The sequence below is a fragment of the Thalia democratica genome, chromosome 3, assembly GCF_965202585.1.
Source record: "Thalia democratica chromosome 3, ktThaDemo2.hap1.1, whole genome shotgun sequence".
NCBI classification, from domain to species: domain Eukaryota; kingdom Metazoa; phylum Chordata; class Thaliacea; order Salpida; family Salpidae; genus Thalia; species Thalia democratica.
In genome coordinates this window covers 35,918,906-35,990,994 of record NC_139167.1, presented here as the reverse complement: position 1 = coordinate 35,990,994, position 72,089 = coordinate 35,918,906, and positions in this window count along the sequence as shown.

Here is a 72,089-nt window from a genome sequence, read left to right as displayed (position 1 = left end):
ATAAAAACAATAATAATATCTTTCAACAATGAAATAGAAAAATTTGTATTTTGTGTATTTAGTATTAATGTTTTTTGATGTTAATATTCAAAATGAGGAGTTTTGTAAACATCTGAAAACAAAACTCCAACAAACAATTCTTTGTTAATAATTTTGTTGATTTGATATATTTGATTCGTTCTTCTCTTATTATTAAACTAAAAGTTTAAATAGTTTTATAAATCTTTTTTATGTATTAAATATTAGAATGGTGTTATCAAATTTGATGGTTTTAAATCTTTTAAAGGTTAACGAAGTTAAGAAAAACTAAACTATTAATAAAGTGGTTTTTTGCTCGACGATGCTGTACAAACCTCGACAACAGAAATCTTCTTTTGTACATCAGATGTTTTGATAAGTTATTTTGAGTGCTTTTTGTTGTTTCTCAACACACAATAATGAGATAAATAAATTATAAATGTACTAAAACATACTGCTGCTATTTAGTTTTTACTTAAGATATGGAAAAAAAAATTCTGACGTAGGTTTTTATTTTTTCAAACCTGATTTATTTATTTTTTTGTTTAGTCCTTTAGTGTTCGTAAAAACCAATTTTTTCAATTGAAAAATTAATAAAATTTTATAGTTGTTATTGTGGTATAAGTTTTATTAGAGTAACTTTTTCCAATTTTATTTAGCTACCGGATTTAGTGTAATTACAAAACACTTTAACAAAAAGAAAAATTGTTGTTTTATTTACTCATAATACTGTTAACATGATTTATTTTTGCACTTGCCGGAATTTTGACTGCTTGGAAAGCTGAAAAGATCTTAGTAGTTTGACTGATAATCTAATACAACTAACTGTAAATTTAAGAGTAAAAGTTTTTTTTTCTTTCATACGTTGTATTGTATAAACTGTGAAACATTCATCAAAAAAAATGTTTAGGACCTGTGATTTTTTTGTGTTTTATAGATATTGAAAGTCTAAACAGATTTTTTTGTTTATTCAAAGACTATTTTATAATTATCTAAATGCCGACACACATTTTTAAATTTATTTATCAATTTGCTGTGCGCAGGTTTTAAGAATTTTAAGAACAATTATTTTTTTTTAATTTTGAAAATTGTACTAATTGTCTTTAGTCAGCTTGTGTTTAAAAGTATTTGTATGTGTTAAAGCTATCATTTATAACAACTATAAACAGCTTAGGAGTTCTCCATTATTTTCAAATGTTACATAGAAGATTAGTTTAATACCAAACATAAAGATCTGTAACATGCTTTCCAACATGATGGGCATAACTGTCTTACAACTTAAATCTGAAAGTATACTTGAAATGCCTAGTAGTAAAAGTGGTCTTTCTACGTGAGACACTTTTATAAATCGGCAATACTTGAAAACAACATTTATTTTTTAACTGCTCAGGTAAACTTAAAATGAATACCCAGTAAAACTTTTTTCTTAATGTTATCTATTTTGTTATTTTTTATGTTCATTTTTTAATCATAAACCTTAATTAAGTCATTTTATTGTTAGTTTGTAAGTTTACTACCTCTGCTTTGCACTTTTTGTTACGAACTGTTAAACTTATAAATAATATTCAAGTTTTATTTGCAGTCAGAAAAATTTAATTAACCGAATAAAATATTTTGTAGCTTTAGTGTTTATGTAGCGATTTTAATTGATGTTGTACTTTGCAGTTAAACAATATAATACTTGTACATGATGTTATAATCATTGTCAAAACAAATGTTTTAGTTAAGATCAGGGATTTACAAATAAATTTTTTATAGTTGGCCCCTTGGCAGAGATTTATAAAAAATTTACTTTTATGTTTTACTCCATATTATAAATCACAATATCTGGTGTAAAATAGTTGTTGTCGCCTTACTGGTTATCGCCACCGTTTTTTTTTATTGATTACAACTAAAAGAAAATCCTGTGTAAATTATCCCAAAGAACTTTTATTACTTTTCAATATTAAACTAAAATTATAATTTGATTTTTTAGAAAAAAAAACAATGGTTAAAATTCTAAATCGTCATTCTATTGTCCCTTAACTAGTTAGTTGTTATTACCCAAGACTTAAAAAATTACTGATAAATGTGCGATATCGCTTTCTTTTGAAAATATTTGCTTAGACAGATATTTTTTATCTCTATTTTTTAAGTCAATCGGCCCTGATTAACTTTTATTGAATTGACATGAAGAGTTTTTGAAAACTTTTACACAATCAAATTGTTTGATACAAAGAAATTAAATGCATTATACAGCATCGTTTATTTGTATTTTGCTTGTTTAAGTTTAAAAATGATAAATAATCTGAAACATGGTATAATAAACTATTATGGTTTTATTATTTTACTTTCAATATTTTTTTTCGACTTTATACTAGCTGGACTTATTCAATTTGTATATATAACCTAGGTAATGTAGTAATATTTTAATATTTAATTAATGCGTTATTATGTTCTTAACTTAGGTTTTATAACATGGATGCAATTAATGTAGTAAATAAAACTTAGAATACTAGGGTTCATTTAGAAAACTAATTGTGAACACATTTAAAAATGTTTAATCAAAATTTAGTTTTTTTAACCTAATAGTATAACAACATCTTAAAAAATAATATATTGTCAAATTTAAATACATTAAAGAGTAACAATCTGTTTTAAAAATACTTTCTACTCATACAAATGCACAAAGAGTGATGTGTTGCAAATTAATTGTTATTGGTATACGCTTAGAAATTTTGTAATATAAGAGTTTGTTTACAATTATACTTGTTATTAAATTGTTTATACGGAATTAAAATGCGCATAAACATGAAAATGATTATCATTACGTAGAGTTTACAATTGATTTTTTGAACTGTATTCCTAAAAGCTTAATAAATAAATTAGGATATTGAAATAAAACAATTTTAATTTTAACGACCCTTTCTATTTGAACCAATTTTTCGTTTTTGCGCAAAAATTCACAAAAAAATTTTTTTTTTAAATATATATTCAATGAAAAACAGAAACAATTTTGTAGATAGAACAGAAAAATTAAACAAGTAATACTGAGTATTCATAACAAATAATACTTAAACATTCAGCTAAACAAAAATTTCAACTGGACCAACTGGGAGGTATCAGTTAAGTTTTACGCAACAGGAACTTTGGTACAACATTTTACTTCTTTCATATTGGTGAGTTTAGATCTCCACTGATCTTTTAGAACATCATAAATAAACAACACTGTAGTGTCTGGTCTGCGTACTCTTCGTGTTCCAAAAACTATAATTTTGAAACCGATGCTTAATACTTGACAGCTATAAAGTTTCGGTATTTGTATTATTTCAGTAAACACGTTAGAATTGCTATCAAACACTTCACAGCTACTAGTTTTAGATCCACCAATGACAAACAGTTTGTTACCAAGGCCAACTGACCCATGAGCAAATCTTTCTTGAATCATATCTGGTAAATTATTCCATTTGTTTTTAAAATAGTCACATGCTTCAACTGACTTTGGATAACGTTGTCCACCTGAAGCAACAATTTTCCTTTAAAAACAGCATATTCTGCATGATCAAATTTCATTTCAGCAATGTATCTCCATTTATTAGTTGTTGTGTCATACTTTATACAACTAACTTCATCTGTAAATTTACCACCAAAAAGGTATAATTTTTTTTATAAAAGAACAAGCACGATACCACTTAGATATTATACCTTTAGGGAGGCGAACAAAATTGTTTTTTGTTAAAAACTCTTTAGAGAAGTTTCCGAGAAGTTTTGCTAAAGAATAACCAAAATCATCATTGGAATAATATATTTTCCCTTCATCACAAATTGTTAAAACACTAGATTTATAAGGTAGTATTTTGTCATAGATATCAAACTTAAAACTTGAGTACACCTTTCCAACGTTTGTAAAGCCAGGATATTTTATTTTGTACACATCTGCTTCATCGTAGTGATCTTCATTTTTTATCTCGGAAGAAACAATCAGATCAAAATCATCTTGATCACAATATCTATTTTGTTACAAGACAGACAAATTTTCAGAGAAAGTTTTGTGTGACATCATAAGTACTGTAATAATATTATACACTTTAACCTAAGTTTAAATACTTACTTTGTATTTTAAAGTAGTACTTTTAATTTGTAAACTGGTAGAAAACATTACTTCTAAACTATTAGTTTTTTACTTAAAATAATTTCAGATGCTTTATAAAAAACAAATACTGAATAGTTATATTCAAGTGAAAAAATATGCAAATTAAAATGAAATATGTGTACTTTGTGCATTAATAAGAATTTAATTTGATTTAGAGCATATTTCTCTAGTTGAAAACAAAAAAAAAAAAAAATAAGTTAATTGAAATTCAAAGCATCTAATTGTGTAATGGATACATGTTTTTCTAATAAATTAATTACCATGAGTATAATAAAGTGGCTTCAAACAAGCTTTCAACACTCATTTAAATTTTAAAACTATTTACTAAAATAGTTAATTGAAAATAAATAAATTTCAAACAATTATTTTAAATTTCTAAAAGTCAAAATTTTTGGTATAAAAAATTACAAACTAGATATTTAAAGTTTATGTTTGACTTTATTGAAGTATAGTTACGATTCTTAAAACAAAAAATAATTTGTAATCTTTTCTAGAAATGTTATCTAAGTTTTAACAATATTTTCATAAAATAGTACCTGTTAAAATCGCAATAGATATTAAAGCTTACAGTAAAACAGAATTCAGAGTTAGAAAAAGTCTTGCCTGAAGTTTAAATAAATTTTTTTGCTATCAAAAAATTAGTTATATTAATAGTTCATTCTTATTGAATCATTTACTTCATGACAGTTAAACTAAAATTTATATTTTATAACTTTTAATATAACTTTTGTTATCACTGACGATTTATCTTTAATAACAACTAAATATAGTTGTTTGAGGGTTTAAAAATTTTAGTAAGGGTAAAAATAAAACGAGTTTGTGTTTTTGGTTTTCAAAAAAGTAGGAATATTTTTGGAGGTATAAAAAATATTTTAGGAATTGTTAAAGTAAAAACCATTTTAAATAAAGTAAAATAATATTATATTTTAATAAAAGCATTACGAGTAAAACATTTGTATATGAAGTATTAATTTCTATTTAAACTAAGTCTTACAAAACTGAATTTTATTTAAGTTTATCGGTTTTTTTTTAAATAAAAAGTTTTTATAATAATTGTTTTTATTAAAAAAAAGATTTTTTACAATATTAAAAGTATGTTTGAGGGTTACCTATGTTCCACAGCAGTATTCAATTTAATTAAAACGAAAAATAGAAGATGTGTTAGTTATAAAAACCAAAAGTATAAATAACATTCTTAAATACTGAATACTTACTTTATTATTAAAATTAATTAATCTTTATGTTTTATTAGTGCTTGATAAATAAAATTAGAGCAAATTTATGTTTATTATAAAAACAAACCTTTTGACTTTATTTTCAAGTTAAATGCTAAATCACTATCGTCAAAACTAAAAAAAATTAAAATTTTTAATTTTTGTTTTATCATTTAAAATACAATTTATTACTGTTTCTAATGGTATAAAATTATTAAAAGTAAAGTATAAAATGTACGAATGTTTGATTATATACTAAACGAAAACACAATTTAAATACATTTATTAAACTATTGAAGCAACTTTTCATTGAAAATACTTTTACTAAACGAAAGTACTTGTTAATAATTGACAGTAAACTAAAATTTACAGTTCAATATATTGCTTTATATATTTTCACGTACATTATTAGGTAAAAAACATTTAGTTAATTTCGCATTAAAAAAAAAATACTTAACTTTAAACAAACAATTTAAATGCTTTTACATATACTATAAGCTTTTACCTTACGTTTTAGCTTTTAACTTATTCATAAAAATGTAACTTGTATTTTTGCCGTCTTCAGTGTATTTAAAACTTTAAATTATTTAAAAAGATTTAAAAAAAATGTTCATTGAACATTGATTATTTTAAAAATCCTATTAACTGTTTTTTTTAATGTTCGATTAGTTTTAAAATATTTATTATGCTTTTCTAAAAATTCTTCTTGTAACTTATAAACTAGTGTTACTTATTGGTTTTATAAAACTTAGAGAACTAAAAAAACTAATAAATGTTGTTTCTGTTATTTACTAAAGCAAATAATTTTAAAACTTCAATATTTATATTCGAAAAAAAATCTATGAATAAAAGTTATACTTTCTTTAATTAACTTTATTTCATTGTATTGTAAATAAAAGCCAAAACTTAAAACGACTATTACTGAAAATTCACTTAAAAACAAAATATACATATTTCTAAAAGGTAATTATTTGAATAAAATATATTAGCTATTTTATATGTAGCTTATTTGTTTTTCAATATTTTACCCTGAGATGAATTTTAAAAGACATTTTTACAAGATAAAATATTAAAATGATTTAATTAAATTCAAAAGTTTCTGACAAAGAAAATGCGAACTAACACAAAAGTTTTATCAACAACTACGAACAGTAAGATTTAAAATTTTAATAAATTATTTTATTGTTTTTTATTAGTTTAAAAATAACACTTTCCTGTAAGACCTTTTTAAATGTACTAATTAAAACGTTAAATTTCGGGATGAGTTTTTTAAATGCAATATAAATTATTCAACTTAAAATTGCACTTGTAAACTTTATTATTATCCACTTGTCATTTTTATAATGTTGTAGGTAACTACAACTACATTTTAGTATGAATCTATATATAAGTATCGAAGAAGTATTCCAAAAAAAAAAAATTTCGAATATTAAAATAATAATAAATTTTAGGTTTTTAAACGTCATAGAATTCGTTTACAAAAGCAAGTATGACTATTAACTTTCAGGATTAAAACTAAAATAAGGTGCGTTGCTTTTTGCCCAAAATAATTTAAACTAGTTGTTTTTAATTAGTTTAAACTTTGTACTTATAAACAAGCAAATCATAAAATAACTTGTATAAAGTAGTTGATGCTTTAAAATTTGCTGTTTAAAAGGCATAACTATACATATTATAGGCATTGGACTGCTAACTTAGAGCCTTAAACTATTTTTTTAATTTTAAATACATAATCCTTTTAAGAAAAAAATTGAAAACCAGCAAAAAATTGTAAAAATTTTCTTGTTGTGATATAAAAACTAATAAAAGCAACATATACTTTGTGTAAACATTTAGTTATCACAATATCATATAAAATATGGTTACGATTTTCATGTTTGCTGTGTTCTAAAAAAATTGAATAATTTTTGTATAAGGAAAACATTTTTCTGGAGTTACTATTATTTTTATTTTTATGTTTAATAACTTTAAAATAAATAAAATTAAAGTTTAAGTTTGTTTGTTAATTTTAAAGTTTGTATGCTGATAAAAAAAAAGTATAAATTTATAAATTTAACACACTTCCTAAGAAGTTCAAGAAGTTCAAGAAATTTAATGCAAAAGTAGTTATCGTAGTAACTTTAAAAACTTAAACTATTATGTAATTACTTTTAAATTGAACTGTTTTTGTCTAAAAACTTGAAAAACGAAAAATTCAATCAATGATTTGATTTTAAAAGTTTTAATTTTTTTCAACGTTAACTAAAATTTCAAAACGCATGTGAATGGAAACAAAACTACCATAAACTGACTTATTTATAAAACCAGTTTTAGATAATTTTCAGATAAAACTGTTAGCTACTTAGTTAAGTACAGATATTATATACATCAATAATCATTTTGAAATTTACTTTATTATTTTGAAATATTGTTTTAAGTCTACTTCTAATTTAATTGATTTAAAAAAATAATTTATTTTAACGGCGTTTTTATTTTCAGCAGGAATTTTAATGTGCAAAAAAAAATCTACAAAAGTATATGAAAAATAGGAATCTTTGAAAACAAAAGCAAGTTTTTGTTAAAAACAGATACCCTTTTACAAAATAAAACAAAACAAAAAATAATAAAAGGCAAACAAAATAATACAATTCGATAATAATAATAATAATAATAATAATAATAGAAAAACTATACTAGTTATAAAACGAAACTTTCAACTGAATTCGTCTATAAGGTATCCGTTTTGAAGTTTTACTCTACAGGAACTTTTATACAACAACATACTTCTTTATTGTTTAACAGTTTGTTTTCTTTCGTACTCCACTGATCCTTGAGAATATCATATATAAACATCATTTCAGTTTTTATTGGGTTTTTCACAGTTTTTGCGAAAACTACAATTTTATAACCAATGCCTACTAATGGTATTGCATGATACCTAAGATGTGTTGAGCTAAATTCCTTTATTTTAGTAAACACTTTAGAACTCCAGTCAAATACTTTACAGCTAGTTATGTACTCACCGCAAATGACAAACAACTTGTTACTGAGGCCAACTGAACCATGACGACTTCTTCCTTGAACCATATCGGGCAAAAAACTCCATTTGTTATCATAATGATCGTACGATTCAACTGAATTTAATCTAAAAACACCACCAGAAACAACAATCTTCCCTTCAAAAACGGAACAGGCTGCAACCTGTCGGTGGATGTTGTTTCAGCAACACAAATCCATTGGCTAGTACTTGTGTCATACTTTAAACAAGTGTTAAAATTTCCACCAATGACGTATACATTTCTCTTGAATGAACAATCACAATAACGTAGTTTTTCTTCGGGTAAGTGAACAAACATGTCTTCTGGTAAATACTCTTTTTTAGAATTTCCTATAAGTTTTGATAAAAAATGACCAATACCATCGACACCGTAATAATTTGTCATTTAATCATTTTTCCTACACACCGTTAAAAAACTTGATCTTTAGGGTAGTAATTTGTCAAATTCACTAAATGTTAAGTTACAATAAACTTTTTTAACATTTGTTAAGTCAGGATAATTAATTTTATGGAGATTTGCTTCATGAAAGTCAAAGTCGCTCGTTACCTTCGAAGAAACAATTATACTGAAGTTTTCTTGATCACAATACCTATTATGGTACAAGACAGATGACATTTTAGTGAACGCTTCATGTTACATTATAACAACTGACATAAAGATAAAGCACAACAATCAAAAAAAAACAAATGTTACTTTATACATACTACACAAAAGCATACTTTTCAAATGCTATATTTTATTTTCAAAGTAATTTGAGATACTTTATGTGTAATATATCATAAATATTAAAGTCAAATTTAAGCTATGTTTAATAAACTTTATAATTGAGTACCTTTTTTAATTTAGTACAAATTAATTTTGTTATAAGTTGTTAATTTATTATAGAGTTTTTTTTTTAGCTAAAATCAAATACTAAAAAAAAACTTCATTAACTTTCAAGTTTTACTTTAGTAGTGTAAATATATTTTTTAAAGTATGAATAAAGATAATAAATAATTAAGTGCATTTTACAATATGATGTTATAATTCAATTATATTATTATGTTTTTAACTAGTAAGCCTAAACTCATAAAAATGAACTACAAAGAATAATTAAATTTTTCACGCTCAAGGTATTAATAGATAATCATTAAACTAACTAGAACAATAATTTTTACTTAAATAATAATTATAGTTTGTTTTAAATAAGAATTGAACTGTAAAATGAACTTATATAGTAAATTGAACTTATATAGTAAAAACTACAAAAACATTATAGATTTTACACTCGTCAAACTGTTAAGTGAACTAAGTAATGTTAGTAACTATAGTTTTTTAGAACATTTATAAAAACACTTCAAATTTATAAGGATATATTATTGAAGTATAGTTGTTGTTTTGAAATTAATAGTAAAATTTATCATTTTAATTTTTTTTTTATTATTAACGCACAATATTTTATGTTAGTATATAAGAAAAACATAACAGTACAGTAAAATACAAAGTAGGTTAAATAAGTGTTTTTAGAAGTTTCATCAAGTTTCTTATACTAGGCAAAATGTTATCAAATTAATGATTAATTAGGGTCGAATATTGTACTTGGTAACTTTAATGTTAGTTCTTTATTTTTTTAGATAAAGCATTTTTTGTGGAGCTACTAAACATATTTCTACAATACTTTTTAAGTTATTAAGGTATTAAAAAGTAAATATAAACACGTCATGCTTTGGAAGAATTTATAATTATAGTAAAACAATAATTTTAATAAAAACACAATCTTACAAAGCTAAGTTTTACTTTATTTCCATGGATTTTGACTTTAGTTATGAAAAGTTAAGATTTATTTAAGTAAAAACTTTGATATGGAATAAAGATATAAGTGAGGGTTTTCTATTTTTCACGACAGTTTCAAGTTTAAGTAAAATAAAGAATAAACTAACGAAAAGAGTTGTTAAATTAATTTAAGTTTATCATCAATAGTAGAACTTATTGTAAATTTTATTATATACAAGTTTATACGTATTTTTATATGCTTATAATTTATTTACTTCGTATTTTAACGCACTAGCTTTAGCTTTAAACAAACAATTATACCAAGTTTACATACATCTTTATCAACAACCGTATAATCCTTTAGCTGATAACAGTATCTTTGAAAACTGAAAATTTGAAAAAGTAGACAAGTTTTGAACCATGACTTTAATATTTTTATTCTAAAATTAAACGGTTAAGGTTTGAGTTTTGAGCATTTTTTTATGTTATCTAGTTAAATTTTATACCTTTATATTAAATAATCTTTGAGTTATGGTTTTCTTACAAGTACACTTTTTATCTGTAGTTATTTCCACCAAATTAAAAACTTTTTTTAAAGTTATCCTTTAAACATTATTAGAAAAATTTTAAAAATTGGAGACTTTTTTCTTGCTACCTTTAAATTAAGTTCTGTTGTTTGAAAAAATTTGAATTATCTTTAGTAATTTTATATGTATTAGTAGTTACTATGATAGTTTGTTTAAACTTCTGATTTGTCATAGTTTTTACTCCTTTTTTTCACAATTTCCTTTTAAGTTTTTTAAAACCACAAATTTTGTCTCGACTCATATTGCACAATAGAATTTGAAACTCAAACTACAAAAACACGAATTTTTGTGAAAAATGTTTTAAAAATCGATACTTACCTTTCACTAAAGTTGTTTCATTTTATTAGTGAAAATACGAAACATATTAACAGTTAATAGTAAACATACTTATTGTACGAACTCAAAAACAAAATAGATATAAACATTTGAATGTTTTTTTACTTGAAAAATAATATAAGAAAAACTATGATTTTTAATAATTGAATTTTTACAAAAAAAGTAATTTAAAAGCAACTTATTTCAAGTACAGTTTAAAATAATTCCTTAAAAGTAACCCTTTTGTCAAAGATAATAGTTTATAGTTCGAAATATTTCAGATTTGAAATGAAAAAAAGGTTCATGTAATTGGAAAGCCGAGAAAATAAAACAGGAACAGATAGAAATTTTAAGAAAATTAAAGTATGTCACTGAACAATTTTTCCGCTTCTACCATTTCCCCTTCCAATCGGCAAATAGCCGTTTTACTCTGTTTACTCTTTTCCTGTTTATTTGTGTTATAAATAAGAAAAACAAAAAAAACAATTTTTGATAAAATTTTCAGTTTCTTTCTAGGTGTAAAAACAAATAAAATGCTTAACAATTTAAGTAAAAATATATTTAATATACAATGTAGATATAATTTTATAAAAGTTAAGTATGTTTATAATCTGTCTATTTATCTACTTTTGTGTCTTTAAGCAACATAATCAAAAGATTTTTTCTTAACAATTGAACCTGAGAGTTGTGAGACTTGTGTCTTGCCCTCACTAAAAAGTCCCTCGCAATGTAATCCAGAGTAATTTCGTATTTGTATTCAGATATTTTTGTGACAGTTTTACCTTTTGTGAGGCGGTCGAAGTACTGAATGCTCTGCAAAGTTTGTTAAGTTTTTTGTTAACAGTGTTTTTAGTAGAATTTTCAGACCTTTCAAAATTTGTCAGATTTATTTTATAAAAGTCATTATGTTTTTGTTTGCAAATTATTATTTTTTCTGATCTCTCAGCACACAACTGATTTAAAACAGCATCAAATGTGCAATTAATAAAACGCAAAAGCGCATCAATTGTTCAACGAATCAATCTGACCTGCAAACCGGCTGCGACTTTGTGGCACTTGTCACCGTAGGTACCGCGGTAGCACTGGCAACTCAGCTCCCCCCACCCTGTCAAATACACGTAGCATTTCGACCACTTGGAGGCGCACGAACCGAGCTCCTCGTCTCTGCAGTACCTCACTGTTACAAAAGTGGTTTTTACCATGTTTGCACTTTTATCATAATTTTAGTAAAAAGTTCTTTGACAATTTTGTTTTCTTTTTATTTGAGTTTACGTGCTTTCTTTGAAACGATTAATTGAGGTATCCGTATGTTGTTTGTGAGTAAAAAAAAAATTAATGTCATATTCGATACACGGCTGCAAAGACGCACCGTGTATTCATCTACTTTTAAGAATAATTGAAGATTTTTAGCTCAAAACAGTAATCGTAGAACTATATAATTGTGATTTAAAAAATTGTTGTAGTTTTATAGCTTTGCAGAATTTTGTGTTAAACAATGCAAACTCTTTTGTTTTTAACTTACATTCTGCGTTATCGGGAATTCTTGGGTGAACGTCAGTTACCACCTCGAATTCTGTATCCTGTACAACAATAGAAAATAACCTTAAAAATTTGACACCAAAAATAAAAACATGCACCAAAAAAGCTTCAAACTCAAATGAAGACATATCGATTTGAAAAACAACTTACAAAATACTTGTCGAAGTTCTCAGTGAACTGGTCTTCGAGTTCGATGACGCACTTTGAAGGTTCGTTTTCGCTGCCGTTGAAGGGGTTTTTCCCTGTAACGAGAGTGGCACTGGTAATTAAGGGCGAGTCAGGGACGAATGTGGATTCGATTTTGTACTCGAGTGAAATTTTTCTGGGTTTTCCCATGTTTTTTCGTTCCCAGAATTGGGGGGAAACGTCGACCTGAAGTTAAAAGTTAATTTGTTTGCTTTGTTAATTTTATTAATAAGTTTATTTGGTCAGAATTTAAAAGCTAATGACTTACAACGCAACAATAGTTTCTGCTGCAGTTTTAAATATCAAACTTACTTCTTCAAAGTTATTATTATATGTTTTGGTCTCTTTATTAGTTTGTAAAATAAATTCTTGAAAGAATAAGTTCTTCAATGTTACTTTTAACTAAAAGAACTTAAACTTTTGTACCTGTACATCGTATTGATCGTACGCCTCATCTGCCTTCACAGTGACGTCATAGTTCCTTTCGTCACTGTCAACGGTGATGTCATAATCGACAGCTTGGTCGTCCCAATTGAAAGTCTTTTCCACTTTCAACAGCGTCTTTTTCAACCTCGTCCTGTCGGTGAAGTGAAATTCGGCCCGAGATTGGAACGACCCTTGCAACGACTCTGTTTTGTCCGTGAACTCGAATGCTAAATAAATATAAATTATTTTATTAAACTTAAATTGTTTTATTGTTTTTAATCAAATAATTTTTTTACTGTTGTCAGTAAATATGAATGCTAAAAAATGTTTGATTCTGTTTAATAAATAACTCTTTTAAATTTTAGATTTAAAAAAAGTAATACGCTCGTTTAGAAATATTTTAAAATAGAATGAACAAATTGCTTAACAAATGAAACCTACTTAAACATTTATATAGGTTTAAAAACTTACCATTAAATGCACAACTGCGAAGAACACGATCTATAAATAAATTGAATTAAATAGTTTCTGCAATAAACGTAAAATAATTATGCTAAACTGAAAGACAATATTTTTACTATAAAAAGATTATTATTTACTTAGAGTCGATTGTTGTTTTCTATACAGTTTATTATATATGTAACTTTTAAAAAGCATAGTAACTTAATTATCAGTTACAAACAAAAAAAAATAAAGTCGAATTTTCTTTATTGTTTTAACGCTTAACAAAATCCAATAACTTGTAAAAGAAAACCTTAACCTTTCTTCATATGACTATTATTTTTATTATTAACTTTGTAGAGTAGTTAAAAATATTTTAAACTTGTCGATAACATTAATAATGTATTATTTTTTCTTAAACCGGTTTTTTCAGGATCTTTTTTAATTTCTAGCATTCCTTTCCATTGATCACAAAGTTCCTGGACACGTTTTTCATTTGTATGACGAAAATAATGCTGGAAATCGAAATCTTGCAGGCCAGTATATCTTCCACCTAAATACAAAACGTTTTTAATATAATATAGCAAGTTTAACAATTTCTTGTTACAGTGAGCTACAAAATATTTTTTGACATATACAACTCTAACAACTTGTTTAACTTAAAACATTTAAGAATAAATAAATAAACTATTTAACTATACATTAATCTTAGTTTAAAAAAAAGTTTAACAGTTGTTAATAGATGATGAGCTTTGAAACTTTTTTGATTAATATTACAGTATAAAAGTTTAGCAATTTTTCAGTAGAGCTCTTGAACTATCAAACTTAATCAAAAGTTGATTAGAGTACGGAAGTATTTAGAAAATTAAAAAATGATACTAATAACTAACCATCTATTAAATAAAATGTGTGTTCTTTAGTTAATCTTATATCGCTGTTCAACACACACTGCGGACGGTAAAAACCTTCAACAATCAAGGGATGCTTTATCTAAAATGAAAACGCCATAAGTCAAAAATACTAACTTTTATCAACTAAACTAATAAGTGAACGGTTAAATGGTGGAATTCCAGCAATCAAGGTGTATCTTGTATAAAAAAAGACTTATCTTTAGTTATTTGAAGGAAATTAGATGAAACATCAAATACTCAAAATGCAAAGGAAAAGCCACTTTCATACGCTTTAAATTACTTATTGTTATGTTGTGTAACCTGTAAGCTGAGATTTTATTGAAAAACGAATTTTGCAAAAACTTTAAGCAATTCAAAATTTTAAAATTAAACTAATTTTTTTTTTTTGTGTATAGACTAATTTTAAAAATAGCAAAATACAAGTATAAATATAGTTTGTTACGTGTTTGAAAAATTGTTAATGGAATGGTTCGAATTATATATGGCTAAGCGGCAGATACTTAAAACAATGCAACATAGTTTTCAAACACTATTTAACTACTTCTTATCAAAATTCCGGCTTAGTTGCATAGGTAGTGATTGAAAAAACTTGACGTGTTTGTAAACTGAATAAAGGCCCGGCGCACACTTAAAGTTCAACCAAACAATTGTAACATTTCACCAGCCTGCATTTCGGTGTACAAATACTTGAGTTGGTTGCTGACTGAAGTCCTTACTTCGAAGTTGGCGTCGTCTGCAACCTCCACTCCATTGATCTTCCAAACCGCACTTTGGTCGCTCGTGTAATTTGTAAAAACGCACCTGAGATTGAAATTATATGAGTAAAAAGTGATAAGTGTTTTAATTGTTTAAACTAACCTGAATTTCATCTCGTCACGGTTGTTATCAAACTCTACTCTTTGAACTGTTTTAACAAGTAGCGTTAAATTAATACTTTTTTTTTAATTTTTAAAGGTAGATATTTATTTTCTTTAAAAAAGCCATAAAGGTAGAAGTTAATGTACAACAATAAAACAATTTTTTCAACAAGTTTAATGATTTTAAATTTTGTAGTGTAAAAACTAACTGTGTAGTTTTTCTACCAGTAAGTATAAAACATGCCCTTTAAAAAGTATTTTGAGCTTTAAAAACTAACAAAACAAACTTTCATATTTGTTTTGGTGTTTGATATAAACCTAACTGATCATCATCACTAAACTATCTCATTCAAACTAACTGTGAGTGAACTGAAAAGGTTCTTCGTAGGTGAACACCGAAGTCACCTTGACTTTTCCGATGATGTCGAGCACCCAAGGCGTCATCTTGAGCACGTACTTGAACATGTCACCAATCTGGCAACATTATACAAAAACATGCTTTTGCGAAAACGTAAACCTCGATCATAAAACAAGTTTATTAAGACAACACGCGCTCATGATGTATTGCATGTTTACAAAACAAACTTAAGATACAACCAACCTTTGTTATAGTTTGAACCCAGTTGGGGTTGTTGAAGAGGTCGATCAGTATCCCGTTCACGTACCACTTGATCTTGTAGTCGCCTTTCGGCAGCAGCACCTCGAAGTTCCGGTTGGGCGCTTCCTTCACTGCGCGTTTTGTTATTTTTCAATTACACATAACGGTCATGGTTTGTTAGATGACAGCCTTGTGTTGTCAGTGACAAGGTTCTATTCTAATGTTTTAAAATCTAATAACTATGTAAACTTATTTCTTAAAGTTAAACTTTTTTTTTAGTACAACCATCAACTGATCTTTCTGTGGATGACTTTTATTAGCATCCTTTTTGGATGTTGTAATTGCATCAACGTGTTTTCGCAAAAACTGCTAAACTTGTTCATCTTATTTAACTATCTCTACAGGCTTGAACTTTTTATGCGTCTACTTTTAGTTGTTGCATGAAGTTTAGCATAAAAAAGTTCAATAATTTATGAATATAAAAGTGTTTTTTTCTAAATAAACTAATATAAATTTTAGAAATAGTTCATTGTTGTCTTTTTATGCGTCTGTTTTTAATTGTAGCACCCATAAGTTATCATAAACAAAATTAAATAGTTATAGTAGGCACAGACAAGTCAATTGAAGTAAACATGTATTAAAGAAAAAAAAGTTTAGTTCATGGTTAACTCTTTTAATAAAATGTTTTAAATTATTACACATAAGTTAGAATGATAAGGTCACAAAACCTTGTGGTAAATTTGCATTAACCTTGAAAAACAGTCATAATATTTTCTTTCTGTTCATTGTTACCAAATTGCAGCCATAGTTTTTCTTTATTTAGTTTAATTGTTATTTAAATTTTAAAATAAATGTTTATATAATTGAAAACTTAAAAAGTTAAGCAAATATTTTTTTTTAATTATCAAATAATAAAAGTTTTTTTTAAGTTATAAAAGGTAAAAAAATAAACAAAATTGTTACAAATTTGTTTTGTAATTATTTTGTTCTAATTAAAAAAGACAACTACAAAACAATTTTTGCTAGGCCTAGTCCTTTATGAATTTATTATTGTATGCCACTTGTACAGTGATGCAATCATAATCTTATGCTATTATGCAATCATTATCTCATGCTGCCACTAGAAAACCCGTGAAAAGATTTAAAAGCATCGACCCGCACGCGGTCGAAACAACGAACAGACGAACCGTCATCGCTCGTGAGGTTGAACCTTCCGGAAGTCTGGGCGCCGAACGTCCACTTGGTGTCGCCGCCTCTGTTCCACACTATGCCGCACCCGATCTTCGTATATCCGTCTTCCCTCAGTTTTTCCAGCGCTTCGTCAGTCGCCTCCAAAGTCGTGTACCTGAAGTTTGATGCTTACATTACGTATCTCATTTCTACTTTTACGCTTTGAAACTGAAACAAGTTTAAAACAAACGCAAGCTTTGTCTTAAATTTAAACCCGTAAACTAAAACTATTTAAAAGATACAGTGATTTATCAAGAACATGTGAAAATCACCCCCACGCTCCATCGGCGTTATTAAACTGGTCCTTCGCCGCGTAGCCCTCTTTGACGTTGAAGACCGCGTGAAGGGTTCTTCGACGGCGCGGTCCCCCGTAGGCGAACCACGCGGGCTCCCACATTTCCGTGTACACCGGCTTCTTCGTGTGCCCGTCCCGCAGGTCCACCTTGCACCGGAAGTAGGTTCTGTTGCCGCTTTTCTCCGACGTTCTCACTGTGGTTGATAAAATGGCTGTTCACATAAAGTAGTTAGTTTCGTGTTTAATGTTCTTTACGAACACACATATTGCTACAAAACCTCTTTTTTTTGTTATACTTTCATTTTAATAAAACTATTTTTTTTCTTTGTTTATACTAAATTAAAATCACAAGCAATTTTTTTTATAAATGAGCTAAATGAGAAACTAAGGTTATGACATTAGTTATATTTTTATGATAAAGAAGTTTTGTTTATGCGTTTTTAAAGCATGTTTTTACACCGCTACAGAGGAAAGATAAGCAAATATTTACTAGCGTCGAGTTTTTTTTGAAAACAAGTTGTGCAAAGTAAAACAAATAGCTTTATTATAATAAAGATATTGAGATGTTCTTTTAATTTTAATTTAGGCTTACTAAATGATAACTTCATTAGAATTCTGGTTTTAAAAGTAAAATCTTATTTTTACAACGTCAAAATCTAATTTCTGCAAAGACTTTTTACAACTTTATATTAAATAAAATCTGATGATGATCTGGTGTAAATCAGTATGGGTTAAAGTGATATTTGTTGTTTCTCACTTTACTTCATACTAAAACTTATCCCACTCGGTTTAAATTTGTTTTAATCACGTCAAACAAGCCACTTTCATAACAAACGTTTTACTGTTTCAACCTTTTCAAAGCAACTCATCACATTTTAAATTCAAACTCTCGTCACCAACCTTCGATGCGCTCGTGGCTCGTCTTGAACTCGACGACGCACTCAATTGTAGAGCGGGGAGACACGAACGTGTCGGGTTTGAGGAGGAACTTCTCGCTGCTGTCCCCGTATATCTCGTAATCCGGCGTGTTCTTCATTCGAAGCCGGGTTTTGACGCCGTCCGTGAGCAAGTACCATTTGGCCACCATCTGCGAATATACTTGATTAGACGTTGCTCTTTTGAGCAATAAATAACAAAGTGTCTAAACTACAAACTATGCATGACCGGTTTATAAAAACTTCGTCAGTTTCGGAACTTTCAAAATGTTTTTCAATAAAAGTTTATTTAAATAAAAAGTAAATTATACACTGTGTAAAACTTAAAGGAAATTAAAGTACTAATCAGCTTTTGTCTGTTTTCAAAAATTTTAATTTATAATAGTTTTGAATTTGTTTTTATGTAGATTATATATTGTAACACTTTAATAAATTTTAATTAAAACAGTTGAGTATTAGAAAAACTCTGTAAAAAATATTGAGCTGTTTATCTAGTTACTTCAGTATAATATAAAACTTTTTTACCTACCAAATTTATACAAACAACTAAGTTTTAATCAGTGCCACATTTTTTTTAATTCATGTAAACATGTTTTTTGCTTATGTCAATTTATTCTAAGCAACTTTCCAAAGTTCACGTAAACTATATACCTTTTTGTTACTTAAATACTTATTCAAAAACAATAAAAAACTTTTTACTAACACTCGCAAAAGACAAACAAAAAAAAAGTTTGTCAAGAAAACACAAAGATACTGATAAATAATTATTTTACCTTGTACTTTAATTGCATTGTTTTGTTGCCTGGCAGATTGCATGTATAAAGTGATCCGTTCTGCACATGATCACCGTTTATTTCTGTTTGAAATATTTAAATCATTAAAAATATATTAAGAGTTTATATGTTTCACTTACTAAGATGTTTTAAATGTTTTGGTTTAAAAATAATAAAATTTTACAAAAACAAGTGTTCAATTTTTTTTTGAATAGAATTTAACATTAAACGAGCTATTACTGAAAAAAAACGTTTAAAAAACTTGCAACATTGTTTATATTAAAGTTTAAAAACTATTACTATCAGCTACTACAAAATATTGCTATAATTTAAACGATTTTCAATATGTAGTAAATATATTATACCTGTGCCACTTAGAAATATTAGAACTAGTGACAGCCATAAATGCTTCATTCCTTTTTTTTGTACTAATGTTTTTTTAAAGCTGTAATTTTTACAATTTTTTTTTCTAATTTCTTATCAGAATAAAGTTGTTAAATTTTTTAAAGTATTAGTTTTTTTATTTTAAACTATAGCAGATACTTGAAAACTAGTTCGAACTATCATAGTATAATATATAACCTAATTATATAAGCTATTTTTATAAAATACTTTTCTTAAACAACTTTCTGAGTCTATCTCACATTAACTTAAGACATCAGTTTGTTTAAAATAATGTAATTTTGCCAAATAAATCATTAAAGTTTTAATTTCTAAAACTTTTCATTTTATTTAATTTTTCAATGTTATTTCATACTTTAAATAATGTTTTCAAAAATTTCTAAAAACTTATTTACTATATAACTTTTATAATAAGTTGTGAGATGACATTCGCATTAAAGCTGTTTTTGTATTTTTAAAAATTTAAATGTACATCTTTAAGCATTACTAATAGCTAGTTATGAATGTACATACAAAATACTGTTACGCAATATTGTACAACACTACATACATTGAACAAAACAGACTTTACTTTATACCTGTGTCTGACTTGATTCTTTTTGCACTAAGCTTTCTTCAGAGTATAAAATTACACTATTATAATTGTTTTTAAGTAACAACTACTTATAATTTGTTATCGCCTTATCGATAAAATTAAAACTAATTTTTATGTCACCATTTTTAATTAACCAATTTTTGAAAACTAACGACTCTTTTTATTCCTTCTAGTAACTAACTTTATTTATTTAATTTGTAAGTCTCATATTCAACGTACAAATAAAATAAAACATTTAAATAAATCATACTGACACTGTTATCATACTTTTCTATTTTTTAAGTTTTTCTATTACCATAAGAAGCTAGTTACCGCATTAAATCAGCAAAAGTATCTCAGCAAGAATTTTGAAAAAAAAAGTAATGAAAAGTATGTTTTTTATTAACATAAAACTTTTCAAAGTTTTTTTTCAGTTATTTTTTTCTTAAATATAACTTTATGTGTCAATCGAATAAACTGTATAGTAACTAAGCTATTGTGTTTGTAAATCTCTAAACTCACCGACCTTATATAAAACTCCAAACAAAGAAAGGTGATTACCATAAAGTAAACTTTAATTTTATACTTATTATCTTACATACTACCAATTTAATCTTTTATTATTTATAAGCTACAAACAGACATTTACAATTATGTACTAGATTATTGTTACATTTTATATGTTTATAATTTTATTTGATAAAAATTTAATCTACACTATAAATCAAAAAGTTAACTGTGTAAATTGTCAAAATAAGAAAGCTTATATTAGTATAAGTGAATAGTAAATTTTGTTTTATATTAAACTTCCATCACATAATCAAAGCAGTGTAATTTTATCAACCAATTGATTAACTACATTAAAGTAATCCACTACTTTAGAATAATTTGTTGTGTTTAATTTTTTTTGTACTTAAAACGAATTTGTTTTTCTCTTAAGACTAAAATTTTCTGCTGCTATCTTTTGATAAAACATAAAATTCTTAAGAAATTAAATAACCCTTATGTATAGTGTGTTTTAAAAAATGTATATTTTTATTTAAAAACTTTCAAAAACGTTTAAAAAGCATATAGTTTCTATACAAAAAACATATATCTTTTTTTGACAGCAGAAGCAAAAAGTTATTTTTATTGGTGCACGACCCTAATTAAAATCATTATTATGAAAACAAATATTCTTATTACGGGTCAGTGTTGACACGAATTGTGTGAGATAATATAAAAGAAATATAAAAAAAAAGACAAGTTAAAACAGCTGTTTAAAAATACAAACTGATTAATGCGAGAAATATGCCGAGAAAGCTATGCAGCTTCACAACAAACTGTTTGATTAAAACGAACCAAAAAATGGTTTTAAAAGCTTTCGTCGGTTATAAGCATTTTTGATAAAAGACGGCTTTATAAAAGAACTTTCATTTTAAAACTTTTTATAGAAAAAAACTCAAAGCTGTTATTTTTTTGAATCTTAAAAAGGACAAAAGCTTTTAAGTTCTCTTTGGTTCACTTGATTGGAACAGTATTTTCCAAAATTAACACAAATTGTTTATGTTATTTTGGTAATGTCAAATAAACTTGATCAAAGTCAAACATTTTCACTTTTTTGAACTACTTTTCAGTATTTTCATAACTTTAACAAAAACATTTTATATTTAACACTGTTTAAACCAGAAGTCGACAGAAGTGTCTACACTTATCTCACTGGGATTGCACATTTTTGCCTGTCACCTAGGTACGCATTTCTTAGGTACAAACTACCAGTTATTTACGCACTTTTTAGCCGAAAAGCGCTGTGTTCTACTTAAAAGTTTAAAATTAAAGCTAAATGTCAGTAATACAAAGTTATTACTAATTTTTTAAAAATTATTAATACACTAAGTGTAAACTAAAATACCATTAAAAAAAATTATGAAGCTACAGATTGTATATAAAATCCTATGAAATCAAAAGAATTAAAACTGTAATAAACTTTTACAAAAAGAACATTTTTATTCAAAAATACAAGATATATTTGGATGGTATTCTTTTAAATTTTTATTTTCTTTTGATTAAAATATTTTTTGATTTTTGTAGTTGGATTTTAAAAAGTTGAAATGTCACCAAAAAAAAACATTAATTAAACTTATACAGTATCTTAAAAGTATATTTAAATGATATTAAATGTGTAGCCTGATGGTGTAAAAGTCCTAATGATGGTTTAAGAAACTTTCTTGATTAAATATTGTGAAATCTAAACTCTGTGGTCAACACATTTTTAAAACAAAAATTAAATAATAATGTTCAAACATCATCAAATGATAATTTTATATGTTGTATGACGGTATAGGTGCCTAATGTTGATTGTGTAAACTGTCTAAGTTGAACATTACAAAATCTAAACCCAATGGTTGACAAGTGTATCAATGAAAAGACACTAAGTTAGATAAAATGTTTAATTTTTGAAGTTTCACCAAATTAATGCCGTGGTAAAGTTGATATATGACATAGTCAGTACTTAGTGAGCACAATTACAAATTATAAACAAACTAAAAACTTACTCGAGATACAAATTCAAAAGTATATATATGACAATTGTGTAAAGTTCAATAAATGTGTTTTACAGTCGTCAAATATTTTACCAGAACTTTTGTTTTATCTGATTAGAATTGTTGTAAATAAACGAATATTTATGATAATAAGATTAAAATTGTTTACTTTTAACGTCTAGCTAAGTGTTTATAATATTAAAAACAAATACAAGGTTATAATTTTTTAAGCTTAATTTTTATAAAAAAAAACGTGTATAATATTAGTTACTAAAGTTGATGCTTTCCGAGCTACTTGCATCTCTAGTTTCATTTGAAACCGCCTCTGTAACAGGTTCGGCAGCGTCGACAATAGCTAGATTCATGTTCGCTCTGAGGCATTCTTCGTTTTTGCTTACGGATTAGGTTCGCGACCGAGTACGGGTAAACTTCAAGGCCTTTATAAGTGGCTTCTATGTCTTCTCAAGGGAAGAATTTTCAAAACTAACTACATTAGATATAATATACTACTTGAATTATAACTTATTGTACATGACAAGTAACACAAACTAATTGCGCTAGGCTCAATTATTTAAGTGAATGGACAAGAAGCAACTTCTGGTTCCGCTTCACTGATATGTTAAGAGTGGGTCGCTCAGTCTTCTAACTTCAGAACTCCGGTTTGGGTGGTTGTCTTGGTCGTTTGAATCGTGAACACGCGGCGGATAGCGAATAATTATGCTAACACAAGAAAATATACACAAAATATGAATGTACGTTATTTTAAGGGGTAGCTGTCTAAATTATGCGAGCGTACAAAATTGCACGAGGGGACAAAAATGCACGACAACACAAAATTGCACGTAGATACTTTTGCACGAAGACTAATTTGCACGAGAGCACAAAATTGCACGAAGATTAAATTGCATGTAGACAAAATTGCACGAAGGTTCACTTTTGCATGAAGACACTTTTGCATGAGGGTATATTTTTGCACGAGCAGACAATTTTGCACGCAGACACTTTTGCACGAAGGGTCATTTTTGCACGAGTGACAATTTAGCACGGAGTTTAGTGTAATTTTAATTTAAGTTTACAATAATACATGTTTATTCTTTAATAAGCGATATTTTTATTAAAATAAAGTTCTAGTTTTATCTTTATTAGAAACTTTTTAAATTTATATTAGTTTTTAAACACAATGATTTAGTTTAAATTAAAAAAGCTAAATAAATTAAAAAAATAAATTAATATTAACCTAATTGAATTAAAATTAACTACACTAATACATGCGTTTTGTTTTATTTTTTTATATAATCTAAAGGTTTTATTATATTTTTTATTTTGTTATTTTAAGTTGGTATTTTTTGTGCAAAATTGACCCTTCGTGCAAAACTGTCTGTCGTGCAAAATTGACCTTCCGCGCAAAATTGTAAATCGTGCAAAACTGAGCTTCCGTGCAAAATAGTCATCGTGCAATTTTGTCCCCTCGTGCAATTTTGTACCCGCGTGCAAACTAGTCTTCGTGCAAAAGTATCTTCGTGCAATTTTGTACACTCGTGCAATTTTGTCTTCGCGCAATTTATACCCGTTCCCATTTTAAGCGTTGGGTTGCTCAACAAAGACTCAATTGGAATATCACCACTGGTAGTGGGTTTTAGGAATTATTAAATCAATTAACTTACTTCTATTATTTTTAGTTTAGTTTTAAGGCACGTTAAAAACGCAAGTCTAATTATTCGCCCCGGTGCTTGTAAACTACAAGCTTAATGACTCAATTCGAGGTTTGCGCCTCGTCGACATTGCTTTAGTAGAGTAACCAAAAAGGCTTGCAAATGGTTATGTTCGAGAACTTTCACTGATATAATCACTACTTAGTAGTAGAAATCATATCAGTACTACACAGGTTTATACATGGCATTAATGCGTCAACTAGCGGTTGTTTAATATTTTTCAAACAAAAAGTTCGAATAGCATTAAATGCGGATTGTTGTTACTATTTGCTTTAAGCAACGTTTTTAGAAGTATGTTTTTTATTACTTAAGCGAAAAAGAAAAGTCTTTTAAATTAACTTAAATCATTTCGATATTTGGAAAATCAATGCGAAAATAATAACCCCTTCACGTCGATGTCCAACAAATTGTCGTAAAAACTAACACAAATGAAAAAAATTGCAATTAATTTAAAGAGAGGTGTAAAACAACCACAGTTTTCGAAAAAACTTAAACAATAAAATTTTAGTCTAATATCAGCCTTATTTTATCATATCTGTAAATTTTTATCATTAACATAATTGTGTTTAAAATATTAAAAAGGCTGAGTTGTAGTTTTAATTGTATAACATTCGAAAACTCTTAAAAGCGAAATACAGCTACAGACTATCTTTAAAGGTTTATAAATTGTTTCTATTGATTACTTGAATTATATTTTAGAATTTTATTTATATTTTCGATTCAGATGAACTTGATAAAATTTTAATGATGAATACAAAATTTTTTGTATAAAAGTCACAACTAAACTAGCTTACAAAAAGCGAGTCCAAAGAAAGTTTAATATATATTTTTTTAATTTGAAATAAAAGAGTGTTACTAAATTGAAAACGTTAAAGAAAAGTTACTATATTAAATTGTAGTGATATAATTTATAAGCGTTAAGTTAAAATTACACTATTCATGTTTAATAATACATATGGTATACTAACATTTCCAACCCGCGCTCAATTCCAACCCACACGATTCCAACCCGATCAATTCCCACCTGGATCAATTCCTACCCAAATCAAATCCCACCCGATTATTTCCCACCCGAATCAAATCCCACCCGATCAAATCCCACCCGATCAATTCCAACCCGAATCAATTCCCACCCGAATCAATTCCAACCCGATCAAATCCCACCCGATCAAATTCCACCCAAATCAAATCCAACACGAATTAAATACCGGCCAAATCAAGTCCCACCCTATCAATTCCCTCATGTTTAATTCCCATTCAGGTAAATTATAACTCGAATGAATTCTCATTCGACTCAATCCAGTTCATAAATGTTTCAAATGAAATAATTATCAACCTTTTTATATGTTAAACGGTTAGTTCAGATCAATAGTTTTATGCGTAAATTCTAATCCGTTTAATTTTTGTACATGTAAAGTTTAGAAGAAAGATTGATTATAAGTTTCACTCAAGTTCCATTCTTTTTAAGTTTAAAATTTCATATTAACTGATATATTTCGACCAAATAAATTTTCTTTAGAAACGTTTAACAATTAAAACAAAGTTTTATAATAACTTTTAATGAAAGAAATTATCAATTTAACAAATTTTTATTGTTTTCATTTTCAATAAGCTGTACCTAACTGCAGGGGCGTGTTTAGACTGGTTACCTGGTAGATATTAAGTAATAATACTTTTGAGGAGGTGTTTAAAAATAGCATAAAAGACAATTGATAAATATGCATTTAAACATATTTTAGATTAAATTAATTTTAAATTATAAAGTAAGACAAATGTATTTAACCTTTTATTATTTTAAACATTTACATCAGTCTTTAGGTGACAGTAAGTTTTTATTAGTTATTTAATTTTTTTTTTTAACTCATCTATTTTCACATAAATAATAAAATATATGTTTTAGAAAAAAAACTTCATAGTTACAATAAAAATAAGTTCATTTTTAGGTAGATATAGTACACAATTAATTTAGTTAATTTAAAAGCTAAGACTTAAAGAAAAATTTGAATAACAACTGAATAAGAACTTTTTTGAATAACAAATATTTTTTTTAAAGACCAAATTCTCTATAATAAGCTATTCGCGCCGCAGGCATCAAATACTTGAGATTTTTGTTAAATTAAACTTAGGAAGTATTGTTAAAAACAAGAAATATGAAACATTAAGCTTAATAAAACAAAATGTTTTTAAAAATTGCATTTTAAAAAATTATGCCGAGAAATATTAATTTCTATAGTCGTTACAAAGGTAGAATTAATCGGACATAAATCGTAGTTATTTAACTATCGTAGTTATCAACAAACAAAACTAACATTAAACTAAAAACATGTTAAAATAAGCAACAGTAACAATTTTAGCTTAAATAAAAAAATCGTTTTTACCGTACTAATTTCATATTTCAAATGATTTTTGAAAATACAAAGACTAGAATTTTAATGTGAGTTCCAAACGTTTTAAAATTTTTAACTCGTACAGGAATAAATATAACCGGGTTTGATAATTAGGAATTATGTGGATGGGAATTGATTCGGGTTGGAATTGATTCGGGTGGGAAATGATTGGGTGGGAATTGATTTGGGTGGGAATTGACTCGGGTGGGATATGTTCGGGTGGGAAATGATCGGGTGGGATTTGATCGGGTGGGATTTGATTCGGATGGGAAATGCTCGGGTGGGATTTGAATCGGGTGGGAAATGATCGGGTGGGAAATGATCGGGTGGGAATTGATTCGGGTGGGATTTGATTCGGGTTTGATTTGATCGGGTGGGATTTGATTTGGGTTGGAATTGATCGTGTGGGAATTATGCGCGGGTTGGAACTGAACGGTTCCCAATACATATATATATAAAAATGAGAAATTAAACTGTTTAACATAAAAAAAACATACAAATTAGAAATATAGCTGATAAACATGTAACAACCTGCTGTTTTATAACCTACTTTAAAAATAAAGTTTACAGGTGTTTTTAAATAAGCATCAAACTTTTCTATGCACATAGTAGTCTTAAAAACATGGAATTTCTTAAATTTATTTAAATTTTTTTTTTATCGTATAGCATTTTATCTTCATTTAATTTTTAACTTATCGTATACTACTTCTTTTTAACAAATTTTAAAATCCAGTATTTTAAGTATTTAAGGGATGTAAGAAAATTTTTATGAAGGTTTTATCTGAATAAACCAATGTTGAATATAATTTTAGGCAAAATTTATTTTTTTAAAGAAAACTTGCATTAAAAAATTGTGACTTCTGTTTAAAATTAAACACAAAGAAAAAATTAGTGAAGCTAAAAAATTAAATGAAATTTTTCTATTCAATAAGGGGTTACATGACAATTCAAATTCGGACAATTCAAATTCCGACAACTCAAATTCTTAAAAAAATAATTAGAAGACTATATCTCAAAAAATAATTGAAATTTGAGAAAAATAAAAAATGCTTATGTAGACCTTATTAATATCTACAAGCCACTTTTTATTTTTTGCAAAATCTTAAATACTTTTTAAGATATTTTAAAACTACTAAAAATAACTATGTTTTTTACTTTATTTAAACCATATACCAAAAAGTATTCAATGTTTTGCAAAAAGAAAAAAAATGCTTGAAGATATTAATAGGACTTACATATGTATTTTTTATATTTGACAAATATACATTATTTTTTTAGTTGTGGCCCTTTCAATTTTTTTTTAAGAATTTGAATTGTCGGAATTTGAATTGTCCGAATTTGAATAGTCGTGCACCCTCAATAAGGTGAACTAAAAGACTTTACTTGTAGTTTTTAATGTTAGAGCCCAATTTTGGGCTATAGGATTTTAAGTTTGTTTCAATAGAGTTTTAAAATTGTTTGCTTGAAAGCTTAATACTTAATATGCTATTTAGAATGCAAAAATTTAGTTATCTTTAAAAGTATTGAGGGTTCAGTTTGTTCTACAAATTTAAGTTATGTTTAAGTGTTCTATCATAGCTATAAGACATGTTTTACTGCTTAAAAAAATATGAGAAAATTTTGAAGCATCAGTTATCAAGTTATGTAAGTTTATTTAACGTTTTTGTTGTATATAAACAGCAAGAAAATACTATTTAACTACTAGTCTATCTTTATTAATTTTTAACCAGTCTTCTTAAAATTTTTAATTATTTGTGTATTAAAATACTTCGACTGAAAAAAATCATTTAGTTATTCTTTCAAAATCACCTCTTTTTCGTGTGTTTAAATTTTATTCATTATTTTGTATTATATATTGAGTCTAATACTAAGTAATATATTAAGGGCATGGGGGGAGGGGTTAGCCTTTTTTTTTACTGGTTGATTTTATTTTATAGAGTTCTACTAAAATTTAAGTTGCTTTTTACCAATTAAAAAAATTCAAATTATTTTTTAAAATATTACTGATCAAAGTCAGGCTGCATATTTGGTTCCTTATGAGAAGTGGTTCTATTTAAAATATATCTTCTCCTACATTTTCAAGCAATCTTATTCAACCTTTCACAGTCTAACCTTAATACAATAACAAAACCGTTACTTTGAACTTTAAAAAATTTTAAGTAAGTACTTTTTATCTTATTTCTTTTAAACACTTTTTTTTTAATTTTCGTTTTTTTTGTTTTTTAGAATTCATAAGAAACTTTATTTTCCCATAATGTAAGGAACATTTCCTAAAAATTTGAAGAAGATTGCTTGAAAAATGAAAGAGGAGATAGGCTTTTAGTTATTTTTTGAACTTCCAAGAAAATTGACCACAAAAACTTTGCGGTTTAAATGTTTCTATCAAAAATTTTTTACAAAAATAAAATATCTCAAAATTTAAATGATATTTTTGAATTCTTTAAAAGGTGGCTTGTAGTTTGTACTTAAAACTTTTATATAAATACCAAAGTCTTTTTTTTTTTGTAAAAAAAATGTGTTGGACCCCCCTATGGCCTTAAACTAGTTAAGAGTTTTCATTGAAAAATTTTAGTAATTTTTTACATTTATCAAAAAATCAAAATTTGCAGAAGCTTTTCACAAAATATTACTACGTTTTGATAATAAAAAGTTTTTTTAAAACTTGACTTGTAGTTTATTTATACTTTTTATATTCTACATTACCATTTTTAAAAAGTGTTTATCCTGAAATTCCCTGAATATAGGCTAATATGCTTTTTTTTTCTATAATCTAAATGTTTAAAAGTTTTGTCAGAATTCTAAAAATGTCAGAAAAATGTCTCTCCTCTTAAGTTTGTAAAACTAATCCTTTAGTTTTAATATATATTTTTTGAATGATTGTTGATTTTTTTTTTGTAGAACTAAGAAAATAAAGAATTTGTGAATAAAATACAAAATTTATTTAATTAGGATTTGTTTTAAACAACATTATTGTTTGACAAATTATTTTCAAAACTATGTTTTACTCGGTTTAATATGTTTTGATGAAATTTTTAGTTATAACAAGTATTTTAAAATTAGAGTAATATGGAGACATTAAGGCTTAGATTAAGCTTACATACATAAACGAATAATAAATAAACTTATGAAAAGTAGTAAAAAAAGCTTTAGACTACTCTGCATAAAACGATTTTAAAAAAAATCAAAAAAACAGTAAAAAAGCTTAAGGCTACTATAATTGAAACTGTTTAGGAGGTTTTATAAGAAATTATATTAAAGGTAAGTAAAACTTCTTAACAAACACTAATATAGTGTTTATAGTAAATAAGCACTTTGTAGTAGTTAATTAAAACAAATCTTTAATTAAATTAGTCTTTATTAAAATGCTTTACTTACTTTAATATAGTTTGTTAAGATTTTTTTTTGTAGTTTAGTTAATTCAAATCTTAAGCTATTTTACAATTTGTTAATGTTTGTTAATTTCTTTAACAGTTTTATTCAGAGTTGCTTTGAATTTTTTTAATAATTTTCATACGTACTTTGTTATGAGTTTTAATATATTTTTTAAATGTAAGCTAAGCCTAAACATCCCCCAAAAAAAAATTCATATATCTGTTGTAACTGAGGATCTCATTAAAACTATTTTTAATTGAGTAAAACTTAGTTGTTGAAAAAATTCGTCAATTATTATATTTTAAATTTTCTTCTTGAGTGCAAGTTGAGATCTTTGATTGTTACTCTTAAACTAAGTTTAGAGTATACTATTTTTTATGATAGTAAATCCTTACAAAAAGGAATTGTATAGGTATTTTTACTGAGTTACAACATCAGCATAATTAAAAAAATAAGCTATTTTAATATTTTTAGGCTCTTTCAGAAACTATGCCTAATTTTTTTTTCTTAAATCTTAGACTACTTTTTGTACACTGTCTATTTTTTTAATTGAGATTTTTGTTATAGAAAGGTTTTATTGTCTTTGCAGTTTTAGATGGTAATATGAGTTTTGTAAAAAAACTAAGCTCTTTGAAGTTGTTCCTTTTTTTTTTTGAGTTGAGGTATTACCATAAAACAAATACATTTATTATTGCAATTTAGGTTCCTTTCATCAGAAGACTAGGTATTGTGTATCTACTGATGGTTGTACTGCTAACTGCTTCTTGAAACCAATTGTTTGTAAGCAAAAACGTAATCAGATATAATTGTCAATTGTGCAGTTTGGCCTTAAAAACCTTATGTTAAAAAAAAGAGATTTGTTTAAATTGCAAGTTTGTAAGTTGTTGAAAATACTTAGTCAGGTTTTGGTGCTTACCCTACTAATTTTACACTTTCTAGTTATGTTCAATATGACAATACTATGATTAAACTTTTTTAGTTAAACCACCTAAACTTGGTTTCTTAAACCACCAAACTTTTAGTCGGGTGTGAAATACTTTAAAAAGTTGTTAAATTTTATTATTAAACAGGGTTGCTACGCTTTTGCTTACGCTGGTGCTAATTAGAATAACTTTCTTTTTTGCAAAACTCAAGCTAGTTTGGATACTTTTCTTAACTTGAGGCAAATTTTTATATTTTTTTTTTCTTTAGTACTTTTTCTATAGGTTTGGTATTTTTAAGTTCTTAAACGTGATGAAAAACTGTTTTATTATTTTAGGTTGTATTAATCTTTTTCTCTCAACTTTTTAAAATCAGCCTGATTTAGTAGCTTTATGTTACCTTGGTTAGCTTTATTGCCTCAAAAAAAAAAAAATCAAGATCAAATTCTTAAAAGGATAGACATTTTTCTTTTATTTGTTCTATACTTACAATATTTTTTAGCATGTTGTTTACAAATGAGAGAGGTCTTTCTTTTTTTATAATTGTATGCTTAATAAAAGAATGATTACTTAATGTAAGTAGCAGATGTTTAGCATACTAATTTTTGTGTAGTTTAAACTCTATGTCAAGGTTGCCACAAGGTCAGGAAAAGTGAGGAAATCAGGAAAAGCTAAAAAAATGACAAAATTCAGTGAAAGTCAGGAAAAAACGGGGGTTTTTGAAAAAAAAGTCAGGAAATTTGACAAATATTAAAAATATTCTGATTTTGTCAGTTTGAATTTAAATTCCTTATTTTCCAAAGCCTTTAAATGGTAAAAAGTTAACTAAATATCCTTTAAAGTAAGACTAATATTAAAAAAAATTCCTATAAATTTACAAAGTCATTTGATTTCCAATGCCTTTATCTGGTATAAAGTAATAAAATATCCTTTATAAAACTGAAATAAACTATTATCATATTGAACAACTACTTAAACAAGATTAAGATTAAGAACAAGCCGTTTTTGTAAGCTTTTTAGTATTGATGATCTGTAGCAAGGACACCGTGCTATATACACAAAAGTTTCTCAAACATAACTTTAGAATCAAAGTGTTTTTTGTTTAAGTAAATAATTAAGGCAGCGAAATTGGAGGTAAAAATAAATGAGTCCAAAAAGAAAAGAAATGAAGCCCACAAATTGTGACTAGATTTAGAGAAAAGATTCTTTTCGACAAGTGTAGGGGCAGCAGATGAGAACGATTTAAATAAAATGAGGCAAATAATTTTAACTGCTAAGAAAATGAAGCGGGATGCAAACGAGATGAAGGAAACCATATCTTTACTAAATGAAAAGGTTAAAGTGCTAATAAATAAACGGAGCAAATAAACTTTAGTAAATATAATCAGGGTTGCCACTTTACCTGAAAAACCTGAAATTTGACAATTTCTGCGAAAAAAAACTTGGAATTTTGAAAATTTTCACATTTTCAGTAGTAAAGTTTCAATTTTACTCAAAAAATCTACCAAATAAATAAAAAATGTTGTCATAATCAAACTTTTTTTATTTAAAAGCATACTTAAAGTAGCTTTACAGTATATTTTAAATGATTTTATACTAATAAACACAGTTTCTTACCTTAAACTTAATGTTAAACTAAATATAAACCCAAAAGTGTGTTCTATTAAAAACCTGTAAGAAATTTGGAAAACCTGGAAAAAGTTTTGAAAACGAGTAGCAACCCTGTATATTATAAAAAAACAGTGTTTGACTAAGTTATTTATTCTTTTAAGGTTTTAATGCAATACAGTGCTTATTCACTTATCCGGACAGTTTTGGTCAGTAGCAAATTCAAAAAATCTTCCATAGTAACCACAAAATGTCATTCAAAAAGTTTCACAACTTTTTTAATTCCATGAGTTTTCTGCTGAAAAACAAGTGAAAACTACAAAACAAAAGTCTAAAATTTCTTATTTTAGTAAAACTTCCAATAAAAACTTGTTTAATAGGAGTGAAATGTTTCTATTAAATTGACTTTAAACTTTGTCAAAGTTTCCCGTATCCTTTCTGTCTGTTATTTTTTTCTTTGTTTAAAAAGTTTTTTTTTCATTTAAAGAGGTAGTTTTGTTTTTAAAGATAAATTTAATTTAATCTCTTAAACAAAAATTAATCTTTTTTCGAAATTAATAGTTAGTGCAGGTGTAATTGCAACTGATGAATTTTACTTGCTTGACACTCAAAAAACGTATATAGTTGCAGAGGGTTAGTAAGTCTGATGAATTTCTATCTTGAAAAAAATAAATTAATTAACCTTAAGTATAGCTTTTATTATTTGTCATTTTATTATATACTACTCATAATTACTATGAATTTGTTTTTACCATAACACTTATATTATGTATTGCATTATATGCAACAGTTATAAACTTATATGATAAAATTGATTTTTTGTACTTATCCGGAATTTCAGTTATCCGGACATGTTTACGGAAAATTCTTGCCCAATGTGAACGGATAAGTGAATAAGCACTATAGTTAGTTATTGTTTCAAGGTCTTAGTTGTGAATTTTCGTTATTAATTTGAGGTTTTAATTGTAAAAGTTCCTTATATGAAGTTAAATTTTTTTAGATACATTTATGTTAAGAAATGCTAAAAAAATGTGTCTTTTTTCAGACAAGCTGTGTTTATAAGGTAATAGTACAAGTATTTTGCTGATAGAGCTGTTTATTGCAAATACATCAATCATACACAGTTGGGTTAAGTGATGTAATGGAAGCTTGATAATTGAATTTAGCAAAAAAAACTGTTGTTTTAACCTGTAATAAAATTGTTTTTAAAGCTTTATATAGCTTAAATTAAGAGTTTGATTTCGAAAAGTCAGGAAAAAGTCAAGAAAAAGTCAAGAAAAGTCAGGAATTTTTTCTCAGCTTGATCTGTGGAAACCCTGCTATGTAGAACTTAATGCTTCTTTCTTCAACTTAATTTTGGTTTTGGTTAATTTTGTTTTACAGCTGCTGATTGTAATTTCACATTGTTATCACATGATTTGATTGTTAAGCTTTTTTGTTTACTGATTGACAAATACTTTCTTGTAAATTAAAGATTTTCTTTTAATGGTTTTAAATGTTGAGATTTTAACATTGTGAGGACGAGTCTTTTAGGGTCTTTTTTCATTTAAAAATAAATATTGCTATTTGAAATAATTTATAACTTTTATAGTTTTTAAGACATTAATCTGCTTGATGCTCAAAAAAATTGTAGAGACAAAATTATAACCGATGTTTTTCTACCTTGAAAAAAAAAATAGAATAAAGTATTTATCATTGCTTAAGGTTGTAGGAGATTCAAACACTTTTCTTCTCAGTTTAACCTAATAACCTACCTAACTCAAATAAAAGTACAACTGTTTTGAACTTGTTTTTTTAGCATCTATTAACATAGTTGTTAATCCATACATTTACGTAACATTTAAGCAAAAAAATATTTGTATAAGTGAATTAAAAAGAGTTAAATTAAAACTTATGTTAAATTTATATTTACTGCCAAAAAGAATACTAAGTTTTTAAAAGTTTAAACTTCTAATGTTGATAAACCACAAAGGTTTAAACTTTAAAACAAAGTAAGAGCAACATAATGCCGTTTTTTAAAAAAATCTATTTATAAAAAATTACTTATTTTATATTAACAGTTTCTTTATAGTAGTTAATTTAAGAAATGGCTGTACCCAGGAAGAATAGGAGAGGTAGACAAATGAAAAATGAAAAAGGGAATGTTAAAAGCTCAACTACTTCAAATGAAATTGTGACGAAACACCTTGTTCGTGTTAAAAACGCTGTAAGAAGAATGTTGCTGTATGTTTTTTACGCAGTTTTGTCAATTGCTTCGTTTGTGTGCTTTTTTGGAATTTATAAGTTTATTATAACTCCTGATTGTGAATGCAGTCTAAAACCTGAATAAAACTTTTATTCCAGTATTTAGTCCTAAACAAGACAATAAACTTTATCCAATAGGTTTTATCGTACTACATACAGGTCTTAAGAACAAACTTTTTGAGCGTTTTTTCTTTTGTCGTTCAATAAACTTTATTATAGCATTTATGTTAATATTTATTTACAAGTAAAAATTACGTTTATCATTAACTTTGTAACCTTTCTTATGTAGCACTGAATTTGACATTGAAAATTATAAAACTTTTTTACTTAATCTTATACTTTATTTTATAATGTGATACACACAAAATAGCAAGGATAGTAAATTAAACAAAATGATTAAATGTCTACAATGCCAGAAGTATAAAAGTAGTCTTAAATAACTTTGTGGTTAATTGCACTTTTTATTTTTATAAACCAATATGAACAGTCTCAGAAAGTAAATAAATAATACTTATAAAAACTTAAAAAGCAATTGACAATACTTCATAAGATATAAGGCTTTAACATCTTATGAAGTTTGATGTGATAAAATATTAAAAATTAGCAATGTCTTTTGATAAAAAAAGTTTGATTACCATTTAGATCATATTTTTTGTTAACTTTAGCTTCTTTCACATCACATTAAACTCCAGTATTTGGGTAGACATCGGTGTTTTCATAGATTATATTTTGATAAGAAACTCTTTTTTTAACTTTTAAATGAATCAAAGAATGGTATAGTGTTGTACTTCATAGAAAAAATTTTGGGTAGCCGGGTCTGTCCACCGACATAAATCCCTGACCCACCGTGTACTTTTAGCTCAAAAAACCTTGTGAAAATTAAAAATAAAAGAACTTTTAAATAACAAATTTTTAACAATGTGTTCTTTATTTGATTTTTGTCACATACTAGTGAACATTAGTTTAGTTTTTAGTTGCAGTTTTGTTTATAAAAAGTGTTTTCAACATTAAAACTACAATATTTTTACCAAGTCCGACCTGCAAAAATGATTTTCCTGATATATCTTGCTTGCCGATTTAAAAGTTACCTACCTTTAGGAAAAATTATCGATTTATGCCTGTAATAAACTATATTTCTACTTGTAAAAGATCGGCTTTATTTTTGAGATAGATTTTTTTCTAATGTTGAAAAAACCTACTACTTAGTAAACGACCATTGATTAAGTTATTGACTAAACTACTTTTTTTTCAATTTAATAAAAAGTTAAGAGACATTATTTAGTGACAAGTGATTTCAGTTTGAAAGAATTTACAAAAAAGCTTTTAAACTTAAGGAAAAGTTATAAACAAGTGCTAAGAATTGCTAAGCAACTATTAAAACTCAAGTTGTACAACAACTTTTAATGGTAAAGTAAAAAAAAAAAAGTTAAAAAGTTAGTTTTGAAAACAACTAAAAAAAAAAAGGTAAAAAAAGTACAAAAATTTAATTTTTGTGTTTGGTTAACCTGTTAAGACATTTTGAATTACTATTTTATATATAAAGATAGTTGTTTTCAATCACTTTTTTAAGCATACTTAGCTTTTTTTATTTTCTAAAAAAAGTTATGTCTAAATTTTTCATATAAAGTGTTTGCAGGTTGTGCCAAATTAATATGCAAGCTTGTTTATATTTTTCAAAATTTTTTTTATAAGCGTCGATAAGCGTTTTATAAGAGTTAAATTTTCATTGTGTTCTTTATTAGAAATGAATATAAGTTGTATGAGCTAAAAAATTGTATTTAATATTGATGTTTAAGACACTTAAAAAGTCTAAATAATTTCTATAAGTAGTTAGTGCATACTAATAACGATTAGTGTAGTTGTGTTTTTTTATTGTGAAATCAGAACATAACTAATAATTTATTAGTAATAAGTACAAAACATGCAAATGATTCGTTGAATTTCAAGTTTTTATTTAGTTTAGAATCAAATAAAGCAGCTTTATCTAAAACTTTAAGCAATCTAAAATATTTTTTTACAAGCAAAGAGAATTACTTTCACGGTATTAATATTAAACATGTCATGAAGCTTAAAGAAATTAAGTTAAACAGTAATTACCGTCATAAAAAGGTTAACATAAAGAAATTAAACTAATCTAAAATTTGAAAATGTGTATATAAAAACTTAGTTTAAACTAGTTATACTTATTTCAAGACAAACTGGTTACTAATTCTGAAGAAAAATAGTTTTATTGAAAAAAAAAATCAAACAAAAAGGTTCTAATATAACTATATTTACGACTGAATTCTACTTTACACCAAAAATAATTAATTCTAAAAGTTTAGAAAATAAAAACGTTTTAATTATTAATGTTTGAACTTGACGCTAATTTTCTATAGCGGATTCTTCTTATGTTATGTCTTAAATGCTGCTTTGTTTCCTAGCAACAAGTCGTTTACAAATACATATAAATGATGCGATGCACACGAAGTTGAGTGCAAGAAAAACCAAACAAGAAAACATAACAGCAATATTTTCAATCCCGACTAAAATATCCAAAAAACCATTATTCAAAAAGCCCCCGTGATTCCTTATAATTTCCTTAACAGTTTCAGGTGAAATCAAATTTACCATCTTTTCATTCCAACAAACTTCACACTTCAGTAATTGCTCGTGAATAAATCGAATTTTACCAAGAACTATTTGTACAATACTGTCAACTAAACTACTAAGAACTTCTTCAGCCCTGCAAGCAGTCATATAAAAGAAAATTCCAGTAAATGTAAAAACTCCAATTCCTGTTAAAACTAGTAGAAATAAAAAAGATATAACAGTTCTTCTTATTAAAAAAGTGTTTTTGTGAATACAATAAATTGAGTAACTAGATAATATTATTCCACAGCAAGACAAAAGAATGACAAACACCCATGCCAAGCAAATCGAAATCTTAACATCTGATGTAAAATTCTCCATAAACTTTAATACGAGAATTGATTGTACGAACAATAAAGTACTGAACAAAAATAAGAATAAATACATCAGGCTTGAGAAAAACAACAGAACTACGTTGAAAATATTTCTTTTCTGCATTTCAAGTAAGGGTTTTCAACAGCAGTACCCTTTAGTTTATAAATGTCCAAGTTGAACAAAAACTGATTATTTCTAAACCTTTTTAAAAATTATTAGTCTTTAAAATTTTATAACTTTCTATATGTTTTTAACTAATATTTCGTTTTACTTTTATGGTCTTTAAAAATTTAAACAACAAACGATAACAATAAAAATTTAAGCATTTTAGTTTAACCATAAAAATAATTTATTAAACTGTCATAATTGGTTATGTAGCTTAGTTTATTAAATACTAATAAAAGTACCAAATATATTAAAATGAAAATGATTTATAAGTAATATTTTTTCTCAAATATTCTCAAAATATTATACTTTGAGTTTTAATGATATTAGATATAACTAATAGTTTAACTGCGTTATAGTATCAAATTTCCATGACATATACCTTTTTATGTCTCTGTGATACATATTAAATAACGTTTGAACATAATGAAATTTTTTTTTTAAACCTTCGTACTTAAAAGAGTAATAAACATTTTTTTTTTCTTAACTGATTTATATTGTGTCTATACTTCTAACAACTTAAAATCACAAAACACTAGAATAACTTTTTTTTTATTCAAAATAAAGCTTATACTATCGCAATGTTAACAATTTTCGAACACGTTGCTAATTAATTAAAATAAATTAAACGTCGTCGCTCGCTAGTAAAGGTTTTTTTTTTTTAAACTACTAACTATTTCTTAAAAATATACGAAAACAATAAGTTACTTTATTATATAACAATAGTAGCTTTTTCTAAAATTCAAAATGAAACAAAAAAATTAAACTTTAGAAAAAAGTACATTAATTCAAAAATTAACATTTTGATAGTTATTTAATTTGTGTTTTTATATGATAACTATTTTTTGTAATACAAATTAAATCTCATAAAAATTTTTTAATCCTCTTTATAAATTAGCTAATAAATGTTCAGCTTTTACTTTGAACACTATTCGTTTTAACATTGTAAAAGCTTCTTATTAAAATAATTATATAAAAAACGAATACTAAAAAGATTTCTTTAAATTATGTTAACAATTCTTATTTTTCTATACTGTAAAAAAAGTTCCCGTTTTTTAAATTTTAAAACGTATAAACCTTTACAAAACTTTAATACTAAGTAAAATTTGTTATATTAGTCTCAACGAGCTTTAAACAACACTATATTAATTACGGTATAAACATCAATAATAAGCTTAAGGCAACGTTTAAATAAATAATAAAGACTAATACACTTGAAAATTTTAATTAACACGAAAGTCTTATTTTAAATATAAACTTTCTAGTAGGCCTTTTGAGAAAAAAAAAATCTCAGAAAGCTGTATCGAATTATAAACAGAAAACAAATAACATTCTGAACAAACAAATTTGTCTTCAAATCGGTTTTAAACAGCTTGCAATGAAACTATAATGTTAAATTGCAGACTGTAGCAAGCAACATTCAAGACACTTAAGAAACACTTAATTACTAGTACTTGAAGTTTTACTACAGAATTCTCAAAGGAATGAATGATTCAATTCAAAATATTTCACATGGAAATAAATTATAAAGTCATATAGATATTACTATTAAATTGAACTTATTTTTTAAACAAAACTTTTTAAACTAAGAGTGTTATTGATGAATCAAGTTTACTAAAAATGTTTCAGATACATTAAAAATTTCTATAATGTAACTTGATTAACGAAAAACAACAAACAATTCCGCATTTTAAATTTAAATATTAATAGAACTAAATTGATTTTTTTTTGATACATCTTCAATGCATTTATATAATAAAGTAGAATGTGCACTCTACAAGTCGGGAGTTAAGTTAGTTTTTATTAATTTAGTTGCATGATGAACCAGCCCGTTGTTAAGTTTTAAAGCATTCTACAAATCTTTATACTTTGATTTAATGAAATCATATATATTAGTTGCATATAGTGAAGAAAGTTAATAAGTTGTTAAAATATATTTTACAAGTTTACTATAACTAATTGAGGTTTTTAAGTATTACGAAATACCTTAACAAAAATATTTTATTAACATTAAAAATACCGCTTTATAACAGCAAAATCATAAATAAAAGTACAGCTAAATTGTTATTTTACTGTTCAAAAGTTGTGCACATTAAACAACTAAATATAAAGTTATGAGATTAAATAAGTAATTTTAAATATGAATGTGAATTTATTTACTTTAATGTTTAATATGTTAAGCTTAAGTATATATAAAACAAAGTAATGCTATAAAAGTACTGATTTATATAACTTGGGTGTGCATTATTTTACCTATTCTGCAAAAAATTAAAAAAAAATAGTATATTTATGATATGTACCAGGGGCGTCGCGTGGGGTGTTGCACTGCCGCAACTGCACCACCTTGAAATTTTGTAAAATAAAAAAAGTATCTATAACGTTTTCGTTACTTTTTAGAACGAAATCTTTTATAAAACTCCAACTTTGAAAACGACAATTTTGCCCACTTCACTGCCGCAAACTCTTAGCTGACTGCCGCAAATGAACTCAAAAAAGCAAAATTTCTTAAAGAATTACCGCAAAATCAATATCTTGCGGTAAGTAAGTTAAGTTGAAAATTCCCTAAAACAGGACTTGCTTAAGTATCATCTACAAGCTATTGTAAACATAAATTAAAAACAAAGCTAACCTACTGCAAAGGATTAAACTTAAGTTTATGTACCCACATGATTTTTTAAATTTAAGAGATCACTTCTATTAAACGAAACAATAAAAGAACAAAACTTGTCATAAATTACATATTTTGAAAAAATGGATCAAAAACCTAAATCACCAAAGTCTTAAAAATTTGATTTTTTATTTTAATCTGCATACATAAACTTAACTATAACTGATTATTGTTATCATAAGGTTAATAAAATATTCAATTAAATTATATTCAAATGTAAAATTTGAGTTCTGAAAAAATGTTAAGAAGTCTATTATTAACTTCTAGTTTACTCTTACAGAAAAATAATTTAGATTTATGTTTAATAAAAATTAGTATTATTGAAACAGTCACATATTTAAATAAAGTAAATAGCCTTAACTTAGAAACTTTGATTACTTAGAGTAGTTTAACATTTTAGAAAATTTAGTCTACTTTATATGACTTTTGGTTTAATTTTTTCATAAACAAAGCAAAAATTATAAATAAAATTGTTGAAACATGGTTGCCTTGCCTCATAATCAGGATAACTTAGAAACTAAAAAAAAACTCAAGATGACCCAAGATAAAATAAAACAGGCCAAATTAGAAAAATATTCAGGCTGACTAAAGCAGTTTTAGTTTTTTACTCTGAAAATAACAAGCTTATTTAAAATTAAAAAATAATTGTTTTACCCCTATGGCCACATGAAAACTAACTAACCATTTTTTTTACTGCTATAATGGTCACATATTTAAAATTTATCTTTAAATTTATTGAAAAGTCAACAGCCTCACCAACCAAACTTAAAAAAATTGAGCTCCTGAGAAAAATACTGTCATCAAAATGAAAAACAGATTAAATTTAAATAAAGAAAACATACCCTTAAAGAACTATTAAATTTTTAACCTCCAACAAAAAAAAATTAAATTTTGAAAAAAAGTTAATAAAAATCTTAATGTTTGTAAAAAAAAATTGTGCAATATAGTGAGGGGTAAAGGGGGGGGGGTGTATAGGCTCTTTTTTTTCTGTTGTTCTTATTTTAACTTTTTCAGAAAGCTAATAGTTACTCTTTAATAAACTTGAAATTTCCAATTAAACTTTTAGATACAACCGGTCAAAGCCAGAGAGTACAATGATTTTATACAAGGAGCAAACCAAAACAGCAAAAAAATACAATTTTACTGAAAACCTATATTCTCCATAATCTTTAAAGCAATTTTTATCAAACGTTTTCATCCTACTTTTTATAAAATTTTATACTTTTGTTGAAGAGAAGTTTTAAATTTTTAAGTATCAATATATATTTTTATATAAACAAAAAAAAAATTACTTTTGTAATAACTTTTTTTTTCTTAGTGTTTTAAATATCTATTTTAGCAAATTGTTTTGTTTTATAAAAGAAACATCTAAAGATTTTGAGACCAACATATAAAAAAAATATATGATTATAGTGATTTGATTTATTTGTTGTTTGAGTTTATATTATATTAATAAGGATTCTTTTGTACCTCTGACTGTGAATTACCATATCTCAAAAATTAATATGAATTTTTTATATTGATAAAAGATGACTTGTAGTTAAATTAAAACTGTATAAAATAATTTTATTAAAATAATTCTAAAGTAGATGTTAAGGGCATAAAAGGGGGGATGGGTTAAAACACTTTTTTTTTAATCCTGTTTTAGTTTGTGCCTCCCATAAGGAACCTTTTGTTGCCTTCGACTTTGACCAGCTAAATCTGAAAAAATATTTTAAATTTTTAAAATCTGTAAAAAGCATCTTGTAGCTTAGTAAAAACTACATAAATAAGATCGAATTGTGAAAAAAGTGTTTCATCCCGACTCAAGGTCACTCAGGACAGTTTTTTGACTCAAAGAGTGGCAACCTTGCTTTTATTTTTTTTAATATTGAAACTGTTTATTAGTTTACTCTGTATAGCTAAAACAATTTTTTGTTGAACAAGGTAATTGCTATTTTTATAGATTTTATAACTAGGAAAATGCAGAAAAATACTAGTCAAGTAAATTGGACAGTTTCAAAGCTTAAATCATGCCAGTTATCAGAGTTAACAGAGGAAATTATGCCTGCAGTTGAAGTTTTGTATAACATCATGCAATGTACAGACTTAACTGTTCAAAAAGTTAAACAACATTTGGAAACATTTCAAGCTGCAGTCAACAGTATAAGAAGTTCAAGTAGTACAGAGAATGGTAAAAAAAGCCTTTCTTCTTCAGCAAAAGAAGTCTGTGATAGTGTCAGCTTCAACATCACTGAAAGGTTCAAGTTTTATGGCCATTTAAGAATTTCGCAGTTATTTTTGGAAAAATATTTTACTGTTTATAAATTTTGTTTTCCTTTAAAGCTTATAGAAACAGTGAAGAAGTGTTATCCTGTAATTGAATTTAAACAGTTAGAAAGAGAACTGAAAACATTTTATTCACGTACAGAAATGCATCAGGATGCTCTAGTGAAAATATTGTTATATCTTGAAGAACATAACCTGACTAAAATATTTAATGAGACTGCAAAGCTTCTTAGAATTTTGATAACTATTCCCATGACTAGTGTAGAAGCTGAAAGAACATTTTCATCTTTGAAAAGGACCAAAAAAATTTGAGAAACACCATGGGTCAGTCAAGGTTAACTTCTTTAAGTGTAATTTCAATTGGTAGGGACTTACTTAAAAACTGTACTAGTTTCAAGGAAGAGGTGATGGAGAAGTTTATCAACCAAAAGTAGAGAAGAATGAATTTTAGTTACAAAGGTGAAAAGTAAGAGTTTAAGTAATTATGTTTGCAAAGTTAGAACTTCAGATTTATTTTTTAGGTATACATTCAGTAGTAACCATTTTCTGTACTAGGCAGGTTTAGATTTTCTTTAAAAAGTTGTAATTTGTACATAAAATTTTCTTTGTTTGTAGACTTTTTAATTTACTTGCCAAGCTTCATTATGCATTCCTTTTTTGTTTAGTTAAAAATAAGTAAAAATATTATTTTTAGTTTGATATTTAATCCAATATTTTTTAAGTAAAGTTGAATCTAAAATGAAATATTATTATATTTGCTGTGTTTTCTATTAAAATATAAGTTTGTTATATCTAAACTGTAAGCTACTTTAAGTTTTAACTTTAGAGTCTTTGTAAAACTTAATGTTATTTAGTTTGCATGTTTTACTTTTGAGTTTTTTACTTAGTCAAACTTTTTTTACCTAATTGTATTTTAAAATTCTTTAAAATTTCTTTACTGAGTAATGTAAGTTATTCTTTAAAAAAATTCAATTTGTACACAACATTTTATTTGTTTGTAGACTTATTAATTTACTTGCCAAGTATAAATATATTATTTTTTAATTAAATATTAGTAAAATAATTATAAATAGTTTGATGTTTAATTAATCCAATATTTTTTAACTAAAGTTGAGGCTAAAAGAAATATTATTTCATTAGCTGTATTTTCTTATTATAGTATTAGTCTGTTTAATCTAAATTGTAAGTTAGAGACTTCGTAAAATTTTATATTTATGAGCTTGCTTATTTTACTTTTGTGTTTTCAACTTAGTAGTCAAGCTGTTTTTTTTTCAAACATCAACAGTTTTAATTAGTTATAAGTTGATACTCGTTTATTTTTTTCAATATTTAGCAGTAAATAAGCAATTATTTTCTACTAAGTAAAATAAATTTTACTTAAAATAAACTTGCAGTTTGTACAAAACCTTTTTTTGTTTTGTCTAAATTTTTTCTACTGTTAGTTTAAACTTTAAAGCCTTCTTAAAAATTAATACTCATAAGTAAGCTAACATTTTTTGAGTCTTTTAAATTACTTAATTTTTTTTTTTCTATTCCTATAATTACTTTAATTTTCAAAGTATTTACCTTTTTTTTTTAATTATTTTCTTAAATAATTTTTTTTTTGAAAAATTTCCCAAATTACATTAGCAATTTAATGTAATTGTTATAGAAAAAAGTCTTTATTTAAGATGAAAAAGAGTTTTAAAGTAGGGGATTTTTTTTTAATTCTGCACCACCTAAAAGAAATACCACGCGACGCCACTGATATGTACTCCTTTTATTTTAAACTAACGTCTTTTAAATATAATTAGAATTAAAATCTTTTCTAAGATCAAGAATACTTTACAAGAAAAGTAATCGACAGAAGAAAAATAAGTACAAACCCGTTTTATTCAACATTTCTTAATTTAGCTTCCAACAAAATAAATCCTAATTAAACAAATAGATAATAAAAAATATATAAATTTATAATTTTACTAATAAATAGTACAAAAATAAGAAAAAAAGAGAAATAAGTTGAGATTTATGTGAATAGCTTTTAAAAAAAAACTATACTTTGCTTAAATCAAAGCTTTTTATATGTTTCCAATAAAGTTAAGACTATAAGTTAAACAAAAATTAAGATTAAGTAGATTATACGTTTACTAAATAAACTTTTTGAAATACTAAAGCAAAATATAACTATAGGTATTTCTAAGTGTTTAATTATTTAAAACTAATTAAATAAAATAATCTTTTTTTAAACAGCTTAATTAATTATTAATTTAGCAGATACTTTACGATGATTGTTTAAGATAATGCCTAAAAAGTATAGAAAAGGAAGATAAAAGAAAAGTGCTATAGGGTATCTTGAAAGTTTAATTTGTTTAAATGGATTTGTAGCAGATTCTAGGAACGCGCGTTAATTTACTTTTAATGACAACGTAAGCAAAAAAATTACAAGTTTACTGTACACATATTATGATGATATTATGCTTAGGTCGAGAACAAAAATGTTATACTTTTTTTATTTATCCTAGTAAACCTACTACCGTATATTTGTGGGTATATATATTTTTTTTTGTCATTTTTTCATCGTATATATTCACAATAGAAAAGTCTTTTTTTTATCTGTATTATTAAGTAAAGAAATTATCACTACTAATATTATTATAGAAACAAAAGTTAAAACAACGTTTTAAAGGTTAAATGTTAAAACATTGTCTTCTATAAGTTAAAATAGTAGATAACTATGCTTAAACCCAAATGACTAAAACAAATAAAAAATTTCTAAAAAACGTTTGAAAATTAATATAGAACCATTATAACTTATTATACTTACCTTTTTTTATTATTTATATACAACTAAACTTCTATCATAAACTGAAACTGTTGTATCAAAAAAATGTTGTTATTATACTGTTTATTTGTTAACTTTGTTCAACAAAGTTTTTATTTGACAGACCTTATTGTTCGAAAGATTATAGTAAAAAAATCTAATAAGTGTTCGTTATTTGTCATAGTAAGGTACAGTGCTTATTCACTTATCCGGACACTTTAGGCATGATTTTTCTGTAAACGTGTCCGGATAACTACAAAAAATCATTATTTACATACAATAATATAACTGCTGCATATAATGCAATGCATAATAAAAGTGTTTTGGTAAAAACAAATACGTAGTAATTCTAAGTTATATATAATAAAATGATAAATAATAAAAGCTCAACTTAAGATTAATAAATCTATTTTTTCTATGGTAGAAAAACATCAGACTTACTCACCCTCTGCAACTATATACATTCTTTATGGGTCAAGCAAGTAAAATTCATCATTTGTTATCCCACCTGCCCTAACTATTAATTTAAAAAAATATTAGTTTTTGTTTAGGAGAAAGTATAAATTAAATTTATCTTTAAAAACAAAAAATAATGAAAACCTATCTCTTCAAATGAAATGAAAGACTTTTTTTTTAATTAAAAAACAGACAGAAAGAAAACGGGAAACTTTGACTAAGCTTAAAGTCAATTTAACGGAAACATATCACTCCTTACAAACTAGTTTTTATTGGAAGTTTTACTAAAATAAGAAAGAATAGACGTTTGTTTTATAATTTTTTCACGTTTTTCAGCATAAAACTCATGGAGTTTAAAAAAATGCGAAACTTTTTGAATGAATTTTTGTGTTTACTACTGAATTTTTTTTTAATATTCAGCTGATTGAAACTATCCGGATAAGTGAGCGTCCGGATAAGTTAAGTCCGGATAAGTAAATAAGCACTGTACTAACATGCTTTTAAACAATATGTACTTTTAGTCTATTTTAAGGGGTAGGTGTCAAAAAGCACGACGGGATAGTTTTGCACGGGTTGAAACTTGTTTTTAGTATTATTTTCACTTTCACTGTTACCCCTAACATTTACCCTTGGTCGGTTTTTTTGGAAATTTTAACTTTGATTGACTTGTTTTATATTTTTTTGTTTTTTTTAATCTATCATTCTTACCCCTAGCCCATACCCTTGGTCGATTTTTTTATTTTCGTTTAAATTTTTTTTTTGTTTTTTATTTTTTTTTATACTTTTTTGTTTTATTTTAACATTTTCAATGTTTTTTTTTACTATCTTTGTTACCCTTACCCTCACCGTTAGTAGGTAAACATGTTTTCTTTTTTTTTTGTATAATTGTTTTATCATTATTTTTTTTCTCTTGAAAATTGTCAATCGTGCAAATTTGACCCTTCCCCTACTTTATGAGCTGCAATTAGAGTTCTCAACTTAGTTCAAAGATAACATAAAAATCTTTAATTCAAAAAATTATTTTCTAAATACTACTTCGCTTTTTAGAACCCTTCAATTGTAAGTAAATTCATATTTAAGCGGAAATCTATTCGAAAAAGAACTTAGCTAAGACCTGAGTTTTTTCTAAATAGAACTCAATTCGTCGAGCTTGTTCCTAACAGCACAGGTAGAAAAACCGAACTGGGCAAGTGGATTCTACACTCCAAAGTCCAAGTGTCCGTGTCCAGGTCAAATATTTCCACTGTGTTTGTTTGGCCGGACTCGCCAAGGACGTAAAACTTGCTCCCATCCCTGCAACAAGCGAAACCGCTGCGAGCAACGTACGTCGGCGCTTACCTGTTTGTTTCCGGTGAGTACATTTCCACGGAGTTTAAATTTTTGCAACCGACATCGCTTCCGCCGAACACGAACAGTTTATCGTTGTATGCGACAATTTGTGCTCTTTCCTCGCCTGCGCCATTTCCACTGTCAACAAACGCGCGGTTTGTGAAATTGGATCACTTTTATTTCGTTGATCAGTCTGTGGTTTCCCGCGCCGCAGAGCTCACACCCGCCAACGATCCACAGCTGGTTTAGGTGCTCGGCGGCGTCGAAATACTTTTTTTACATTTCGATGCGCTGATTATAATGATTTCCGTTTAAAAACAAAATCAAACTAGACAGAAGAAAACTACTAAATTTTTACTATACTTATACAATTTAAACAGTTATGAACGAAGCTTATATGTTAAAAAGATTGTTTATCTCATTAATGCTTTGTTGAATTTATCAAAGCCAAAAAGTTAGCTGAGTCGGCCAGATTTTTATTAACATTAAATTGATTAACTTGCTGATGATTAACAACATAACAAAAAAGTATTAAAAAACTACTCTTATTTACGAAAACGTTTTTTATAATTTTAAACTTATTTTAGTAAGCCGACTTTTAAAAACCTTAAAGATGGTCTAGGTAAATCAACGCTCTAAACCAGGGTTTCCCAAAGTGGGCGATATCGCCCCCCTGGGGGCGATTTTAGTAATTCGGGGGGCGATAATTAGTAAGGGGGCGAAAGGGTGGGCGATAACTAGTAAGGGGGCGATTTTAAAATTTTGGGCTGTCATAAAATTTTTACTTTATATCTGGCTATTTTACTAATTAACTTGCTATTAAATATTTGACCCTGAGGTAAAACTTAAACAAAAAAGTTTATTGTGTTTATGTAAAATATAGAGAAAAAAATCAAGTACTAATGGCTCCTACTTTCATGTTAATTACATATATTTTCTTATTTAACAATTACATAGATCGTAGACGATCGGAATTCCTCTCCCTATTTTTTACCTGAAATATATATTATTTAGGATCATAAATGGTTTGTAAAAGTCTATGTTTTCTATATTAACTAAACCTCATGATACTTCCAATTGTTTTTTGAAAAGTCATTAAGTTAGACTAAGAAATAAAATCATACAGGGTTGCCTATTTACCTAGAAAAACCTGGAATTTGACAATTTAAGCAAAAAAAAAATCTAAAAATCTGGAATTTTTAACAACTTCAACATATTAAGTAGTAAAATTTCGATTTGACACAAAAAAGCTATCATGTAGATAAAAATATAGATCCTTTTCGTGGCAGATCTTTTTGAAGTAAACGACTCACAGGAAACCTTCTCAGACTTACAAACTTGCCTTGAATTTAAAGTAATTTTTTCCCCAAGAACAGTATGAAAGTTTTTGGACTCAACAAAAACTAAGGCAAAAGTATCCAATCATTTGAGAGAAATTTAGATTGTTGTGTATAGTTTTTCCTTCTAGCTATGTTGTTGAGAAAGCTTTTAGTTTAGTTATCAACATCTTGAGCAAAATATCTAATCTAAATAATTGTAAAGGAGGTGACTTGAGGCTTTATTTGACTGATTTAGAATCAGATTAGAAAAATTTGCAAGCATTCATGAACCTCATCCTTCGCATTATATTAGAATTCAGTAGCAGACATTATTTTATGAAAGTTTTACTTATTTATTTGATCTTTTAAAATACTTCTTATTTAACCTAGTTTGTATTGTATTTAAGTAGTCTTTTTATATTAAAATTATTCTAAGTTATTTATTCTATAACAGGTTTGCATAATTCCTAATAAATATTAATTACGGTAGACTTCCTCTTGAGTTCGCACTTTTTAACCAAAAAAAAAGTTCAAATTTATATTTTCTTAAATTTAACTTAAATAAAGTCTATTACTAACTAAGTATTAATAAAACAAAAAATACACAATATTTAGTAGCTTATATAGATCTTTTTTTTTATGAATGTTTGTTTTATGTTTTACTTGATTTCATGTTTATTCATATCGTTATTGCATATAACATATTTAAATTTATCATTTTGTATAAAAAATGGTAACAATTTTTAAGTTTAAACTTTTTGATTTTGTTCAAAGTGCGAACTGAAGAGGAAGTCTACTGTATTTATAAAATGGTTTTAATGTTTTAAATATGTTAATAGCTTTGTTTCGACCTGGTTAATTTTGTAGTTTATATTTGTCGATTTACATTACACTAAAAGTTTTTATAGCATAGTGGTTAAAGTATTTGTTTGAAAGAAATTTATTTGACACATTTTTGTCATTACTTGTTTAATCTATATAAAAAAAATTGAAAAGCATTAAAGTTTTTATTTCAAAAATTATTTTTTGGTTTTAAAAGAGTATAGATTTGATGTCTCTATTTGAAATGACTTCAAATTTTTTATTTAAAAGATTGTTAAACTCAAATTTATTTTCTAACTTGATTTATCATTGTTAGAAAACCTATATATTAAATAATTTTAAACTATTAATACAACTGTTTTTGTTTTATCTTATTTTTTAGCAATTATAATATGTTGTTTAATTTAATATTTCAACAATAGCTTTTAGTTTTTCACTATTTTCTTCTGGTAAACTATTATAGGCTAATAACTAGAGAAAAAATAAAATTAAACAGTTTTAAATAAGCCATCAAAAAGACTGCTACAGTGACAAAACAAAGTTTTAACATAAGTAAAAGAATTTTTTAATTGATTAATTTCTGTTCCCAGAACTAACTGTAAAACATTTGATTTTTTTTTAATTTAAATTAAGAAAAAAAATGTTGAAATTAAGGTTTAATTTCCTAAAAGTTATTCTAAGTCAAATACTATTTAATGGTATTCTACTACAAAAAATATAGTTTAAAATGTTTAAAATTAAATTTTTAATTTTACAACTAACTTGCTTATAATATATCTTAGCATTGAAATTAATAATTTTACTGCATTAACAGAAGCTATTGATAAAACCACTTTTCATGAGATAATAAGCCAGTCGGTCAAACTTCCTAAAACTAGATCAGCAATGGTGTTTTAATATTTATTTTACTATGTGTGAAATTATCTGTTCATTCTTTTATAGTTTTTTAATCTCTGGTATTTAATTTTAGAACATGCCTATTTATAAAATAATTTAAGTATTTTGTGCGGCTTAAATAAGTTACTTAGTATTTACTTCTAAATGTCCGAAATTCGTTAAATGAGAGATTATTATAATTTCAGGTTTCAGTTAAGATTTCAGATGGGTAGCGTAGGGTCCAGATCCAATCAAATTTCGACCCGCTAAGTAACTTGAAAACTACTTGTGCGAAATAAACAAAATTTAGTTTTTTGATGCTTATGATTTTGAAATACACTTTCGATTTGGTTTTCAGTTACTTTAGTATTTCCTAGATCACAATAATAGTAAATTATTTTATTACAATTATGCTCGAGCTTTTTAATTTTCTCTAAGTCATTTTTTTTAAATTATGCAGCCTGCAATTACATTTTTTTAACGAGTTGAAACAAGAAAAGATTTTTTAGTAAACATGAATTGCTGATTACAAAAGTTGTCCACCACAACCCTAAAAGTTTCATTAGTTTTAAAACAGTTTATATTTAATCAGGATTGATTACTGATTAAACAAGGCTTTTTAAAATTTAAGTAATTTAATACACTTTACTGGGCTTATAAAAAAACAACTGTAACTTAATATCCCAAGCCCTGTAAACTACTTTAAACACAGCCCAAAAGTGCGTGCATAAGAAATACCAGACTAAATTACATATCGAACACAATTTTTTAGGCTCAAAAGTTTCTACTCAAGAGAAAAAATACTTTTTAAAATCGTGGGGGGCGATTATTTTTCAAATTTCTGGAAAGGGGGCGATATAGTAATTGAGTTTGGGAAACCCTGCTCTAAACTAAGTAAGCCGAATTTTTTCGAAGCCTTTTATTAATCTGTGTGAGCTAGAGTTGTTTAAACTTTAAACTAAACTTGTTAGACTATGTTTCTTTTAAAGTCAAAGCTTACACGAAATTTTATTTTAAACTGTAAACTAGCCTTAGTAGTTACGATTTTAAGTGCTTTATCACTGCAGAACTCGTTTGTTGGTTAAACAAATTTAACAGACGAAAAATATTGATATTGAAGTGTTGACATTTATCTACATCAGTTTATACGACTATACCCAACAAGGGATGTAGCTTGAAGAAATCTAAAGCGCTTTTAAGTTTTTTATTTTTTTATTTTTTTTTTTTGTTTTTTTTACTTATAAGGATTTAACTTTTCTAAACTAACTGCAAGATCTTTCTAAATTAAAAATGTAAGTTTTTCTATTAAGTATTTTTGTTATTATCTTGGTTTTCTAGATATTTAAGCTTGACCAATAGTAGTGCTTTTAGTATTCTTTTCTTAGTTTGATAGTAAATAAACCGCTGATAAAAAATAATTAAAAGGGTTTTACTAATTTTAAACTTTTCTTTTTAGATGTTAAAGTTACACTTTAGTTTTGAATGAGCTTAATACTCTTTTTTTTTTTGTGAACGTTTTTAACTGTTTTTGTTATTAAACAACTCTACTTTAAAGTATGTTTACATTGGGTGCACGACTATTCAAATTCGGACAATTCAAATTCCGACAATTCAAATTCTTAATAAAAGATTAAAATGACTAAAAATAAAAAAATAATGTGTATTTGACTTAAATAAAAAATGCATATGTAAATCATATTAATATCTACAGGCCATTTTTTTCTTTTTGCAAAACATTAAATATTTTTTGAGATGTGGCTTTTATAAAGTAAAAAACATAGTCATTTTAAGTAATTTTAAAATATCTTGAAAAATATTTTAGATTTTGAAAAAAAAGAAAAAAAGTGGCTTTAGATATTATTAAGATCTACATATGTATCTTTTATTTTTTTCAAATTTATATTAGTTATTGAGATAAAGTCCTTTTAATATTTTTTTAAGAATTTGAATTGTCGGAATTTGAGTTGTCCGAATTTGAATAGTCATGTAACCGTTTACATTTTAGGTGTAAAAAAGTAAAACAATATTTGTAGATTTTTTTATGTATGCTATAGACGAGGTACAAAAAAATGCATTTTTAAGATTTAGATTTTAAACTAACCTCGCAAAAAGATTGTTACTTTTTTGTTTAGTTTAAAAATAATAATTTAAACTTTTAGTTTTCTAAATATGTTTACTTAAAGTTTTCAAGATTATGTTGAAAGAATGATACTTTGTCAAATTTTGAAACAGCATTTTCAAAAACAAATAGAGCTTAAATTGAAAGTTTCTGCTCGAATATAAAAAATAATTAATGATAAATATAATTGATTAAGTTAGCCTTTTAATTAAAGTGTTTGTTTTTGGAAGGATAATAAAAAATATTTTGTTAGAATTCTTAAAGTAACTTTTATTATATAGTTATCAAACTGTTGATTAAATTTTTCTTTTGGCATAAACGTTAAATTTGCGAAATAAATTTAATTAAAACTCCATGTTTAAAGAATATTAAAATAAAAGTTGTTAACACTTCAGTGGCAAATTGGAAAAGTCGGAAGCTATTTAGTTTCAATAAGAACGAAACCAAAGTTCCAGTCTACCGAAAGCTTGTAGTAAAGTTAGTATGATCGATCCTTATGTTGATTTAAGCTTTTCCAGGGCATGCGAAAGTTCACACCTAAGGCTTTGTAGACTTTTGCCAATGTAATCTTATAATAATCTCAAATATAAATTTGAAAACACTTTCAAACTTTTTTTTTGGAACTAAAAGTTAAAAGTTTATACCTTATTATCTGTTGTGAAATTTAGACCCAACAAAATAATTAATCACTTCAAATGGTTCTGAATCTTTAACCATAAAAACAAACTAACTAATAAAGTTAAACAAATTTTTGGCTTTAAGTAAACAGGTATGGGTTTTACGATACTTATTAGATTATGACTAGTGTTAAAATATTTTTGAACGTTTAACTCTTTTAAGATTACTGCTTAAAGATGCAATAATTCTGATGGCGCAAGTAAACAATAAAACAAGACTTATTAAAACAATGAACAGGTCAGAAAACTACAGTCGAAGAAGCATAAGTATCCGGCCAGCAAAAAACCTTTTAAAAGTTAAGCAAAACAGCCGAAATGACTTTTTTTTGTAAATGTTTTAAGATACGCTTAAAAATCAAGTTTGTTTTGCAGTAGTGCTACATAAATTGTTTTTTGTAGCTATTTTTATTTATAAAATTTTAATTTTTGAATTTAAAAAAAAATTATTAAAGATGTCATCAAAGTAGTTGTTTTTAAATTCAGGCTGAAACTTATAAAAGACTGTCAGTTTTGTATGTTTGATTTTACGTTTTGCTTTGTTTTAGATAGTTTGATTGACTGATTTTATGTATAAGCTAATGCAAAAGTTTTGTATCAAAAACCGTAAAATTATTTTTAAAAATTCTAAGATGTTTGAGGGTAATAGTAAATTTACATAACAATGTCCTTTTAAAATATATTTTTAGCGCATAACTTTGTTACATAATTAAAGTGTTCAGCACACGTAGTTTAGATGACAATTTGCGTAATAGACATTTATTAATATTTTTATAAAACAAATGACTGAGTATTTGTTTAAAAGTTATAAACTAAAAGTATAGTTTTATAATTGTCTAACTTTTTAAATGAAGGCGTTTAAAATTTTTGGATGAAATTTATTTAGTTATTAATTTAACTGAAAACTTTTGGTATAAAAATAAACTTTTATTTAAATTTTGTAAATCTAACGTCAAATTACACCTTTAAAATCAGAGTTAAAAAACGGAGTTAAAAACATAATTTAAAAACAAGTATTTTATATAAAAACAAGTTCTGTTTCCAAACTTAACTATTAAACTTTTATACTAAAAAACACTTCAGTTTAACCTTAATATTGAAAATAAATCTAAATTCTTTAATTGGCACTTTTACGAGAATAAGTACAAAGTTTTATTTCTACGGTTAAACAAATAATCTTTAAGCTTCTAAATACTTTTAAGTTTAAGCTGTGTGTTAAAAAATGACTTACTTTTTAGAAGCATTTAAAATTGATTACGCTGTGTATAGTCAATTTCATCTAATTAAACTTTCATTGGTTAATTTTCTACAAAAATAACTTTATAATTAAATTACTGACCTCAAAATACAAAGTTTGACATTTATGGTTTTTTAAAGCTAATTATTTTTTTTTTTAATAACTATGAAAATACTTTTCTATTATGATTTTTAGGTGATTACAAAAGTACACCTATCGAGCTCGCTTTAATGGTTTTTGTATTTCTTTTAAAGCTCGTCGCTTGTGAGCATTTATTTGATTAAAACTTGATAAAGAGCTAAGCAGCCGTTCGAAAGCACAAATTCTTTATTAGCTTTTAACCTTATGCTATTCGAAGGTACATTTTAGATCGTGTCAGCAGCAAAAAAAAATTGTTGAGGTTTTTTTGTTATATATTTTTATCTAAGCAAACATTTAATAAGCCTTAAATTAATTATGTGAAATATTTTTTTGAGTATACAACCTGGATTTTATTTGATGCAATGTTTTAAAAGTCTTTTTGAAATTATAGTTCAGTTGTTTTATATTATACTGAAAATATAAAACATTAACAAAATAAAAAAAAATGATTTTAGTGTAGAAGCTAAAGTTTAGCTCATTATTTTATTTTAATTTGCTCTAGTTTGCTAAATTGAAATTATAAGTCCTTCTAACTTAAGACAAAGTAAAAAGTTAAAATTATTTGTATCTAACCTGTTAAATTAAATTTATGTATAATTTAGCGTTTAACTACTGTATTACAATTTTGATTGTATTCTATTAAAGTATAATTGTTTTTTTTTTGTTTTTGTTCTAAGGATGTACCGTAATAAGGCGCTAAATTCGAAAATTCAAACAAACCTAATTGAAAAAAAAAGAACTGTTTCTATACGCAAAAACTTTATTGGTTTACAAAGAATCGCTGTTCATAAAATATTATACGTTAAGTTTAGTTCAAATACCGTGCTTAAAAATTCCTTCGTACACCAGGTTCCAGGACTAAATATATTAAAACGTCAATTTCTGTCGTTTAATAAACTATAATAACACCTAACAGTTACAATAATAAATTTATTATGCTGTATATGTTTTGATTTATAATGTATTGTGAGCTTAAGTATGATAATACACATTTATTCATTGCAATTTTTTTAAATTTCTGAAAATAAACAAAGAAGTATAACGCCGTAAGACCAGTATAAATTTAAGTATAACCTGTTTGTTGTACTACTGTTAATAAAACAAATAAGTTTAAGATATTTTAATAAAAACATTAAAACTTTATGCTAAGAAATTGCTTAAGGTATAAGTTATTATTATTTTCAAAGATCAAATTAGGAAGTTTTTTAGTTTTGTTTATTTTATTCTCACCTCAAAACTGAATTAAAACGCGTTGCCACTGCTTTAAGATAAAATTTTACATCTTCTTTTTTGTAACAAATATGGGCTTACGTCGTGAGTCTATACAGTACAATACAAAAGTTAAAAAATAAAATAAAAAAGTACGTTGCGTACAAAAAAAATTGTTTTCATTACCGTTTTTACAACTCTCATTGAAAGTTTCCACTGCAAATAAAAAAAATCCGCAACCTACTTTTCAGAACGTCATTATGAACAACAAAGCATCAGCGCTGATCTCGGTCATCGTTATCAAGTTCGAAAGCTTTAGAGTTTTTGGTGACGTCATGCGGCGCAACTACTTAAATGAGCATTCCAGGAATTACAGCCGCAACTACGGTTACTATGACGGCGATGGTATCTTTGACGGCGAATCATTCGGCTGCTACTTACTCGGCAACTTTCTGCCCCACTTGGAACCCGTGGACCTGCTGAACAAATGTTCCTCTGATGAGGCGGTACATGAAAGCAATTTGTGCCAGTGCGAAGGACTCTACAGCAGGTAGAACTTTTCATGGTTGCTTAAAATTAACTGTTTGTGTTAACATCACTAACATTTAAGTAAAGAATAATAAATAACAACTTGTGTTTTATTATGGTATATTGCATACACATAAGGGTGCTTGTAAAGACGGCGGGCCTTTAATTTTGCAAATATAAAAAAAGACATCCAGTGCAAAATTTTAGACTATTTAAAGAAATATTTTTTGAGAACTGAAACTTTTCGATTTTCTGAAAACCTGCCCAATGCAAACCTGTATGGGACCAAAAAAACGACCTCAGAGTTTTTAGTTGGAGGTTTTCTAACAAGTAGCAATTACCATAAAAACATATTGTGCACAATTTAGAACGATTTAAAAAAAAATTAATGGAGATACTTCTGATTTTTTGTAGCTTTTATCATTTTTTATAAAGTTTCATGATTTGCCTTATCTTTAATAAATCAATAAGTGCCTGCACGAAATTTTCTTGAGGTCGTCTTAAGTTGTGCACAATGTGTTTTTGTGGTAACTTCGACATTTAAACACCTACCAGCTAAAAACTCTAAAGTCCTATTTTTTGGGTCTTATACAGTTGACATAGGTGTGATTTGCAGAAACTTGAAAATTTCTAGCGTAAAAGTTTCTTAAAATTAACTTAAGTTTTGCACTGGACATTTTTGTAGTATTTGCCAAGTTGAAAAAAAAAAGAGCTGAAACTCAAAGGTTGCTGTTTTTATACGTACTCTTATGTACATGTTAGACTCTTTTTAGTTTTCGTTTCTGCAGAATTACTGTAACTATTTTCTTACCTTTAAATTCTAATTATTTTTATATATCTAAGTCAGAAATCGGCAGCCATTTATAAGTCAAGGGCAAAAAGTTACTCTCGAACCGCACTTATTAAAACTAAATAGAATAAATAATTCTAAAAATTCTATGTTAAACTATAATTGTGATAAAATAGTCAATAACAAAACTTTTATTTATTAAAAATCAAAGATAAAGCATATTTGTATGTTTCTACCACAAAATCATTTTCAATTATGCTAAAAGAGCCTGTTTTAGCTGAAAAGTATATTTCTGTTTCTTTGCTGACCGCGTTTTTCCCGCTTGCGCGCTTCGCCTACCTCTGGTCCAAGCTAAAGTTTTGAAGAAATGTAAATTTTCCACGGCAGGTTGAACTTTTTCAACATTGCGGACATCGAGGACCTGCACTACTACGTCGCGGTTTCAGGTTGCCCCGGCATGCAGCATTTCAAGGAGCTGGTTACCTACCACAACCTGAGGCGGGAGTTCGTTGAAACAAGGAGTGCTTGGAAAGTTGGGGGCGTTCTGCGACGAACTGCTTCTGGACTCGGAGTATCCGAGCAAGGACGTGATGTTCTGCGAGCTGTACTTCCGCTACGAGGCGGGAAGCAGGCACGTTTTTGAAGTGCGGAAGGTCGAGCTTTGGTACGTCGGCGCTTATGACGTCACAATCGAGTTTGACGATGGTTTCGAAGAGAGCGTGCGGAAGCTTGTGACGACTGCAAAGTAAGCTTGTGCAGTTTGAGTTTTTTGTTTGTTGTTTGTAACAATTCTGCTTGATTTTATTTTATAGCAAACAAAGCTTAGGTTTTTTTTTACCTAAAAACTAAATCCCACCAAATTTGAAATAAAATAAAATAAAACTAGTTTTAATTATATTCATATTATTTTGTAGACTTCTGTACAGATATTTCAAATCTGTAAATAGTTTAAGCACAATAAAGTTATTAAAATATTTAGTGTTTTTGTATAGAATTCATCAGTTGAACTTCAAGAAAACTAAACTGTGTAAAAAAAGTTTTTTTAATGCTTCGTTGTAAAGATAAAGTTTGTTAACTATCAGTTCATAATAATGAAATAAAGCTTAAACTTATTAGGTAATAGTATAAAGTATAGTTTTAAACAAAAAGAGTAGAAAATAATAATTCACAAGAAACTTTATAAACTTTAAAAAAGACTTGTGTTAAGTTTCATTATTAGCAAATAGTATAAATTCAACAATATGTCACAAAACGTACACTGTTTCGTCTAAAAAAGCTCATCAAAGTTTTTAGTGACTATTATAAACTTGAGAAGAAACATATTCAACAGTGTGAGTAAACTAATAATCAATAAGTAATCAAAATGTAAGATAGGAACCAGTAGTTATGTTTAATTACTACAATAACAAGTTTTTACTAAACTAAATTTTACTCAGAAAAAACTAAAATAGATAAAATAAAAATTTTAAACTTAATAATACTTAATAAAAACTTTTTTTAAACTTGGTAAAATATAGTTATGAATAATGAAAAGTACATTAGTAATAATTATCAATGTATAATAATATACGACAAAGTTACAAATTTTAGTGTTTGAAATTATTTTCTTATAAAAAGACTAAGTAACTACAACGATGAAAAATAATTTCATCTAATTTAATATGAACTTCACAGGCAGAAGGTATCTGTAATCGCAGTATTGATAGCATTTTCGATCATCGGAGCAGTTTCAGTATTTGGAAACGCTTTAGTGTTGATTGTGGTTTACAAGTCGAAACAGTTACGTCATAGTCAGTACGTTTACAAGTGCTCTATCGCCATTTCAGATATTGTTTGGGGGTCTATAATTTCCTTTTACTTCATTTACACTTCTATTCTGTTTTACGGTGAAAACAACTTTTCTTCAACGAGTCAGAGTCACTTGATTTGCCGATCGAGTCTGAAGACAACTTCACGACGGTTTACAATTACAACGTGGACACCATACAACTTCTCCGAAAGAATTAGACAACTTCACCAGAATTCACGACGTTTTGGAGTACATCTTGCCCGTGGCGTTTTTGGTTTCAATTGTGACGTTGGCGTGCGCGGCCGGTGACAGATATGTCGCTCTGACCTTTCCTTTTCGATACAGGAAACTCGACTCTCTTAAGTTCGCAAAAATCATCTCAGCAGTGGTTTGGATCTTGTGTGCGTTTTGCTTTCTGTACACTTTTTTCGACGACGCCAACGGCCTGTCCAGAACTTCTTTTTGCTGTTCGGACTAAAACTGTTCGGACTGCGTGAATGGAACGAACCAAAAAGTAGTTTCATCGGTACTGTTCGGCCTCTTCACTTTTCTATGGGTCTTCATAGCCTCATGAAAAACTACATGAGAATAAGGCGAGCTAAAGTGAACGTGAACAAGCGCAAGGCCGTTGAAAAGCAGATGTCTCTGGTTCTGATTGCGATGGTCGTCGCTTTCACCTTTTGCATGTCGCTGACTTTGTACTCGCACGTTTGCTACTACGCGTGCGAGGAGAGTTATTACGAGCGCACGTACACCACCAAGCGGATGCACGTTACGCTGGCGCTGCTGGCGACCAACTCAATTTGGAACCTTTTGATTTACAGCGTGATGAACAAAAACTTCCGTTTCGCTCTGGTGAAGCTGTTTCGGGAGGAAAGCAAAACTTCCGTGTTCACTTTGCAAAGCTAGGAAAAAATTGTTTTAAATTCGATGTTTTTTAACCGTGTAATATGAAATCAATCAATAAAGCTGAAAATTTGCTTTGTGTTTTCCATGCTGAATTTTTGTAGAAAACCCGCTTTTATTACTACTTACATTCTGGTACCACTTAAGGTATTTATTTTCGGTTGGAAATGTAAAATAAAGTATTAACTTCTTAATGATTTTTGTGATTTTTTTTATGATGAACTAAAATTTATAGTTGGTTGATATCATGACAAACTTTTTTTTGATAAAAGTTAAATTAGTAACTAAAGTTACAAAAATAATTAATTTGTTAAGCATAAGATTGACAACTTTGAAAGTTTTGTTGGAAAAAAATCTATATGACATTTTGAATTACTTAGACTTAATTCGAGTTTTATGTGCAAATACTAAGTTTTAGTCATTTGAAGTTAAGTTGTTTTGAAAACTTACTGTTTTATTTTTTTTCAAACTATTTTATTTTTGTAACTTTGTATTATTTTTGGATTGCACATATTGAAAAAACGCATAATACTATTAAAGTAAATAATTTTTGTAATAAAAAGAGTCCAAATCCACGTTAAGATGGCTTTGTAAAATCTATAATACTTTTTTTTTAATAAGAAAGTTTATTATTTTAAAAGCCTTATTATAACTATCAAATCAGTTTCATTTTAGTAGATCTATAATTCTTTTTTAAAACGTACTTGTAGATATTTTGTAACTAGCAGATGATAGCATCAATTGTTATACATTAGTATTAAATATTTAAAGATTAATTTTTCACTATCTTCCGCTTTTTTATACTTTAGTGTATGTTCAAGTAATTTCTATAAACGTCTTTTTACTTTATAACGTATATAAGTAGAATTAAATGCGTCTATTATTACAACTATGATGGTATTAAACTAAAGTTTTTTTTTTATCTATTTTTTCTCATATTTTAAAAACTAATTACAATTTACACAAAAATACTTGAGTACTTGTATTTTATATAAAAGCCCAAGTAGACAGTAAAAAAACATTCAAGTAAAACAGTATAAAAGTAAAAAAAACATGCGTTTGTTTCATACAAATAATGCATGCTGTAATTTTGTATCACTTGTTTTTATATTTTGATTTTTTAAAACTAAAATGATATTTTCATAAAAAAATAGTTTTAGGTATTGATTGAACGTTTTATCTATAAAATTTTAAAGCTTAAAGTTTATTGATAAGGGACGAAGCTCAAACAAACTTATGGCCCTTTAATTTCTTTAAAATATTATTTTTTGTGTTTGATATTAAAATAGATTGCTATAATTAATACACTTTCAGAACATAATAATACTTTTATTTATAAATTTTTAGTTTTTCTTAGAAATATATTGCAAACTATTTATCGTTAGTGTACATTTAAAAAATTTAAAAACTGAAAAACAAAATTACTAAAATATTGATAATTTTAAAAAGCCGATTTATTGTTTTTACAAAGAATTTTTTTTATATCAAAAAAAAATTCTAAATTAGGTACTTAGTATTTCAAACAGTAGTATATTCTAAGTTTACCAGAAAAATTATAAGAAAATTTAAAGTTAGTCTTTTTTGTTCCATTATTAAAACTAAATGCATTTAAATTAAATTTTAAAAAGTCGTAGATAAACAAAAACTCTGGTAAATTAGTGACTTCAACTTAGATTGTGCATAAGTATTTGATATTTTTCTCAAAATTTCCAACACATTTATTAGAGTTTAAGAAAAAATCGAGTACGTAAACTTTTATTTTGATGCTGGTCTTTATTATTAATATAACGTTCGAGTTTGGAAAATAAAAAAAGGTACTCTAATGTTTATGTAGGTAGGATTTTTTAAATATAATTACAAAAACTAAAACAATTTAATTTGACTAGCTTTAAAGTATTAACTTTTAATCATTTAAAAATAAAACAGCTTTACAAATATAAGTCATTTTTAAAGTTAGTGTAGTAGTAAAACTACTAACTGAAATTTTGAAACAATTAAAGCTTTATTTTAAGAAAATCTACACTAAAACCGACAGTCTTGTATTTCAACTTGTAAAACTTTCATTTAACTTGAAGTACTTACATTTAACGCGCAACTTTTCACCGAAAGACTTACATAAAAGGTATTTGTTTATTGTGTAATTTCATTTAGCATACACTCTTCGTTAAAGAAGGCTGTTTACGTTATTTATGACATATATTGAACAAAACCTTCTTTGCAGTTTAAAATACTTATAAGTTTTCATTAAAGTGCATTTACTTTCTGTCTTAATATTCTTACTTTTTTATTGTTATTTTGATTTTATAACACTTGTAGCTTATCAACTTACAATTTTCTCATTATAATTAAATTTAACAAAACCTAACTAAAAGTTTTAAAACGATAAGTTTTTTGTTTAGTTTATAAAAACTTAATCACTTAACTTCAGAAAAACTTTAATTTAAAAAAAGTAACTTATTAGAGTATCAATAACCGTAAATACAGCTTAAGTCCGTACCACATTTAAATAGTGAAGGTGATAATAAAGGCTGTAAGCTTTTAATAACTATTTTGTCTACATCTAGTGTAATTTTTGTTTTGACTTTTAAAAATTAATGATTATGTTTGTGAAAAGTGTTTAAGTTACACTAAAAACTTTGTACGTTATAAATTTTACATGAACAATTTAAAAATTAACTTAAAATTTTTTCTTAACTGCCAGTCACTACTTTTTTTTCATTTAGTAAATAATTTTGTTGTATTGACAATCCCTTGTTTTTAATTATAATATCAAAATCATATTCCTAGAATGTTAAAATAGTTTCTCATAATGTACAAAGTTTTATTTTTTTATTTTTGAATTTTTCACATTCCGATAGACTTCCTGCTTCTCAAGTATCACATTGTATTCATCGATCTTTAAATAGAAACACAGGTGCAAGATGTTTCTGACGAAATACTTTTGCACTTGAAACAACACATTATGATGGCAAAAGGAGTCAATTTATCACACAAAAACTTTTTTTAGTCTTTTCATTTCCTGACATATCAATTATCAGCACTTTGCATGCATGAATTTTCTTGCATTTCATCACTTCTGCTGATAAAATTAAAGTTATCACGTCAATAAATACGTACAAGCAGAATATTCTAGTGCGTTTTTTCCTGTATCAAAACTGTATTTAAGCTGTGTACTGGGTTAGAAAGTTAACTAAACGTTTTTTGAGGTAGATGTGTGCAAGTTGAAATATTTTAAAGTTACCATTGAAATTAATGATGAATTTACTTTACTTGAATTATAAAAAAAAAAAAAAGAGGTGTTTTTGTTTTGATAATTTTTCTGTAATTTATTTCAAGCTACAAAGATTGTTTTTAATTTCATTTCAAATATTGGAGCAGGTATAAATAACAGCAAACCGTTTAAACATAAGGTATGTAAGAAAATATTTAGTATAAGCATAAAGGTTGTTCAAGAAAATTGTATAATTTTTACGTCTACTTACTTGCACTAAGCAGCTTTAAAATAATTAACTACAAAGCATAAAGTCATAATCTATACTGGTTTAAACACTGTAAAAAAATATTGCGCAACAACTGGGTATACTATAAATTTGAAAAACAATATAAACAATAGTTTAACGTTTGATGTATTATTTTTCGAACTGCTTAAGTTTAAAAAAAATTAAAATAAAATAGTGAAACTAATTAATGAAAAAAATAGATTGCACTTGTAAATATTTAGTATAATATTGTACATACTTCTAAGAATTTTTATATACGTTTTAATGGAAAAAAAATAAGTAAAATAAAAAAAATTATTAAAAAGATAGCACAGGTTTTTTTAAGATTTATTTAAGGTTATAATTATTTTATATATAACAAGAAGGTTAAAAAACATAAGTAGGATCAAATTGATAGATCAAAGTCACTCAATTTTATCAAATACTAATTTTGATATATACTTGTATTTATTTGTTTCCTATACTGAGTAAAAAAACTGTTGCATTTTACTTTACTTTTCGATAAGAACTTTATATAAAATGATAAAGCTCGAAAGTTTTACTTATATCATAAGTTGTAAAATAGCATAACTTTGATAAGAAAGAAGTTGTTGAAAACAGAAATAGATTAACTTTGAGTATTTTCTTAACTATAAGTTACTTTTAACGTTTTAAATGCAGCGAGAAGGGGTTGGATTTAAAATGATTATTTTTCTGTTCAAACTTTGCATTTGCTATTTTACTTATTTTAAAAATGAATTAACTATTTTAACTTAACAACGTGTCTAAATTTTATTTTTAATTAGTAAAAGCTTTAATATAGTTGAAAGTCTTTAAAATTATAACATTTTTAGTGAAAATCGATTGGTCACATATTAGTTGAGAGATTTTATGTTTTATCTTGTCCATTAGTCTTCATAGTGTTAACCTGTAATGTGCATAGAAAATATTTACAGTAAACGAAAATATAAATAAGTTAAAAAACATTTTATAAGTGACGTGTGTTTTTTATTTTTTATTATAGAAATAAAACTACAACATATATTAGTTAAAAATTCTTTAAACGTTGTTTATACTACATTAAGACAATTAAAACATAAAACAATATTGCTTAATAATAACAGTTTATATTTTTTATTTTACTGTTTTTATTTAATAATTTACTTTGCTGAGATTTTAATAAGATTAAAAACAATGATCATTAAAAAAAAAGTAAACAACTTGAAATGTTTTAATTTTTTTTTTTTCAGAACAGTATTTTCAAAACACAAAACATGATTTCAACCGCAAAAGTTTCCGCTCTCCTGCTTCTGCTGGCAACTTGCGGCGCCTCGTTCGACGCAAACTTCGACTCCCAGGTGCGAGAAGGAAGCGGGAGCCAACCGGAGGCGTTCGTGTGCGAGAGCCCGGAGCACGAAAAGTGGGTGAAGGACCTCCTGATGGGCTACATCATGCAGGGCAGGATGAACATGTTCGAGGCGATGAAGGTCGACAGCGCGCCCAAGGAGCAGCAGGGCTTCCTATTGGCTGACTTGTTGGAGAAAAGTGGTTTGCCCCAGCTGCCGCCGTGCATGCCCCCATTGCAAGTCAGCCTCGACGAGACTTTCGAGTGCGGGAGCGCGGAGCGCAAGCGTTGGGTGAGGAGCTTGCTCATGGGGTACATCTACGAGGGCAGGATGTCGATCTTCGACGCGAAGAGGGTGAACGACGCCGAACAGGAAAATCAGGACGCCGCGCTGGAGCAGCTGTTGCGAGAGAAGGAGCTGCCGCCGGTTCCGCAGTGCGCCAATGAGGAGGAAGCGTTCGTGTGCAAGAGCGCCGAGCACCAGAAGTGGGTGAGGGACCTGGTGAGCGGGTACATCATGCAGGGGAGACTGAGCATGTTCGGCGCGCTCAAGGTGAACAGCGCCGAAGAGGAGCTGCAGGAGGGAATGATGGAGGAGCTGCTGGAGAAGAACGGGTTGCCGCCGCTCCCAGGATGCACGGATGCGCAGGAGAGTGAGTTCGAGTGCGGGTCGGAAGCGCACGAGAAGCTGGTCGAGGAAGCGGTGAGGGGGCACGTCAGGAGCGGGAAGATGACTTCCTACGACGCGTTCAGGATCAAGATGACTCCGAAGAGCATGCGGGTGGAGAAGCTGGCGTCGATACTGAAGAGTAAAAAGCTTCCGGCCATTCCAAGTTGCCACTGAAGCCTTGACATTTTTTTTCTTTCATTTTTTAATCTTTTAGTTAAATTTTTAATTCAGTATGGCTTACAACTTTAATACTTGAGCCAAAACAAAAGCTTGTTTAATAGTTTGTTGAAAACTTAATATGTAATAGTAGTGAAGCAAGTCTAACAAACAAGTTTCAAAAAATATTCTTGCATTAAGCGGCTAATTGTTTTATTCATTTTTAATGTGATTAGTTTATTAATGAAATCTTTTGTTCAGGAAGAAAATTATTTTCTAACTATTGTTTGTTTTCCAATTATTATTATTTTTTTAATTTGATAAGTTAGTCTTTTTAAACATTATCTTTAAAAGTGTAAGTATAAATACTTGGAACTTAAAGTTTACGTTTAAAACATCTAACAAAAAAATTGTGAGAATAGTTTATCAAATAAATCTAAAAAATACAAAAACTTTTACATTTTATTTAGCATACATATAAATCATTTTAAAAGTATTGTTTTAACTTTATTACAACAAAAAAGCTTAACATTTTAAAAGATGATTTTTCAAATAACATAAACTGTTAAAATTATGAAAATTTAGTTTGATAAATTTACAGTATGGTTCAAACGCCAAAAAATAAAAGACCTAAAAGAGTAAAACCATTCGATATTTTTCATATGTTGTTTATTTAGTATCAAAATAAGCAAAGCTTTCACTTAGTTTATTAGCTTGCAATTACACTTTTATTTTTATTTTTGAATAGCTTTTAAATAAGTACATCTGAAAGTGTTTTGTATTAGTTTTGCTTGTTATATGACTCTTTAATGTAGCAGTCCGTTACATAAACTACTTTGTTAAACTTATTGTAGTTTATATAGTATGCTGCATAAAACATGTTCAAACATTTCACCTATTTCCTTACGCCTAACTTTATCTTTTCGATAATAAAAAAATAACTTAATAAAGTAAATTGGTGCTTTAGTACAATTTAAAACAGTGATTTGTTTAACAACATTTTACAAATTACTAAAAACTAAAGTTTAATTGACAGCTTATGTTTATAAATTAATAGCTGCTGTAAGAAACCTTATGTTTTTTTTCGTTATTTACTGTAAACGTTTTTAAGGTAAATTGTAATAAAAGTTATTTTCTATCAATTTTTTTTTTAGAAACGGTTTCAGTTAAACTTCATTTATTTAAAAAAAGCGCATTTTTAATCACTATTTTAAAATTTTGGCTTAATAATATTCTTTTAAGATAACCTTTAGATAAAGTAAAGTTCTATATTTTTTATAGTTTCACTTAAAAAAAAATTAAATAAAAAATTCATTATGAGCTTAACTTTTAAAAAGTCCAAGAAATACAAAGTTTTTAAAATGTCTGCAGTTTACACAAAAGATTGTAAACCCTCGATATTAATACTTGTACAACAATAATATGTTTCAAAATACAAAATAATTTCGAACAGACTTTAAATTGTAACATTATGTGTATCGCAAATATAACAACGCAACAAAAGAATGCGATCAAATTGCATTTAAATGCTGGTAGTAACGTGTCGAATATTGTTAAAAATGTTCATTGTGTTTGCATGTATTCAAGCTGTATTTGCAAATAATATCTACATAGCATTCAGGCTGCAACCATTTGTTTAATAGTTGTTGTAAACACACTTAAACCACTATTCTACACTCATTGAACATAACTTCTTACAACTTAATACAGCCTACTTATTTCAAATCATCTTAGGAGTTCAAAATTAAATAATTTGTAGAAAAGTTTTCAAAGAAAATAACTAAATTATGAATCAACACAAAACGATAGCAATAAATTTTTAAAACTAGACTTTGATAAACTACTCAAAAACGGTTTAAAAATAATATTGCTACATTTTTTTTAATTTTTATGAGCTTACTTGATACTCAAAGCTTTTTGAATTAGTCAATTCCGTATTGAATTAAAAGAATAAAAATATATGTTGTTAACAGATATTGATATTTCAACTTGCTATGACGAAATTTTACAAAGTTATAAAAATCAAGGTACTTACACTAAGCTAATTGACAAAAATGATCCAAGAAACAGTCAACCAAAGTATTTTTCCATGTCGTGCTTTTCAACTTTACTTTGAATTACTTGCTTTTTTTCAACAGTAAAAATACCTCATAATTGTTAGAACTTTTAATATACTTTCTATAAAAAAAAAGTTTTAGTTTTATAAGGATTTGATTACTTTAAAAAGCTTAGTAATAAACAAAATTTGAATAAATGAATAAGATATTTATATATTAAGATTTAATTAAAATTTTGGTAAACTTGAAGTAAATTTTAGTTTAAGTATGTTAAAGTTTTAAAATTGGTAATTAACAACGTAGAAACTAGTTTTTTGCTTAAAATGTTTAAAGCCAGCTAGAAGAATATTTACGTTTAAGCTATTACATAACTAAGTCTAAAAAATGACAAGTAAGTTATTAACATATGGTAGATTAAGTTATGTATGGCAACATGAAAAATCTAATTAGGACAATTAAATTGTGAAAGTTCGAATTCTTATAGGAATTTTTAATATCAACGATAAAATCGGCGAAAATTTACAGAGACTAAGCCTGGACTTTCGTTTGCAGAGTTACAAGCTCAAGTTATAAAAAGGTTCGACCAATTCGATCATCAGACCACAAGTTTCGGTAGGCTGAGTACATACAAACAAACAACTAAAAACTCATTAAATCAGGGGTCAGTAGCGTTTTACAAAGAACGTACCAAACTCTGCGAAAAATGTTTTTTGCTCAACAAATAAAACAGAATAATTTGCAGATGACAGTATTTTGGAAACTTAAAGATAAAAGAGTAGATCGAACTAATTTATCTTGATTTTATTTCAAAATATTGTTTATTAAACAGTTTTTTACTTAGTTTATTTAGTTTAAAAATAATAATTCTTTGTTGCGCATAATCAACATTTTAAAAAAGATAAACATTTAGTTTACTATTTAAATTTAGATATGATATAGTTTTAGTGCAAATCATTTAATTACAAAAATTTCTATCTACAATACTTTGAAAACATAGTAAAAAAATAACTTCTTTAAAGACTTATAGTTAAGTAGACTATTTGAATTTTATTTTCGTTTTAGACTTTTAAAGCACTTGGAAAAAAATCCACACCACATGTTTTAACTAAATTTATTTAACAGTTTTATAGAATCTAACACAAGAAGACTAAAAATAAAAAACTTAATTTGCTTGAAAGGCAACATTATAAGAAAAAAAAATATTTTTAAAATTATTAGAGATATAAATTGTTTTCAAGCCTAAATAAATTAAAAAGGAACGTTTCTATTAGTTTTAAGAAATGTTTCATATCAGTCTAAAGCTGAAAGAAAAAAGTGCAAAAAATATAAGTTAGTTTTGCCACAAGCTTTTGCCACAAGTTTTCTTTTATTTTTTTTCTATTTGTTAAGATGAGTCTTCTGAACCACTACTTGAAATTAATAACTGGTACTGCAACGAGTCTGGAGAGCTTTTGCTTTCATTGTTTGAACTTTTTGCCTTCTGTCGGCTTTATTCGAACATTTATTTAATTTTTCACTATCATCTTTGATACTGGACGATTTGCTGGTACGCTTTGAATGAGGGTCATTTTCCCTGAAGTACTCACTAGTTTTGTGTTTTGTTGTTTTATAACATTTATTAAAACCGTCTTTTTTAATTCTGTAATGCTTGACCGTTACATTGTCGGGTTCAACATGAGTTATTCTTTTCGGCCAAAACATTATGTTATTGTCATTAAAGCTGTTGAAATCTGACTTTCTTTGTAAATGGTTTTTCCTACCATGGTATGTTGGGTCATCCTTATTGTTCCTTCGGCTTGAATTGTAATGATTTCTTTGTTTGTCTGAGTCTTTCAACTTTCTTTCATCGTTATAACGATGTTTTCTTTGGTCTAAATAATCCCTTTTTTTCTCTTGTTTGTAAATTGTATTTATCCTAGGTGTTCTAAATTTATCGTTACCAGATTTCATATCTTCAGTTGCTCTAAAAATTTATTTTTACTTATGAAAGCAAGCTTAGAAGAATAATAACTCAAATATCTTAAATAGTTAAAAGCAAAACAAAAAGCTTATGCAGCAAACAAAAACTGTTATTTATTTAAAGTTAGATATAAACTTTAATCATTGTTTAAATTAACGTATTACACAACGCATAATATTAGACAGCGGTTTCCCAAACTCATTTTAATACTCGCACTAACTCAGTATAAAACCTCAGAATTGCTAGTGTATGTTTTAAATCTGCCGTAACTTGTACCTAATAACTTCTTTTTTCTCTTGAACACAAGCCCAGAACATTTAGTGTAAGTTATTTATTGTGCTGTACTATTTATCGCCTTCATAACAATGAAGTGCACCATTTTCTTTACTTTTTATTACAAACCCAAAATATCTTGTATAAATTTTAAATAACCCTGAAAAGTGCCTAAGGCCTATTTTATAAAACCTAAAAAATCTGATGTAAGTTAGCCCTCCTAATAGTTCCCTTTTATTGCATAAAACTTTAAATCACCATCTTAGTAACTACTACCCTGACCTATGAAATCGCCTAAACAGAGGATATTTTGTTTCCTTTGGGAAAACCTGGTCTAAATCAAGTAGTTTTTTTTTATTTTTAGAATCCATTTAAATAAGAGAATGCTGATGTTTTTAATATGAGCAATTTCTCCTTTATTAATAATAAATTTGTAAGGTATGGATATTGGTACACTTAATTTACTGGTACTGTTCATCATAACTAAATCCTACCTTATTTGATAACTATTTAATAACTATTTAATAAATACTAGATTTTATTTGAGACTACTATATATAAATCAGACAAAACAGTTTAAACAGTGTACCTTTTATAAAAAAGGACCACAAAACACTGATATGAAAACTTTACTTCAAAAATATAAGTTACTTTATAAACCAAATAGAAATAAATAAAACAGAAGAACAGTTAGTTTAAGTTGAAAAATACTTTAAAATCTAAAATAATGTTAAGTATAAAATATGTAAAAAATTCTAAAACGAATAATTATATTTTTAATAATAGTTTTTATACTTGAAGCATAAAAGTAAACTAATAAATTTACATGCAGTATTTACTATATAATGTAGGTCTAAGTTTCAGTCTCAAGGTCTTATACAACAACTCTATCTCATAATAATGATAACATTGCCTCAGGTATTTTAGTTATGGATTGACTGATTTTGTGACACTTAACATTCAAACACTAATATTCAACACATTTTATTCCTATTGAACAGGTTAAGTTTATAGATAATATTGAAAACATAACTTTTATAAGGTTATCCTGAGACTTTAACCATTTAACCACATTATCATCTATAGAAATCAACCATTTTGAGAAAAACTTAAGTCAATGTAATATCATAGATAAAATACAAAATGGCTTATTTATGTATTCAAACAAAATTAAAGATTAACTTTATTTCAAAAGCTGTTTGTTTTTGTATATTATACGCCGGTTGTAAATGGTAATATACTACGCTGAAATTATTTTTTTCAATTTGTTGTGTGTTAGTAATGTAGTTAAGTTGAAAGCATTTTAGCAGTTAAGTGAAACTTATAACATTGTAAAATGTATAACATTTTCTACTTTTACCTATCATTACTAATTTGAAATTAATTCTAAACAAAAGATATTAAAACTACATTTGATAGGAAAAAGTTTAATTATATAAGTAATATACTTACCGTTTTTTATCCATTGTTAGTTTTGGACTTCTTATTAGTGAATAAATAGATAGTTACTATGTAAATCTGGAAAATTATTTATATAAATTAATGATACTTTTCATCAAATCATTATAAACAAATTTAAAAGGAGATAAACTCTTTAATTTACCTGTTTATGAATCATTATTTACAAAAATTTTAATCAACAATACTCTTCTATGTTTTTATTGAATTTCTTATTACAAAGTTGACAATATCAGTTGAAAATAATTACTTCAATTCAGATGGAGATAATCAGATTAAGTTAAAATATGTTATAATGATTTAATATATTTTCATTTTATAAGGTATTGTGATGTTTTGTAGTTGAAAAACTTAAACGTATTACTTAAGAGGAGTTAAAATTAAAGATAATTGGCCTTTCTATACTATAAAAAATTATTATTAAATAAAAGTTGTAAAATATATTTATTTATCAATATACGTTCAGAGGAATAGAAAAAGCCAAAATGTTCCACTTTTTCTATGGGAACTAGAACCACCCAATAAACCTAAATTTAAAAATAGATATTTTATTTTAGCTCGTTCATTTACCTATTACATTATGTAAACAAATTCACTTGAAAACCAAAAAACAAAGAAATTATTATGTTATGAAACTTTCAATTGAAGAAAAAAGACACGA